The sequence below is a fragment of the Podarcis cretensis genome, assembly GCF_951804945.1.
Source record: "Podarcis cretensis genome assembly, chromosome: 6".
NCBI lineage: Eukaryota > Metazoa > Chordata > Lepidosauria > Squamata > Lacertidae > Podarcis > Podarcis cretensis.
The window spans coordinates 47,991,620-48,062,562 of NC_137175.1; the positions used below are offsets into that span (position 1 = coordinate 47,991,620).

The 70,943-nt window shown below is 44.6% G+C and overlaps 2 protein-coding genes and 1 long non-coding RNA gene across 6 annotated transcripts; 2 read left to right on the forward strand and 1 right to left on the reverse strand.

The window, feature by feature from the left end:
- Positions 1 to 6,875: 6,875 nt before the first annotated feature.
- Positions 6,876 to 10,590, forward strand: LOC307219065. Its single transcript, XR_013840287.1, has 2 exons — positions 6,876 to 7,546; positions 8,972 to 10,590. It is a non-coding gene; the product is annotated as an uncharacterized lncRNA (long non-coding RNA).
- Positions 10,591 to 16,556: 5,966 nt separating this feature from the next.
- MTCH1 (mitochondrial carrier 1) lies at positions 16,557 to 33,173 on the reverse strand. Of its 3 annotated transcripts, XR_013839951.1 has the most exons (13): positions 32,946 to 33,172; positions 32,211 to 32,295; positions 29,796 to 29,902; positions 27,878 to 27,955; positions 26,729 to 26,786; positions 25,820 to 25,871; positions 24,283 to 24,342; positions 23,416 to 23,509; positions 22,060 to 22,107; positions 20,767 to 20,834; positions 20,058 to 20,133; positions 18,538 to 19,314; positions 16,557 to 18,463 (listed from the first exon to the last, which is right to left on the reverse strand). XR_013839951.1 is itself a non-coding variant. In XM_079980634.1 (12 exons), the coding sequence occupies exons 1-12, from the start codon at positions 33,117 to 33,119 to the stop codon at positions 19,246 to 19,248; spliced, it is 969 nt and encodes a 322-aa protein (XP_079836760.1). In that variant the 5' UTR covers positions 33,120 to 33,172; the 3' UTR covers positions 16,557 to 19,245. The 3 variants fall into 3 exon arrangements, 2 of the variants coding, with proteins under 2 accessions (XP_079836760.1, XP_079836761.1); XM_079980634.1 differs by having other exon boundaries at positions 16,557 to 19,314; XM_079980635.1 differs by lacking the exons at positions 16,557 to 18,463; positions 18,538 to 19,314; positions 20,058 to 20,133 and adding an exon at positions 20,427 to 20,659 and having other exon boundaries at positions 32,946 to 33,173.
- A 688-nt stretch (positions 33,174 to 33,861) lies between these two features.
- On the forward strand, positions 33,862 to 59,362 carry FGD2 (FYVE, RhoGEF and PH domain containing 2). 2 transcript variants are annotated; one of them, XM_079980605.1, is made up of 16 exons: positions 33,862 to 36,740; positions 43,230 to 43,551; positions 45,530 to 45,610; positions 46,104 to 46,252; positions 46,985 to 47,141; positions 48,648 to 48,786; positions 49,804 to 49,862; positions 49,967 to 50,113; positions 52,096 to 52,188; positions 53,089 to 53,168; positions 53,260 to 53,290; positions 53,593 to 53,685; positions 55,338 to 55,472; positions 55,738 to 55,884; positions 57,483 to 57,626; positions 58,254 to 59,362. In XM_079980605.1, the coding sequence occupies exons 1-16, from the start codon at positions 36,676 to 36,678 to the stop codon at positions 58,464 to 58,466; spliced, it is 2,055 nt and encodes a 684-aa protein (XP_079836731.1). In that variant the 5' UTR covers positions 33,862 to 36,675; the 3' UTR covers positions 58,467 to 59,362. The 2 variants fall into 2 exon arrangements, with proteins under 2 accessions (XP_079836731.1, XP_079836732.1); XM_079980606.1 differs by lacking the exon at positions 33,862 to 36,740 and adding an exon at positions 42,148 to 42,315.
- Positions 59,363 to 70,943: the final 11,581 nt, after the last annotated feature.

Consider the following 70,943-nt stretch of genomic DNA (forward strand, 5'->3'; position numbering starts at 1 on the left):
GGTTCCACTGTATATACATTTCTTGCATGCAGTTTTCTCCAATATAATGCATTTGTGTGTGTTATTTTAACTAATATATTCATTTTTATGCAACCTTTCCCTAACATATGCATTTACGTAAGCATTGGTTGCCGAACTGCAAAGCAAAATTTGGGTAAATGCGAATTTTGCAGGATAGCTGTGTTTTGGGTTGCATTGTTTTGGAAAGTGCACATTTGATAGATTTGGCTTCAAATAAGACCTGAACCAAATTTATTCTCCATCCTAGTCACAAGTCCATTTCAGCATTACAGCAGATAGCTACCCACCGTCTCCTTCCTCTGCATCCTAAGGACAGTTTGAGCATCCTAGGAGCTCAGTCCTTGACACAATCACCAAATTAATGTTATTGTACTAGATTTGCCTGGTAGATGAGAATGAACCAGATAACTCTGTTTCCCTTACTCAGCATAGCATTGCACTTTAGTTGTTGTGGATGGTTCAAGCCAATATTTGCACTCATGCCCAGCTAAATTGAATTAATAGGACTAGGTTGGCTAAGCACAGCCGAGGATGCTTCAGCTATACAATTTCCTGTCTCAATGCCAAAGGCTAAGGAGATGGTGCTTTGCACACCTATGATTAAAAAGAAGACCCACACTTCTTTAGAGTGGAGCAAAGAATAACAAAAGTGTGCAGAAAAAATACAAGATCTCTTTACAGTCGAAAATGAGTGGTGTGCAATAAAACTTTTTTCTTACTTCATTCATATTATTAAAGCATGCTTTCATTTCATTTGTTGAAATCACAATCTTTTATAATGTATTCATTGCACCCACATTTGGTTCATTATTCTGTTTGTTTCCCTTATATTCTTTTCCTTTAAAAAAGAAAAAAAATAATGACAATAATTTCTAAGGCTTTTCCAGAGGGGTGAGTGCACTATTTTATTTACCCAGAATCCTCTGGAACTTTCATTGCTCTGGGACATTATTGGGATAACAGCTGTAGCTCAGTGGTAGAACATCTGACTTGCATGCAGAAGATCCCAAGTTTAACCTCTGCCTGAAACTCTGAGGATCCACTGCTAGACAATGCTGAACTAGATGGATTAATGACTTGGTGTAACACAGCTTCCTATGTTCCTAGAAGATGGCAACTGCTCCAAAAACTTGCTTCTCCTACTGACACTTGCTATCCCCACAGAATGCTTTGGGATCACACACCAGGGACATTTTGAGTAAATGAAATGGCAGCACCCAAAGGGGCTCTGCTGCCACCATGAGAGAGAGGCGTAAGCCCTTTCCCCAAGCGGCACAGATGGGTGCAAATTGAATGAATGGGACTCCCGTGTATACCCGTTCATTCTTCTTTGTGTTGATTTCAGAATGAATGGGAACTGAACCGAAGAAGCCCACATTTTCTTCCATTCTGAAACAAATGCACACACCCACAAATATTCCCCTGTCATACCTGTGTTCTCCTCCTCCCCTGATGTATAGTTTAGCTGGAATAAGACAATAAGAGGAGCAGCAGCAGCATATTGGATATTAACTGATTGGCTATGGAACAAGCTTTTAAAGACAGGAGCTCATCAGATCTGCTAAGGGTGTGCATGTGGAGGATAAGCTATGTAAAAAGGAAGTCCAAGTTAATTGGATGTACAGTGACAACAAGCCACACACATTTTTGGCATCTAAATGCTGAACTGTGCATTCCGGGGTGGAAGGAAATGCAGACTTTGAAGTTACATTTACACACACACAAAATTAAAGGGGTACGCCACCAGGCTAAATGGATGCTGCTCACTTATAAGGCCTGAATGCTATCATACTAAACGCTTGTAACATTAAGATCACACCATGCATTTAAATCAAAGAAGCCCACAAACTGTGGTTCATTAAGGGTGCTGAAATGTCACCTGTTGGAAAGTGTGACAAAAGACAAAATAAATGGAAACTTTGAGGTTTTGCTGGATAAAACACCTGTATTTCTTCAGGGAAATTCAGGGAATTTTTAACGTTCAATGTTGTATTGTGTTTTAATTTGCTGGAAGCTGCCCAGAGTGGCTGGGGTAACCCAGTCAGAGGGGTGGCATATTATAATATTATTATTATTTGGTGGTAATAAATTCATGGACCCACAAAATGGATTTGTGCCTAGAAAAAGAAAGGACCTACTAATGTTGCCAACTAGAAGGTGTTCATCAGCAACAATGTCGCTCAATAGTCACAAGGTGGAAAAGGGCTTATGTTAGCCTAGCATGCCTTTGTAAAGAGGTGGCATAGTTCTGCATTAAGCTTTACAGTCTTGTGGGCTATGCTGCATTCATTTACCACAGAGGAAATTCTAGGAGAAGTTCACTGAAGTCAATGGAGATGCTTCATGTGGGCATAAGACTAGATAGGGAAGAAAATGGAGCAAAGATGTTAGTGATGTTGAATTTTGCTTCCCACACAGGAAATTGGGCTCAAAGCAAAGTAGTCAATGAGAATATAATCACCAACCACTGATCTATGGAGCTATGGTGATTTCTTCCTAGAAGGAATATGGGGGAAATGGCAAGGGAAAGAAATGTGTTGGGAAAAGATGGGAAAGGAGGTGGCAATGACAACAGCCAAGTGCTATGTACAGCAGCCAACTTCAGAGGAGTATGAACAAGATCCTTGCCCTACCTTGGCAAGCCTGGCGCCAGTCGCTAGACCCAGTTTTTAAACTGCATGCAAAACCAGAATTTTTTGCGCCTCTCATTTAGAACACCTTCCAGAAAATTACAGGCAACCCAAGTTTTAAACTTAGCAGCAGCAAGGATACTTATCGCTAAGCACTGGAAAACCCAAGATCTACCCACACTGGAAGAATGGCAGATGCAGCTGACCGACTATATGGAATTAGCCGAGATGACTGGCAGAATCCGAGACCTGGGAGAAGAGAAGGTTGAAGAAGACTGGAAGAAATTTAAGATTTATTTTAAAAAGCATTGTAATTTGGTAGAATGTTAAGAAGGATGCTAGATCATAAATAATTGACCACCATTAAATTAGATGGAATTAGGATGATAAGTAGATCGAGGAAAATATAAACCATTTGGAGAACGAGTAGACTATGTTTAAAAGAATGGGACCTAGGAATACAAATAAGATGATAATTTGCTGGTTAAAATTTAAGAAGATGTAAGTGGGAGCGGGAGATGTGAGGGAGTCCAAAGAGGTTTTGAAAATTTGTCATGATATCTACATTGTTGATTATTTTTGCATTTGTATTCAAAAAAATTTAATAAATATTTATAATAAAAAAAAAGTTTTAAACTTAGCAAAGGTGTCACATCTGTACAGATGAATATTAAAGATCGCACGAAATTTTGAAGGAGCTCGAAATATGGACTCTTTCTGCTGAAAGCATCTATTTTGAACTGTGTCCAGTTCCTTCCGAACTACTCCCAACTAGAAATGGGGTTGATATCTTGCTGCTCTGATCTTCCCAGCAGCCTGCCCCATCATTACCAAGCAATTTGATCAAATGGGCTTTTTATAGCGTTGCTACTGAATGCCCAGGGGAAAAAACTTTGAGCCTTTGGGGGCATTTGACGGGAGTGCTCCTAAAGTCCAACTGATTACTGGGGAGAGCTGGAATGGGCTCATACATCACTATGGAATATATTCAGTGGTGAGTAACTGAGAAAAAATGACTCAGTGAGATACAGATGTTTGAATTTATCCTTCCTGGTGATGCTGAGCATTCCCATTATGCACCTTGCTTCCAGCTGTTGTGTGCACATTCATTACTTTTGCCTGTAAAGGTCACTGTGCAGTATTTTTAATGCATCCACACAGACTGTGTTAAGTATGACTTACATTATTTCAGCATGATTCTAAAGCTTTCATAAAAATACACTCCAGGCCTTCAAGAGAGTTAGAGTTGGGTGGCATTGAGATGGGTGTGTGCATTGTGAGGGAGCTGGGGCTGATGGGAGTTGTAGACCATAACATATGGAGAGTATCAGTTGGAAAAGGATGATTTAAAATATTTCATGCTACCCTTGGCCTACTTGATAGGGCAGGAGATACATTCAAACAGTTAAATAACAGTGAGATCACATTTATATTGGAATAGGTGGGCTTGTGTTAACACTTAATCATGGCAAGAGTAGTGCATTGTATCTTCTGGCCAATTTAGAGTTGAGGACATCAAAATACAAGCTAGCTCTTGCTTCTGCTGAGAAGCAAAAGGCAACCCAAAATGATGGGTTCATAGCAAATGTGCAAGCTATGCTCCTGCAACAGGAATCCAGGTTTTTAAAGGAGTATTTTGCTCTCAATATCCCAATCCAGATTTATTTAACTCCATGCTCAAAAAAGCACTCTGAAGCAATAAACACAGCCAAAAATCCTAACAAATAACACACAGAGAGAATTTTAGGCATCCTAACTTTCAATCACCTCATTCTGGGTCCTTAAACACAACCCACTGGGTTATAAACACTATGTGCAGAGGACCAGCGATTTTCTTGTACAGGAGTTACTGGCAAGCAAGAGGGGAAGAGATGGTTCCACAGGCTGTGAAGGGGGATTTCTCTTCAGATTAGGTAGTAAGTCCTTTTTTACAAGGGGACAAGTCTATCCTCAGTGCCGGAAATCTCTCTTTCTCTCTGGCAATGGGGAGCAGGGTATTTAGAGAAACTAAGATTTTGTACAAGGCCCGGTTTTCAGAGAGTTTGAGAAGTCATGTCTGGCATTCAATGAGAGTTCTAGCTGCAGCACTCCTGGGTCACAGAGCATTTGTTCCTTTGCATTCAACACTAGCATTTAGAAGCCCGTGCTGAAATTTCTGTTTATTGTTCCAAGGGTTTGCCTCTCATTTTGGGAGCTTTGTTAATCACAAAACATTTAGAAGGAAGCAGTTGTCTGTAAGAGGAATCTGTTACTCTTGGGGAAACAATATTCTTTTGTTTTAGACAACAGGGGCCTAAATTAAGCTTGACATAAAGAGGCCAGATTTACAGACACTAAGCACAGCCCCTGAGATCCATTCCTTCAGTGTACGTCAGAAGGGGCTCCGTTTGCTGTGGTGGAGTCCATCAAAGTTTACACCAGTGGCAACGGAAGGGTGGAGCTATCCCTACAAAAGGACAAACCTTTAAACATGAAGTGAGGTGGGCACTGTGGAAAAGCATCCCATTTTACTCTTTCCAGTTGCCTCCATGCTACATCTAGATTTCTGCCAATAAAGACCAAGTGATGATGTCATCCTTCAACCCTGAAGGATGCCAGAAATCTACCAAACGTGCACCAAATCGCTCTTCCTGCCCTCCCCAAGTCCAAAATCTATGCCAGCTAAGCCAAAACAAAGAAAAATATATTAAAAAACGGTATCTAATGATAGACACAGAACAGCCCGTAAATGGTTAACATTTTGCAAAACACCAAGATGAGGAATAACATGGCCGAACTTTTCTTCTTGAAGGCTATACATAAAATCCCCCTCCCTGAAAAAATAAAAATAAAAATCCAAGGGAATATTTATGCCACAATTCTTGGTCAACCCAGCTCTGCCAAATTCCATGCCTTCAGAAATAGACACTTCTTGCCATGAAAGACATTTCTTTCGACATTGTAAAGCCATACTTTCTCAGCTAAGGCTGCCATGTTGAATTGCAGTTCTGACATGATTCAACACTTTCTTCTCTGCTGCGTAGTGTGGCAAAAATCCAGGGAAAAAAACTCCCAATCACCCAGCCCCCCTCCTCCCGGTACCCATAATCGAAGCATTTTCCCCCAGAACCAGAATAAAGAAAAGAGCCCTGATCTATTGCTGGGCAGTACAAATAAATTTAAAAAAAAAAAAAACCACCATCAGTTTGTCTGGTTTTTTTTGTTTTTTGAAAAACCTTGTATGTTTTAGCCCCACGAAAAGCGGGAAGGTTGCGGCAGGGAAAGGAGGATGTAGCAGTAAGCACGCGCCAGAACATTTGGACAAATAAAAAACGGCATTTTCAAACATTTCTAAAAGAGCTACATTTGATTTCGTACCCGAAAGAGACGTGCCATGAAGGAGAAAGGTTTTGTTGCTCTGTAGTCGCTCTCTTTAGTTCCGATTATCTGGACAATCATCAGGAATGGTTTTCTCCCCCCCCCCCACTCCGAGCAAGGCCAGTTTGAGTGAGACAGCCCCCACCCTGCATTCCCTTTTCCTTCTCACAGCAGCTCAGCGCCAAGAAATGGGCGGTGCCTGCATGCCAGGCTTCATCCGAATGAGACGCCAAGGCCGACAAGAGGCTGGCACAAAGGGAGGCTGGCAGGAATTCCAGCACTTGGAACCGTTGGTTAGCGTGCCCCTGGGACGGTCTCCCATTATTAACATGGTCTTTAAACATACTTTTAAGAAGACAACAAACCCACAACAAACCCGGCCAAACACTCCAGTGACTTTTCAGGAGCTAGTGCACGGAAAGTTTTGCAGCTTTTTGTGGGAACACCCTCCAAAGGGCCAAAACGAAGAACAACCCCCCCCCCAACCTCAGCAAACCAACACCCTAAACCACCCTCTTGCTTCCCCAACAAGCATTCCCCGGTCTCCCCAATGTACGCACGTAAAATAAATCTTGGCTCCTACTGTCCTGAACTCGGGATGCTGGTAGTGGCACAGTTCTTTAACCCAGCCAAGAGAGATACGAGGGCGGGAAAACAAAAACAAAAACACAAGACCCACCCACCCCCCACATCATCTTAGTTATGCAAGAAGCATTTTCGCTTTTGTAAAATGCCTCATTTGCCGATTGAAAAATGGAGCTAAGAGACAACAAAAACAAAACAAAAACGGAGGCAGGTGAGGATGATTTTTTAAAAAGGGAGAGAGAGAGGGAAAAAAGAAAAGACAGAAAGAAAACCAACCCAGAGGAGAGCAGACAGGCCCCCACATTTTCCATTTTGTCCGTGCCAGTCTTAGAAAGAGACAGAGAAAGAAAGAAGAAGAAGAAGGGGGCAGAGTGAATAGCTGCCTCGTTCGGAAATGGGCCTACAGCCACTTCCCACTTTGGAAGCCTCAGCAGTCATTCTCTCGCTCGCTCTCTTTGCGTTCTCCCTGCCCACTCTGGCTCGGCTGCCAAGTCAGAGTTGGCACAGCTTCCCAGGCAGCGCGGAACAAAGCCCTCTCCCATCCCTGAACAGGCACTGACAGTAAGCAAAGTGACAGGCACATCTTCTGCATGTTAATCCAAACGGAGAGGAGAAACTGGCGTGAGAATTCAATCCCTCAATATCTCTCTCTATAGAGATATATAGTCATGAAAAACAAAAAAAGCCTCTATCCAGCCTGCTTGAAAGGATCCTTAAAACAGAAAAAATACAGCTAGCTGCAATAAGGATTGGAGGAGGGAGGGAGGGAGGGGGGGGAGAGAAGGATTTACCCACCAGCACCTTGGCAAAGAAGGCTGCTTTGCATCTGTTGTACCTGTTCCTGTTGCCTTCCTTGCCTTTTGGATTTGTGACAAGAGAGAAAAGTCGCCTCTGGTGGGTTGCTCAAAGCTGCGGGTCTGCAGCCCTGTGCAGGAAGTTGGCACCGATCCCAGGTAGGACTTTACTCCCACATTTCTACCCTCCACCTCCTTCCTCTCCTTCCCCTCCCCTTCTCCTTCTTTCTCTCCACCCACCCACCATCTCCCTTGGTAAATCCCCCCCTGCTCTCCCTCAAAGCCTGTTCTTAACTTACCTCTTTTTCCACTGCACCACTCTGTGCGTGTCTGTGTGTGTGTGTGTGCGTGGGTACATTATGGATCGATCAGATGCACTCAGCACCCTCCAGCATCCAAGCTAAGAAACACAAACACTCTTTAAGGGTGACCTGGGCAGCAAAGACGGCAACAGCTTCCTGCCTGCACTGGCTCCCCTAAATGCCTGTTTCAACACATGGAGTTGGGCAGTGGTTGGGTTAATTCTCTCCCCCCCCCCCTGTGCTGCCAAGGAGACTGGACAGAACGCAAGGGAGGGAGAAAAAAAAAATACTCCGAACTCTGTACAGGGCAATGAAAGGAAAATGTTGAGCTTCGTGAAACTCCTAAATCCAATCCTCCCCTTCCCCCCCTCTTTTAATACTGCCTGGGCTTCTGAATTGTTTGAGCCCACAATTGAGAGGGAATGTACAGTATAGACTCCCTGTGACTGGCAAGAGTCTTGCAAGGGGGGGGGGAGAGAAAGAGGAGGAGAGTTCTTACAATCAAACAGCGAGAAGAGCAAAGAGAAATTAACATCCAATTAGTGCCGTGTTTAACGAAGGAGACAGAGGCAGCCGTTGTTTTATTGCCCTGTTCTTTTCTTTCGGCTCTGACAGGCAGCGCGAAAGGCACCCCCAGATCGCGGTGACGTCATTTCCCACCCCCCCTTTTCTCCTCGTCCAAGTTTCTCAGAGGTTGGCCATCACGTTTGCTGGAAAAGTTAATTATATTTATGGCTGAGCTTCAAACAAAAAAACAAAATGGAAAAAAGCACGCTCTCCTTTCTCTTCGGCAAGGAACCCAAAAAATTTAAAATAAAATGGAAGATATCAGCCCTCTTTCTCTCTTTCTGTATCTCTCTTTCTCTCTGCTTGCCTGTGTGCCTTTGCTTGTTTTCCTGCTCACTCAGCTTGTAAAAGTTTGAGCTGTGTGACACTCTACTCGGCCTCCTTTGGCAGCGTGACAAGAACTGCTTTGGTGTATCAAAGAGAACAGGCAGCTTTTAAGGAAGAAACTCAATTCAGAGAGATTAAAGAATTATAATGTTTTAATCAAGGGAGAGCAAGAGGATGAGTGGGAGGCTTTTCCTTACATCTGGATCAACATAAGTGGCCCTCTAAAGGCTTGCAGCAGCAATTTGGAATTGGGGAGGGCGGTGGGGGGGGGGAGAGGGAAAGAGATGAACTTAGAAGCAGGAATCCAGCATTTATAGTCTCCCTCTTTTCCTCCCCCCTTTTCTTTCTCCCCACACACCACATGAACTCTGTGGGCCGCTGCCTGAAGGAGACGAAGAGACGCCATGATGGCAAGGCCTTTGTATACTGCCGCGGGATCCTACAGCACGCTCAGAAAAGACTCTTGTGCTTTTGTAGTTGTGGAGAAAGATTATTTCCTACCACACAGAAGACCCCTTGCCCAACATGGCCACCTTTCCACAGCACCCAACTGGGAGGAATCCAGCTGCTTCCTTTTTACCTCAGTATTATAGCGACGTATTCCCTCCTACCAGGAAGGACTCTCCGATCAATAATGGGAGACGGCATTCTCAAGCAAGGTGCTTTTAACCTCGCAACGCCATGAGCTTTCCTTCCTCTCTCTTCCCTCTCCGCCCCCTTAGTTTTCGCCTCTTGAATCCTATCCAAACTGTTTGGAACTGGATTTTTCCAGCTGCTGGAAGGAAAGCAGCTGAGCTTAAGAGCAACCTCCTTGGGTTCTGACTGAAGTCGTTTTATTCCAGCGATGTCCCTTCTTGTGCTCAAGTAACGGCTGCCATTTCAGGCTGCAAGTCTAGGCTCAAGTGGAGGCCTCCGAAGGTAGGAGTATATATCTGGGGCTAAAAAGAATCTAGTTGAAACATACATTGAAAATGAGATTTATTCAAAACCGTAAAGCCAACTTGAGTATGTTGGCAGGAATGCAGTATATAAATAAACAGGCCGATTTTTATTAACAAAGGAAATAGAATGCTTTTAGAACACAAGAGTAGTCCTGCTGGATCAAACCAAAGGCTTCTCTAGTCCAGTATTCTGTTCCCACAGAGGCCAATCAGATGCCTACTGGTGGGACACAAGCACAGTAGCATTTCTCATGTTCTTCTATAAGATGTGCCCCATCTATTTCATTAGGTCAATGAATGGATGGATCAGCCTGTTTCTGGCCCATGCCTCTTTCTGGTGTGTTTATTCAGAAGACTGTCCTGTCCCCTTTCGACGTCAGTCTATTATATTTCTACCTAGCTATCTATTTATAGTTTTCTATTTAATTTTCTCAAAAAATGCATTTAAATAGGTATCTAAAATAATATGCATTTTGAATATATTGTCTCACGAAACACACCTTTCGGAATGCATTTCCTCTCAAACCACACATTTAAATGCATATTTCACTGAATATGCAGCTTGAAAATGCCTAGGAATCGCATCAGAAATTTTGGAAAAGTGCAAAATCCAAAGACATATGGGTTCCAGTTCTCACATTAGTGTGGGAGGTACAGATTGGGACTGTTCATCATCTGAATTCACAGAGAACGAATTTTCCAAGCATTCAAACTACAGTGCAAAAGTGAGCCCTGCAAGTGCTGCCCGAACACTGTTTCAATTCCTTACTGAAGATTTCATTATGCTGAAATTCCAACAACCCTCAGTCTTGCAAGGCACCATATGATATTGGAACAGAACAGTGGGGGAACCAAGGTGGTCATTAGTTTTTTGCCTGAAGATTCGTTCATTTACGTAACTTGAGTCTTGGCTTGCGGCAAGTTCATGAGGTACACAGAGATGGAGCATCCATTTAAATGTATCCGTTTAATAAATTTGTATATAGTTTTTCAAGAAAGAAAACATGTCCCTAGAGGCATTTACAAGTGAAACAACAGATGTACAATAAAATACAATTTAAGAGCATGAGTTAGGAACATCTCCTGACAGACAGTATGGCTACTGTTCTCAAAGAGAAGGGGTACTGGGAGAATGAGGTGCTAATGACTGCAAATTAGCACTTCAAACCTTCCACATCAATCTTGGGCAGGAAAGAAAAAGAAGCAGCCAGCAGAGCTGAATGCAGATAATATAGATTCAAAGCTCTTATTGCCCCATGGCACGCACATTCATTTTCTGTGGGCCACCATGATCTCTGATCAAATATTGTCTTAGGTTTTCTTGGCACTTCACACAGTACCTAGGAAAAGCTTCAAATATCCCCAGCAGTATGGCTCATATTATGGCAATATATTCAAGACAAATATCACACTAATCTAGCAATGCCTGGATAAATTTTGGAAGCATTTTAAAGTATACCAAGATAGATAGATAGATAGATAGATAGATAGATAGATAGATAGATATAGATGATATTTATTATTTGTGTCAATATGTTAAAGGATGGATACATATTTTTACAGAGAGAAAAATGTGAATTTTCCTTTGGGAGAAAAATCAACACCAGCACAAGTCTGCCTTTGGCCCAGACTTCCATTTACTGATAATATCACATTAGGGATGGGGAGAATTTTGATTCAATTCACATGTAATGACAAGCCTACCTAATCTGCACTTCCTGAAGCAATACCCAAACCAAAACACAGCCATCTTTCGAAATTTGCATTTCTCTGAATTTTGCAATGCAGTTCTCCATCCAAGCCATGTGCACAAAAATGCATATATTGAGACAAAGTGTGCATTTAAGTGTACATGTTAGTGAAAGTGACATACAGACATGCATTTTTAAAGGGAAAACTGCTTTGCAAAAAAATGTGTACATTCAGTAAAACTGAATAAGAAAGTAGGAGAAATTTGCAGTAAAATCTATTACGATGTTGATGAATTTCATAATTTGTTTTTAAATTTATTTATTTTTTAAAAAAACTGAAGCAGGAACATAGACATCTGAATTTAAGGCTGGAAAAAGAAGAAACGGAGAGAAACAAAAAATAGGCAGATTAACCGATCCCTACTTAACATTCACATTGACCTGAAATACGAATTCCTTGCCTTCCAATTCCCTGCTCCAAGGAAAGGAGACCCTCTAGGACTGTAGCATAGCTAGGTGTCTGCCCTGCACTCTCTCTTCCCTTCCAAAGCCAGCCATGCCCTTCAAGCTGCTCAGTGGGAATGCAAGGCCTGACCCCACCCCCTCTAGCTGGGCTCTGCTGTCTTCTTGTCTACGTGCTGCCTGCTCTGGCACAGTACAACAGGAGCAGAGAAAAGCAAACATTCCTATCGCTCTGGGCCAAGGGCGTGCTCCACAGCCTCAAGAATGGCTCCTCTGTTTAGCATGGGGCAGTGCGTCATCTCCACACACTGGTTCTGCGTGTAGAGCAGCCTCCATAATCTTGGAGCACAGGTAGGAGGCGGCAGCTGAAGCACACCTTGCCGAAGCCTGAGGCCCTGAAAAGGCCTCACTTTTCCCTCTGTTTGCTTAGAGCAGCTTTCCTCAACTTGGTGCCCTCCACACAGTTCGGGTTATGGCTCTCCTCAGTCCCAGTCAGCATGGGCTGGCTGCAGCTGGTGTAACAGTTCCAGCAACCTCTGGAGGGCAGGAGGCTGGCAGTCCCTGCCTACAGGATGGCTTCAGAGCAGAAGAATCCAAGCTTCAGCTGAAAGCTGTTTGCTTCCAAAAAAGATTCCTGTCGAATGCCGGCGCTGAATAACACACCAGAAATTCTCTGCATATTCAAGTGTTTGTCAAAACATTTGAAAGCACAGCTTGACCTCTAATGCCATTTGATTTCAGTTGCTTGACAGTGTCAAACAGTAATTAGCAACTGGGGCCTGCAACAAAAGGTGCAGCATGGATGTCTTACCAGCCAATCAGCCACACTGTCTTCCAAGGTAGTCCATATTTTCCCTCCTCCATGGTCCCCCCCCCCCATATTTTTCCAGTAGTGTTCTGTGGTCATTCAGCTTTGGGCCCCCTGTTACATTTTGTTCCTAAAAGTTTTGTAGGATTCCCTTGGCTCCCCAAGTCTACTACTTCTTTCCTCTTTTGCACGTTGACCACATAAAGGCTGGCATTCAAATGAGCTTCCCAGTAGGTATGAAGGTATTTGATAACTACTACAGTGATTTCAGGGACGCAGGTGGCGCTGTGGGTAAAAAGCCTCAGTGCCTAGAGCTTGCCGATCGAAAGGTCGGTGGTTCGAATCCCTGCGGCGGGGTGCGCTCCCGTCGTTCGGTCCCAGCGCCTGCCAACCTAGCAGTTCGAAAGCACCCCCGGGTGCAAGTAGATAAATAGGGACCGCTTACAAGCGGGAAGGTAAACGGCGTTTCCGTGTGCGGCTCTGGCTCTGGCTCTGGCTCTGGCCAGAGCAGCGATGTCACGCTGGCCACGTGACCCGGAAGTGTCTCCGGACAGCGCTGGCCCCCGGCCTCTTGAGTGAGATGGGCGCACCAACCCCAGAGTCTGGCAAGACTGGCCCTTACGGGCAGGGGTACCTTTACCTTTACCTTTACAGTGATTTCAAGTAGATGAGAGAGTTTAGACGTGGGCTTGCCGATCAGAAGGTCGGCAGTTCAAATCCCCGCGACGGGGTGAGCTCCCATTGTTTGGTCCCAGCTCCTGCCCACCTAGCAGTTCGAAAGCACGTCAAAGTGCAAGTAGATAAATAGGTACCACTCCGGTGGGAAGGTAAACGGTGTTTCCATGCGCTGCTCTGGTTTGCCAGAAGCAGCTTAGTCATGCTGGCCACATGACCTGGTAACTGTCAGCGGACAAACGCCTCGGCCTATAGAGCGAGATGAGCACCGCAACCCCAGGGTTGTCCACGACTGGATCTAATGGTCAGGGGTACCTTTACCTTTACAGTGATTTTCAAGTAGATGATAGAGTTTAAGGAAAGATGATCTAGAATATCTTCACAACAGGAGCTACACAACATAAGCTCTTTTAGCGTCACAGAAACCCATAGCTGTGATAGCAATAATCCGAAAGCAAAGTTATCAGCCTGATCCTACAGATTGCACATGTAGTTACTTGCACCTGACGCCTGTGAAGCAAGGCAAGTCCAACTGGTTCTAATTGTGAGCCTGTGACCAGAGGCTATCTTCCATTTTACTCCTTGCATTGCACTTAGAACAGCCTTGCCATGGTATCTGGTAACCGACAATATTTGGCAATAGCTGGCAATGGAGACAGCTGGAGAGCTGCTTTGTGGTTCATACCTGCCAAAAAACAAAACAAACCACAGCATGCATACTGCCACTTTCTCATTGTAAAGTGCTTGATTTTTAGGATAAACATTTCAGATCCAAATAAAAGAGCATCAACATTTGAAATTTGGGCAAACTTCAGACGTTTCAGCTTTTATCTGAGAACTCAGGTTTCACGACAAATCCACCCAGATCTGTCTTTTTGCATGGTTCTCAGAATTAAGAAAGCTGCTCACTTGAAATAGACATCTCAGTGGCTCTGATCTTCAGCAGTCTTTCCACCATGTGGCAACAGAAGCTCATTGGGAGAAAAATTCATTGCTGATAAGCTTATCAATGCGAATGCTCCACTAATGGGTCATCTAAAGAGGGGGCTCTGAGGATATGGATGCCCATGCGACTTGGGATATATAAGCAAGTCAATCTGCTCGACTTTTTAAAAGCAACTAACATTCCCCTGTAGACTGGTCCCTTTTTTTTTTTGCGGCTATCTGGTCAGCGTACGGGCTGGAGATAACCCAGGAATCTCCTTTCCTTGGACCCTGATTGTTGTAAACAAAAGAACTGCAAGCCACCCACACGTGCCACAAATGTTCTTAGCTGCAGCTTCCTGCAAAACAGCAGCTCTGCATCATGCTTGGGGGTGAAAGAGACACACACACACAGAGAAAGCCATTGGCTGTTCAGGACAATATGCCATGCACTCAGAGGCACCAGACGGAAGTAGCTGCCAGAACCAGATATAAAAGGGGAAGGAAGCAGATGCAAAAGGGGAGGAGAGGAGGGGGCTGTCCCTGGGGGGTAGATTGTGGAAGGACGTGAAAATGGATGGGAACAGAGAAAAGGGGAGATGAGAAATTTGTATAACAGGAACATTCGCCTACACAAGCCCCTGCAAGGCAGACTTTTTAACTGGGAAGGGCTGATCCACACTCCCCTTCCTCTCCAGTGAATGAATTTTAAAAAGGGAACGTACTGAGCAGTTTCATAAGAAGAAATCCCTTTGAACACTCAGAACTGAACCACTTCAAGTTAAAAATAGGAGATGGTTGGCACGCTACATACTGGCCAGAGGTAGCAAATTTTTACAGCTGACTGTGTGTGCTCTCTTTCAGTGGAGCCAATGTATTGTTTTAGTACTTCCAACCCCCTCAAACCAGAAAAGCTTGTGCTTGTCTGCCCACCAATGCATGGCTGGATTTCTACAGTGAACTGATGTAGTGCTGACCCAGAGAGAAAAGGGTCTTTTCCAGGCTATTTCCCCAAATTCTTGATGGTGAACTGCAGTGTGACAAGAGAATAGAAGCTTATTATGCCTCAGAAGATGTGATCCTCAAACAAAGTACCCTAAGCACAATCACCACAGTGCTATTGGAAAGCTCATAATCAAAATCTGCATGTAACTGGGAAAAGCAAAGTTTGCTTTATATACAACTACGTATATAAATTAGCACCTAAAGGTTGAAAAGTGACCCTGACCCTGTCACTGCTGTTGAGATCTTACTTTTTATTAATAATAATTTAGTAGTCAGTTGTACAGTAAAACCACTGCCAGAAGCCAAATGTCTACCTAATCTAATATACATTCTTTACCAGATCTCTAAACAAACTGAACTATGTTTATGAGTTGCCAAAGCCTGGGATCTGGTGAAAAGAGGATGTTTCAGCAAGGAAGACAGCCTGGAGTCCAAGACAGTCTATTGAGGCTATTGTCTAGGATAGGGGATGGCAAACTGTGCTGTGTGGACTTCATTCAGGTGACCTGAGGTGCATCTGAGGATTTGTAGCTGAAGATGAGAGTTGGCACATCCATCATGCTGAATATTAATTGTATTTTTATCGAGTCTTTTATTTTGTATACTGTATATTACAATTCAAATTCCTACAACAGGCAAAAATATAATTAAGTGGTTGACCAAGACCCTAAGCCATTTTGAAGTAGTTGATGGAGAACCACTGATGTGTAAAAATCTTTAGGCCAGGTGATATGAAGGTGACTTATACCAAGTCAGACCACGGAACATATAGTCCCATATTGTCTACTCTGGCAGCAACTCTTTTAAGGTCTCTGAAAGGAGTCCTTCCCAACCCTGATACCCATGTTCCTATAAATCAGAGGTGATCTCCAGAGGTTGCGGGACTATTATTCTCATCAAGTCCAGCCAACATGGCCAATAGCCTTAGTAGGGCATAAATAAGGTGGGTACGCGAAAACTGACTTACTGAAAAACATACCAGTACAAGTGGTACCTTGGTTCTCAAACGTAATCCATTCTGGAAGACCATTCGAGTTCCGAAATGTTCAAAAACCGAGGTGCAAAGGACTGTCTGCAAATTCAATTGAGAAAATTGAAAAACAAGCAGCGGAAGCCGTTTGACTTCCGAAGGTGCCTTCGAAAACAGAAGCATTTACTTCTGGGTTTTCGGCGTTTAAGTTGTGAAACGTTCGTCAATGGAGATATTCGAGAACTGAGGTACAACTGCATTTTGTAGCCTTTGCACAGCAACACTGTGGTGCAGAGTGAACATTTCATTCTAGTTTCATTGTTCTGATTGGGTCTGACCTTTACAGTCTCATTTGAGCAGGATGGACATAGCACATAACCACAATGGGCGTTTTTGTGTGTGTGTGTGAACATTTTAGATTTAAAAACAAACAGACTAGGCGGCTGAGATTTACAGTCCTTGGGTTCATGCATAACATTAAAGAAGCTCAAGGGATGTCATTTTCCACGGTTTTATTTCAAAGTGAATTCAATTAACAGTTATAAAAGCAATAGCATGCAGTTTTATTGTAAAGGTAAAAGCATTAAAGTGACAGGTTGGGTCAAAGGGATAAGGTAGCAGATATTTTAGATACAAGAGCCTCCCACATGTACTAATAATACATGTACAAATATGCTATACAGGACAAGATCTCCAAAGCATCAAGACAAGTATCTGTTCAAATGACAATGTTTGGAAAGTAAAAGATTTGGAACACCTATCTGGAAAACAAATGACCCTATTCCTCCTCTGAGGAATTGTTGCGGTTCCTTGGATGCAAGAAGCAAGACCAGGCTCTTCCTGGGCTCCCCAAGGATTTAGGGGGGGGGGGGAATCACAAGACATCCATATCATTTTTCACTGTATGACATTACAAAATTAATGCCCTTCCTTCTGACCCAGAAAGAATCCCCAGGCACTGCAGAAGCCAGCACAGATGCATTTGGAATTACTCAGTAACACATACACCACTCATGCACATACAACAAAGAACTAACAACACAGCAAATGGAACGGGGAAAGCCTATGTACAGCAGCACTGGACAGGAATATAGCCATTTTTTGTGTGTATAAATAAGCTCTGATCACAAACGAAGGAATGCCTCTAACACTTTTACTGGACAAGGAGTTAGTTGCCTTTAGAATCCCAATGCTGGATTTTCACTCCCTCATCACCTAGTTTCCTGAAGACAAACACTAATAGTTGAACTTAAGTTGAGCCAGCATGCTACAACCACATCCTTGCTGAAATGAAACACTACTTTAGTGCAATTCACAAATAAACTGACCTTTCTTATATACTGTTGTGGCATACAAGATCAAGTAGTTTAAAAGTTGCAGAACCAAAGCAACCACAAAGCAACCAATGTGGACAACCACATTAATTGAAAAGAGTTGGCTTGGTCTTTGTCTCAAGCTCAGCACCAATTCACAGAACTAAAGTGTGGTGAGAATATGAGTTTAGCAGAGAAGTCTCAAAATTGTTGGTAAAGTAGATGCTTTGCCAGGAAGATAATTTCCCAACGTTTGCCATGCTACTGCAAAGATGCGAAAGTGGGGGAAGCAGTCAGCTGTGGACTGAACTGTCAGCCATGCTTGTGGCGAAGTAGCTGCACGACCCCCTCTTGACTGTGGAACTGATCTAATAATGAGTCTTCATGTCAACCAGAGCCAACTCACATGAACTTCTAAAGCAGAAATTAGAAAAACTAATCATGGCCCAAATTCACATGATCAGAAGGCAGCCTTAGCTATGACAACCAATGTGCAAAAACCGTTCTGTTCTATACAACAAAGCTACAAGTCCTTAACACGGCAGACTTTCTTGCCCAGCATCATCTCACAGTGGGGAGCACTGCTGAACTTAGGTCTAGACCAGCAAGTCTGACAAGCTTATTCACATACAGGTCAGCACAACATGTGTGTTTTTGTCCCAGAGAAAACATTTCCTTTCTTTGCTTACATGCTATCTCAGTTTGACCATGATTCACCCCCAGCTGCATCCCCTTGTGTGCCCCAGAAGGTCCCCTGGCTTCATGAGTGGCAGAAGAGCCCTAGTGTACATATGTGGTATCCACATGTGACCCTGTGGACACTATTAGTGCTACCTGTTTCTTCACCAAATGCTATACCCGGGGCTTTTTTCAGCTGGAACTTGCTGGAACTCAGTTCCAGCACCAATTAGGCGGGTGCTGTTGCCATTCTGAGAGAACAAAGGAGGCATTCATGGTGAGTTCTAGGACCTCTTTTTCTAGAAAAAGAGCACTAGCTATACCAATTCTGGCTTAAACATCTCATTAGTGAGCAACACTCAGCTCAGTCTTAAGGTGCTTGTAGTTATGTTCCTTTAGGAAATGTATCTTCCCTCTTAGTGTTCAACACCCCCTTCCCGTGCTCAGGTTGTTCAAAACCCAGATAAAATTGATTACTCTTATGTGCCAACTTAAGAGAAGAACCGCATAAGAAATCTGGGTGGTGGAAGACCTGAGAGATGCTATGTTAAACCAAGATTCAGCTCTCTGCATGTCATTGTTAGAAAATGAATAATACTGTCACTTATGGTTTGTTTTCTGTGGCTCTCCTGAATCCTAAGTATGAAAAATATTCTAAAACCAGTTGGGATTTTAACATGTAGGCTAGCCAATGAGGCAGAGGCCAAAGCTGACAGAGCTAAGTTTAGCTTCTCCAATTTGTCTAATGTTTTGCTGGTCCACAGACGAATGCAATAATGACTATTCTATTTTACTTGTCTAACGATGGCACCGAGGAGAGACTGCAACCAACTGAAGTCTCGGCTGGTTTAGGCAGTGCAAAGAATGATGTAAACAAACTTCTCATTGTGTCCCTGACTCCAGAGAGCCATATGCATGCCAAGCCTTCAGAAGCTATAACCGTTCTCCAGTAAGGCTGTCCCTTTGGACTTTAGGCTTGGCTGGCACTGAAAAGTGTTCCTGCCCCACCCTGACTGGCAAGATCAGCTGGCAACTTAAGTCAACATGGTGCAGTTAGGAAGCCAGTCCAATTTGCTGGGGAGAAGATGCTCTTGCTCTTTCACCTTTGACTTCAAAATTAAAAAGGAAATGTCAAAGCAAGCATTGAAGGTTTCTTCTACAAGAGTCTAGGTTGACCTCTTTCTCCCAGATGAGATTAATCAATAAGATATGCTGGTGCAGATGCTCTACGAAAAAGTAGGCTGGAGCCTCTGAAGAGCTGCCCCTAGGGAGAAGAAGACAGGAGAAGTGTTGGAAACCAACATTTATAAGAGCTGTCATTTTAAAAAAAATGTATAGTAAATAAGGGTGCTGGATGCAGCAACAGTAAACCAGGAGCAAAATACAAATAGTAATCCCCCATATGCATTCATTTTCCCCTCTTCCTCTTACAGTGGTACCTTGGTTCCTGAACGGCTTAGTCGTCAAACAAATCGGCTCCCGAACACCACAAAGTGTTCCGGTTTGTGAATGATTTCCAAAAGCTGAACGTCTAATGCAGTTTCCGACTGAGTGCAGGAAGCTCCTGCAGCCAATCGGAAGCCACACCTTGGTTTTTGAACGGTTCCGGGGGTCGAACGGACTCCCGGGACAGATTAAGTTTGAGAACCAAGGTACCACTGTATGTTATACACATCTAGGGAAACCCTGCATAGTATTAGTGTGGTGTAAAAAGACAAACACCAAATCTCACAGGAATAGACTTTACTGGGAAGATTATCCTTACTGATGTTAGTCTGAACAAGATTTTAAAGATTATGAAAACACTAAAGAGTAAAAACGGCAGGGGAGTTGGGGGGTGACTAAATTTGCAAAGGCAGATTTGCAAAAAGTTAAGAATCATCCACTTCTGTTCAGGACAAGAAAGGATGCATGCTTCTGCCATCCATCTGTACTGAGGAACTGCTCAGGAACCAAAGCTTTACTTTCTCTGGCTAAACTCATCTCAGAGTAAACACGGCTGCTCACCTGAGCACTGAAGTGTCTCCAGCACTGAATCCAAGAGGAAAACACAGGGGTGCGTGGAGGGAGGCCAGCAAGTAACCTATACAGCAAAGAGAGCAGTCAAGAAAGAGAACAAACTGAGGGCGAGAGAAGCAAGCAATCAAGGTGTAAACAGGAATCAACATCATTACTGCCTTCAGATGCTCTCATTTATTCAGTTATGACAGACACAAATATATACAGTCCCTGCTCTAGAAAGGGGGCAATACACAACAGAAAACCAAACCCTCTCATTGTTCTACAAGCTGCAGAAACTTTACAAAAAGCCACCGACTTAACTCCATCTCCTTCAATGACCATGAACATTCACAAACCTGAGAGAGACACAGAGGCTGTTCACTTCATGTTTATTGACCTAAAAATGCTGGCTGGCTAGCAAAAATAACTGTGGGCTATTTCCACATATACACACAGCCAAGGTCTTCTCTTTCTCCTGGTTCCTTCAGTGTGCATCATCTCCAAACACATCAGCCTGAAGTCTGTCTGTCCCAAATCACTTTTTTAGGTGTGTGCAGGGATGCGAGGGCGCGGTTTTTCATGCTGTGTGCGCATATGTCCAGGCTAAGCTGTTCAGTATAGGAAAATATGACTAGAATAAGTAGTTCTGCCAACTTATTAAATTTCATGAATGATGCTGGTTGGGGGTGGGGGTGGGGAGAGGATAATCACATACCCACAATTGTTCACCGCCATGAGATCTCCCACAAGAAGAAAGGGGTACGCCAGCATGCTTACAGCAATCTGAAACAAAGACATATCTAAGGCATTCCCTTCCATACGGCAGAGCGAGACACTGTCCCCCACCTTTCCCCCCCAAAAAAACAATGAGCAAGAAGCCTCATGCAACAAGACAGGACCAGCATATTTTGAGTGTGCAGAGAGAGAAACTTTTTCACCCGAGGCAGCTTAACTGTCAGTTATGTAGAAAAGCAGCATAACAGGCCCAGATATACATCAACTGGCAGGAAGAACTGCAGCTGAAAGATGCTTAACAACAGAGCTGCACATGCCTGTTAAAAATTACACGTGGAAAAAGATCCATATGCATTAAGGATAAGTTATGATGACAGCTGGTTTCCCCACTCACATCTTGCACTTTATTAATTGTGGGTTTATTTGAGTCTGGTTTGGCATTGGGCAGTTTCTCGAGCCCAAGGAGAATCTGGGTTGACCAGCAATTTTTTGGCCACTCGCCAGTTGCAGTTTCATAGGACTTACAGGTAGGAGACTTGGGCCTTTCATCTAACTCACCTCGCCTCAAGCAGACCAGATTTTTTAAAGTGGCCAACCTGTGGCAGAAGCACCATTGCTGGTGGAGCAAGAGGCAGTGACTGTGGGAGCCAGTACAGTGGTGCCTCTAGTTGTGGACTTAATCTATTTCGGGGTGCTGTTTGCACCCTGAAAAGTCTGTAACTAGAGCGCCTCTTCTGCACATGTGCATGGCACAATCGAGCGTTTCTGTGCTTGCACAAAGCGTGCTGATTGCTTCTGCACATGCATGGGCAGCGAACCCGGAGGTAAACACTTCCAGGTTTGCTGCATTTGTAAGCTGAAAGTCCATAACATGAGCAGAACACAACACAAGGTATGACTGTATTTGGGAGTGAGCCAAGTCTACACAGCCTGCCTCCCTCTGCAAAGCTATGCTGATGAGAAGAGGCCAGGAGCAGAGGCCTGGGATGGGTTACAGCTACTACAGTGTGCAATAATGCCTGCAGCGGCACTGTTTCATACTTTGGACCACATTTGAGGCACACTTGCCAAAAAGTATGCCAGTTATGGCTTTAAGTCAGGATCATAAATCAACCGTTCAAACCCTGAGATCTGAAGTTCCCAGTTGCTGGGACTCAGTACTTATACAAAGTCATACATGGGTGTGCACTGATTTCCCTAGAACAGTGGAAGAGAGAAGGAGAACAAGTCATATGTCGACCAATTCCCCCAACAGGCACAATCGCTTACATACCCCCATCACAAACTTGGTGTAGCTTCGTATCACAGAGGCTTGGCTGAACTGAAACAAAGAGAGATCAGAGGTTTCTTCAGGCTCAAACCATCACACACACTGAGCGAATACAAGCAGATCACCGGTTATCAATAAGGCTGCATGGAATATGCAAAGAGACTGGCATAGTTCTAGATATAACCTAAACCAGATCTGAGCTAACGCAGGTAGCAACAGCTTTAAACTGACAAGAGGCACCTACTAAACCAGGTGTGGGGAACGCTTGGTCCTCCAGATGTCACTGAACTACAAGTACCACCGACCCTGGTCACTGACCATGCTTGCTGGGGCTGATGGAAATTGTAGTTCAGCAACAGGTCAAGGGCCAAAGATTCCACATACCTGCACTGAATTGAAGACATTGTAAACACAACTCCACAAAGACTGCTGAGTTGTTACATAAGTACAGGTAATTCAGCTTGCTCTTCTATGGAAATAACTTTTCCATAGTTACACCCCACCTGTCTTAATATTTGATCCCATGTCCCCAAAGGGGAAAAGACTTCATGAGCCGTATTAACAAGCAGCTCCCAGCAAACAGGTCTGTGAGTTTTGATATTTTCTTAGCCCAAATTAGCATGCTGCAAACTAGGCAAAAACTGAATATGGGGAATCAATGATGCTTAAGAGAAGCCATATGCACTGAACAGAAAAAGTTGGCTAGAATGTGGCAAAGGCACTTCCTGGCTGCTATATGGTGAAGGCTCGAGCTTGTAAAGTTTACAGACTAGGAGAACAGTATTGCTGGGTGGGGGGAGGTTCATGTTCTCTGCTGAGATTTGTCAGCTACTTAAAACCATGCTCAATTTGAGCTGTGAAAACAAAGCAGAGGGAGGCCTAACAGATGACCACCCTTCCCCCTTCAGTTTAGAACATTTTGCAAATCAAGGCTTCAACCTAGATCCGAATAAGTCATTGAAAATTTCCTGCTTCTCTCTCTCTCTTCACACTTTTGCTATAAAAACATAGCATGTTTTACTTCAGCTATAAGCAAGTCTGCTAAGTTCTTCTGACCCATATGTTTCTTTGGAATCATTATTAACTAGTAGTCCCTAAAGCATGAGTGCCAGGTGCAAAATAGTAGCTCAGTCAGGTGGACATACACTAAGAAGTCCAGAAATTCAAGGATAGTATCAAAACCAAGTTTAGAAGTCCTTCCATACAAAAATCCACTCCTGGTTTTCTCTCAAGCAGTCAGATGTGTGTGTGTGTGTGTGCGCGCGCGTGCACGTGCTGATTCAGGGCAAATTACCCAGAGATCCACTGTTGCACTAAACCAACAAGCAACTCAACAGGATGAGAAACCCCACCACTCACGTTGTCATCCACTGCGTAGGTGTTGATCAAGTGAGCCAGAAGGTTGCAACACCATAGAAAGATGACATCACCTAGGATATGAGGAACTAAACCGCTGAAAAACCAAGAAGGAAAATTGGATAACAAAGACTTGAGTTAAACTACAAGACTTTTGTGGCTATTTAAAACAGAACCGTTGCCTTTAAAAAAAAATAAAGATGCAATTTAGACAAAAATCTCATCAAGAGTGACCAGAAAATGTGGTTAACCCCTACCCTGATACAGAGATTCCAATCCTCCAGTTCTGTTAATTCAAAAGGAAATCACTAACTCATTCTACATGGCATTCTACAGCACAGATGCATTTTAGAAACCTCACTGCTGATTAAAAAGTAATCACAGATAGAATAAGATTTGTTGATCTCCTTATTGCTGTTTTGACAGAGCCATTCCTAGTAATTATTGTTGCTTAAGTAGTAAGTCTGGGACTCCTTCCAAAAAGTGCCTTAGGCTCTGACATAATGCAGGGAGGAGCTCCAAGGCTGAGGTGCTGCCTATGAAGCCCCAAGTCATTTGCTTTTGTTGGTTTTAGGTGACATGCAAGAGACACTACTGCCTGGTCAAAATGGGCCACAATTTATCTCTGCTATGTACCTGCAGAGCTTTACAATTCCAAAGGAGTATCCTATTTGGAGCAGCATCCTATGTACTGTCTGATAGAAAAATGTTGAGTGCAGAACTGAATCCTAAGGAATGGGAACAGCAACCTCCCGTTCTGCTGGCAGATGACTGTTTGGAATAAGAGCTGGCCCAGGGTGTGGCAACTGACCAAGAACAAAAGTTTCAGATTGAGTAAGGTTTGCTAGGAATTCAGACAGACTCACGTACACAAAGAATCCCAGCAGCCCTTCTTCCTTCCAAATTGTCCCAATGGAGCTGAGCACGCCCCTGTTGAGAAAGGAAATGGTTAAGACTCGGGGAAGCAACTCTCACACGCCTCTGCAGTCAGCAGCACATTTATGCAGCTGCTACTTGTATGCTTCAAGCAGGGGAAAGAAGAATTGTCTTCCTCTCCTTGGAACAAACCAACTGCTAAATTAGCATTATGATTCTAGCACAGGGGCTGACAACCAGCAGCCCTTGGCCTAATTTCAAAGCCCTCGGCAAGCAGCAGTTCAGACCTCTGGCCAGGAGTAATCTCTCGAATGCCAGGGAAGAAAAGGGAGCGAGAAAGGGGGTTGTGGGGAGGGAAAGCTCTGGTCCTGCCCACAGCCACCTTCAGTCCCACTCACACAGCCTCCAACCAAATACCCTCTCTTCAGAATGCATCTCTCCCCTCCGCCCCCAGTCTCTCTCTCTCAAAAAAGCTTCCCATCACCATAATAAAATAACAGTTTGCAGCATAAAAATGTCCAGCAGGGATGAATCAAAGCATATTAATGGCACATAAGTGGAATTCAGAATACTCCTACTCACAGATACCTAATAGGCCTGTGATTTTTTTTAAAAAAATCCTGACCTGGGGGAAAAAGAACCCTAAGGAGGCACCGAGCCAGCCTCTCTCAGATGGGCTGGGGTGCCACCACACAGAAGGCCCTCTCTCCTTAGTAGCCCCCCCACTTCACTTTGCTTAGTGTAGACATCTTCTTCAGTAGAGTCGCTGAAGAAAGAATCAAGGAATCTTGTAGTCCTACTTCGGACCAACTGCAGTTTCTGGATTATTTTTGAAAGCCGCTGTGTATATGCTGCATTGCAGTAAGCTAAGCATGAGGTTACTGGGAGATGGGTAGCTGGCAACCAAGCTATCTCTATTCAGGTGGAACTCTCTCTCCTAAGAAGTGTGCATGGCCTCTGCACTGCAGATTTTTACATGAAGCTTTAAAAGCCATCATTTACAAGCTGCCTTTTGCAATTTTTAATTTATTTCCAGAATTGGTACATACTACAGCGCTCTTTAGCTGTTTTATTAGTCTCTGTAACTGTTTTAAATGGTCTTTTTAATAACTATTAAGGCTACAGCCTTTGCTAGTTGTGATTAGTTTAGAGTGCTGTATTTATTGCATTTTTACAATACTGTGAGCTTTCTTAGGTGGAGTATGTCCCCCAAAGCATCACATGCATGTTTTAATAGAAAGCAAATAAATACTTAAAATTGCGACTGCATAGTTGCACTATCTTAAATTTCTGCACAAGGAGACCATTATGAAATTGTATTGGTGTTTCACCTCCTTTTTGTCTGAAACAGAAGATGCTGAAACACATAAAATTCTAGTGGGACAAAGGATACGTAGCGTCAAAGACACAGTGGAGTAAGAGGAAGAACGGTGAGCTGTTCATGCTGGTGCTGCTTGGTTCACATTGAGCAAATAGTTTATCCAAGACTATTATTCTCAGGTTCAACTCTCAAAGGGCAGAACAATCTCACCTGTACTTCACTTCCCGTCCTACGAACTGGACCATACAGCGCATTGAAATTACTGCAGGGAAACAGAGGCATTTAAGCAACTGCAGTTGCAAACCATTTCATCACTTCATCAGGATCTGTCAAGCAGTATATGAGGCACGAAATCCACCCCCCAAAATGCATTCTATCAGTCATAGTTCTTAGTTCATGATGCTTAACAGAGACATAAATGCATACCTCCCTAAGAGCAAAAACCCCAGGAGTGCCTTGTGGCTCCTTAAACATTAGCAAGTTGTGTAAGATTTCACTGATTATGGGGAACCTGTGGCCCACCTGATGCTGCCACACAACAACCCAGCATCCCTGATCACTGGCCCTTGCTGGCTGTGACTGATTGGAACTGTAGTTCATCAATGTCTGGAGGGCCACAGGTGATTCATCCCTGCATCAGAATCCACCCTGTTAGATGTATGAAATATTTTCTTCAGTTGTAGAGTGAATATCCCTCTTACACTTCAGCACATGCACCTATTATTATGTAAGCTGTAGGACCAAAATGTCATGAAATGGAACAAGTCCCAGTCTCTTGTATTTCTATGCAGAGTCAAATTTACTTCAGCAATCATTAGTGACAGCAAACTTCCTTCTCTATAGGTTTTAACACCTGAAAGGGGGGGGGGGGGGGAGAGAAATGTTTTCTTTAGTAAGTAAGAACATCTCAAATGAGTCTGACTCAAGATCAGGCTCCTGTCATGGCTAGGAACATCTTTCCCAATTTTGTTTAAAACAACTGCTTCAAGAGACAAACTAAAAGCTAGTCTTTCTTTTTATCAAAATTTTTATACCACTCGACTGTAAAAAAACAAAACAAAAGCCCAACATCCCTCAAGGTTAAAAAGAGACTGAAAGACAGCAGACCACACAACTCACCATGCAGCGGATGAGAGATAACCCGGGATACGCACTGCATCATCATCTCATGGGAGGTCTGAGAAAGAAGGTCAAGCAGAGTGCAGTATGAACCACCTTCTGAGAAATGGCATGGCTGCAACTGATCACACTGTCATTAGGACTATGTTGGGAAACCGATTGCTTTTAAGTGTTTCAGTTTTGTGTTTTGAAAAACAAACCTGGGGGGGGGGGGGGAACTACACGGAAGGCAGCAATTCCTAGAGTCTCATTACCTCATGCCACGACCTGCCTCCTGCATATCTTTATTCTGATGTAACTGTATACGAGATAATTCAGAGAGGAGAGATTGTGAAGCTTCGGTAACACAAACAATTTGACCTCAGAGGTATAACCATGTCTGAAGGCAAATTTCTGCTTTCTTCAAAACTTTTCAAGCCTCACAACATTATATGTGTTGGAAGACCACTTTCAGGTCTTTTATATTCTCATTATGCCATTTTTCAAAAATCATTTGATGGTATCTAATGCTGCCACAAAACTTGTACAGCAGGCTCCTACTTGAACAACAGAATTTCTCCCTTCTCCGCAACCCCTCCATCTAAAAGCTCTTCCAGAGCATTGGGGGACCCTCTGGAGCAGATTTCAGGTTGCACAAGGGGAGGAAGGGAAGTCCCTTCCATGAGTGCATTGTGCAATACTTGGTTGTGCAAGTGCAGAAAAAAATTCTACAATGGCAATAAAGCTTCACTTCCCTCTCCCCACTCATCTGCCGAATGTCCTCTGCAGGTTCTCTCTACCCTCTGAAGATTTGGGGTGGTGGGGTGGTGGTAGTGAAATTCCATTGTGCTCACAGAAATTGTTCTGCAATTATTTAGTGAGATTAAATCCATTCATTTTAATTTTTAATTTCTTGGGTGGCAGAAGAGCCAGAATCTTAAGAAATCAGGCTGACCCCACATTTGCATTTTCAACCTTTCCAATCTTCTCACAGCTTTAGCCCCAGGCAGTTTTCCAAGCTAGGTTTAGCCTTACAGGAAGTTGGGGAGAAATGAACCATGTTAACTTTCCTAGATTTATTAGAATGCAAAGTTGCAAAACAGTGTTGCTTTTTTCCAAACACTAGGTGAAAGATTAAGTAAAGAAAGATTGCTCGATAATGGATCCCACCTCTTTTGCCACTTTCAGGAGGGACGTTTTCACATCATCCTTGTTAGAAACATGTTCTATATCCTCCAAAGGAAATGCCTAAAAGACATAATAATAATAATAATAATAATAATAATAATACGCCCTTCCTGGTTCAGAAAACCGGGCTCAGGGCGGCTAACAACAAATTTATAATACTTAATTGATGCAACAAAAAACAGCATAAAATACAGTATAAAACGTGAATAACAATAAATTCAGAATTCAAAAATCAATTTGGGGGGAAATCCATCCAATAAACATTAGATGATCACCAGGGCTAGTTGGATAAATTAGTCCTATTTGGGCCAGCGAGGAGACCAGGGGAGAATTAGCTGTGGGATCCCAGAGTGGGTAATCTTCATAAACAGGGGAGAGGGAGGGAAGGAAGGGGAATAAAAGATCAGGCTAAGTTCAAATTGAAAGCCAGGCAGAATAGCTCTGTCTTACAGGCCCTGCGGAAGGAAGTTAAATCCTGGACAGACATTAAGCTCACCTCCCTTCAGAGACTTGGCTATGATGAGCAATGGCACTTGATGCATCTGCTCTTAGGGGTGTTGGGGAGAAATGGGAGAGGAGCTCAGAGGACCATACATGAGGGGGGATCACCATGTTACACAGATTAGGTTGAAAGATAGTGACTTTCCCAGTGAGCTACACCCCCATCTTTGCTTCCTCCTTAAGGAAGTAGGAACCATGTCACTCCATTAGCCAACCTAGCTAAGTGTCTACATGGATTGGCCACAGCTGTCCAGTCCTACCTGAAAATGCCCAGAGTTGAACCTCTGACCTTTTGCATGCGAACCACATGCTCTATCATCAAGCTATGGCCCTTCCCCAACTTCTTTCCCTTCTCCCTATGCTCTTGCTGCAAGGGAGCCATGTCGGGGTGTGTGTGTGGGTGTGTGTGAGTGTGTGCGCGCATACACAACTTTTTCTGCCTCACAGAAATGGAGAAGGAAGTTGCTCTCCACTTTGAAAATGCCCAGCTTGGAAGCATGCACTTGCCTCCTGCTCATCACCCTGTGTCTAAAGCATCATTAGCAGGAAGAGAATCAGCATGAGGAGGCCCAGACTCGAAAGCACTGAAGGAGCATGAATGAGCCTCTCTTCCCGCTTCCAAGCAATGCACAGACGGGAGGGAGTGGCAGCCGGCGCAGGCTCCCAAACCATAGAGCTGAATCAGGCAGTGTTGAGCTTTCCTGTGCACAGCAGGAGGGGACGGAGTGGAAGGCAGCCAACTCATCTTGGCAGGAGACAGAGCAGCACTCCTCCCATCCTTAATGAGGAGCTGTCACTGACGATTAGAAAAGTGAAATCAACAGCCCCACTGTCAAAGACTGAGCAGGCCAAGAAGTGTCAGACTAACAGGCTTTTACAGGAAATAAAAGGTCACTAAGAGAGGATCAGCTCATCATTATTTTAGGGAGGCTGAAGGCACTCAAGACATTCCTAAAGCAGCCCGATGGTGACTTAATAATCAATTAATTTAAAATATGGTCCAAGAGGGCCATCAGTGTAGGACCGTAATAAAAAAAAATAAATGCTGAGGATTCAGGAAATCATTCACATAATGAAAAAGGGGGAAAGTTAAAAGACATGCTCAGAGGGCCTCCGTTCAGCATAAGGCCAGCAGCTGCTGCTGCTGCTGCTGCTTTCAGCTCAGCAACTCAGGATCTTGCAAAGGATTCTGCCTCTGGTTGAAGGAAAGGGGCTGTTTGCCACAACCAGAGAAGTGGCAGAGGCGGTTGCTCTTGAAGCTCATTCCTTCTCACTCCACAGTGGTGTCAGCTGACACCTGAGTTATAATGAAATGCTGACCTGACTTTCTTTTTTTAAAAAAAGTCATTCACAACTAGCCTTCAGTACACTGAGTGCAGAGAGCAAACTTGAACCTTACCTTCTTTACTCGCCCTCTGCTTACGGTGGATAAAGTGCTAGAGAGAATTCGAGGAGCAAGGCCACGGAAAAGGCCCCTTTTCCCATCCACTTCCACAATGTGTCTGGCTAGGAAATAAACGATTGTGGTGTCACATCATCGTCGTTGTCAGTCTTCAGAAGCTCCAACTTGCAGCTGACTAAACATCTATTTGGAATAACACGTCTCAGGGCATTAGACTATCCACTGATACTGAAGATCCCATTGTAAAATGAGGAGAACCCTGACATTGCCAACTAAATCTTTCAGCTGTGGTCTGCCTACCTTAAAGAGTTACACTGGAATTTACTGGGCTAGGTCAGAGTGTGAAGATTCCTTTAACTCCTGCTTAGCTGTGTTGCCTCCTTCCACCCCAAAGGGTTCAGGTTATAATCTGCAAAACGTTTTGAAAGGAATTGCATAGAGCCTAAATTATTACAAGCATCAGATGGTAAGACAGAGAGGAAAAACTCAAATGTGCTCCTAGTATAGTATAATGCCGTGGTTGTTTGCTACAGTGGAAATATAAGACTAATTCCACTTTTCCAACCCTCAGGTTGCTGTAAAGCAGTATTTTTTCCTAGCTGTATTTTTTTTTCAAAAGAGAGAAAATGTTTCTGTAAAAGCAAATCTACAAAGTGATCTTCATTAAACAGCTGTATTAACTAGCTCTTCAGTTGACTCTCATGCTTCACACAATAAAACAATCACAAAGAAATGCATTTAAAAAGCTTCATTAGCAGAAAACACCCCAGATTCTAAGTCACAGTATGGTTGATCTATACCATTATATAAATAGAAAGCAAGGAGTATTATAGATACATGCAGTGATGTATACACATTTTGCCTCTCTACATGCTATAAATGTGTCTGTCTTTTAAAATTCTGTTTTATTCAAAACAGTTTGCTAATGAATATTTTTAATAGGTGCCAAACATTTCTCTAAGGGAAGCACATAAGTGGTATGGCTGAAAGTAGCAAACTAAATCCTCAACAATCATACCACTACTCATAGTAACACTTCCACAGCTAATATCTTTTATAATGAAATGATTTATTTTATAATTTGATTGTTTTATAAAATGTATACGCTGCTTGGTTGCAAAACAAACAAACCCTTCAAAGTAATTTACAAAAAGGATGTCCCAAAATCAAAAAAGGTACAATCAATTAAAAAGGGTTTTCTGGCCTAACACTAGGTATGTTGCTGTTGTTTTTCCTGTAATTTTGTTGGAAGTGACAGAGTGGCTGGCGCAACCGAGTCAGATGGGTGGGGTATAAGAAATATTATTGTTGTTGGTATTATATTATTATTATTATTAGCATTATTCATATAAGTAGATATTACACCAAACTGCACTTTTTGCAGCACATGCAACCCTTTCTAAGTCAATAAGGACCAACAATGATTCCATACAATCTATGGCACAGACAATACTTTTTTCCTGTTACAAAATGACTAGCAATATAAATGAGATAAAGAGTGTTGGCCTGGTTTGCATGTAATACTAAGCCAAACCATGGCTAAGTGTGTGGGTACTCACTGTAAAAATTACAGCCACTTTGTTCCTCCCCCAGTCCTGCTACTGTGCTACTCAAAATGAAGACATGGTTTGGCTTAGCATTATATCTGAATCCAGGCTCATGGTTTGTCTGGAGTGAGGCTAGCTATGTGCCTGGGTTCAGCTGTAGTAGTGCCAAACCATGGTTTCACATGTAGAGCAGCAGCAGCTATTTTTTACTGCAAGTAGCTTCATATTCATGCATTCATGCTTAAATACAGTATGACTTAGCATTACATGCAATTGGGCCATTGCCTACAAGATTTAAAAGGCAATAATGCAATTCAGCACATGCCTACTCAGAAGATAAGGTCTACTGGAGAGTACTCCCAGTTTCAACTATGAAAACCTAGTGCACCATACAATTTTAGCTGTAACTTTTTTGTTGTCTTTGTCTGTGATCATTGCAAATCAAGAAGATCTAAGCAGTATTCCTCCTGCAGTATCTATATTCTCATAAAAAACAATTTTGTTCACAGAAAAGGCATTTTTTTTTTAAAAAAGAACTGATTTATCACAGCACTATACTACTGTTGACTTATCAACAGTATTATCCTTATTCAACTACAGTGGTAACTCGGGTTAAGAACTTAATTAGTTTTGGAGGTCCGTTCTTAATCTGAAACTGTTCTTAACCTGAAGCACCACTTTAGCTAATGGGGCCTCCTGCTGCCGCTGTGCCGCTGGCACACAATTTCTGTTCTCATCCTGGGGCAAAGTTCTTAACCTGAGGTACTACTTCTGGGTTAGCAGAGTCTGTAACCCAAAGTGTTCGTAACCCGAGGTACCACTGTACTGACAAACTTTCCTTGGATTTTTATTAAAGTATGCTCACCATATGTAAAAAAGCCAGGTAGGTAAAGTACTTTTCTTCCCAACAAGTTTCTCCCGACAGTTGGAGGAAGAGGTTCATGCCCAACCTTTAAAAGAGATACCAATCAGGCAACATCTGCTTCTTGGAAGACTCCCCCATTCTTCATTCATAAGTTTACATCCTATATAGATGGTACATTTCCCCCATTTGTTCTCAGTTCTTACTCAGTTTCACCAACACCAACCGTTTATTGAATTAAAAGATTTACAGGCCCGGTGCCTCATAGCTAATTTTAGTATAGTCTTTTTGCATTGTTCTAACCCACTCTGAACCCTTATGGTGAAGGGTAAACAGTCCAAATCATCCTCATAGACACACCATTTTTAGTTGTGACTGTGTCATTTTATACAGCAAATGGAACAACAACGTTCTTTACAAAATCTAGGTAAATTGCAAAAAGGAGATAAACCTCATTTATGAGGTACTGACACTCCGCCACCTGTTGCAAGGGGTCACACCTACCACAAAACCCGGAAACTGAGTCCTAATTAGGGGCAGCCCCAATAATTAAGACGAAGGCTGCACCTACTTGCCCAGGGATGCCGGGAGGCACATCCCAAGATAAACAGCAAATACCAATAACTCTAATTAATTTTCGGGCCCTGCTTCGCAACCCCCAAATTCTTGGGGCTGCCTGCTCCGTCAGAGGCCCACAGAGACTGCCCACCCGGAACCGGCTTTCGGATGCGACCGCACCTGCACCAGCAGCTTAACATAGAGCAGAGGGTGGCTCAAGGTCGTGAAGCCGGCGCTCAAGGCCACGAAGAGAGCGTCGGCCCCCTCCGCCGGTCCCGGCCCCATTCCTGGCCCAGCGGCTGCGGGAGGTACCCCAGGGCCCACCGTTACAGCCGCCATCCCCTCTGCCCCCATCCAACAAGGGAACGCACTTCCGCGTACAGCTTCTTGCCCTCGTCACATGACCGAGCCCTGCGGTCACCGGGCTTCTACGTCATCACATCACGCAAGGGGAAGGGCTGCGGCAGGGAGGAGGAACTGGCTGCTTTATTGCATAGACTCAGAAAAATAGTAGAGTGACCACGGATAAGGATAACTTCCGGGTTCGTTTTCATGCTAACCCCCCCCCCCCCCCAATCCTGGGTCGGACGTGAAAGCGGGCTTTGGCGAACAGTAAAAATAATGAACCAGAGTTTCAAGAATTTTTTGCTTTAGAAGCGATCCATCCAGGAACACCCAGGAAAAAGGGTCGTTTCCTACTTCAGATGTTATTTCATTTGAAAGAAATGTGATTTTAAGCTTTATTTTTAGTGGTGAACCCTTAAAAATGTTCAGGGAGGGAGAGAGCCTTACGAAAGCGAGGCTTTCCGCTGCCAGTACTGCAGTCTGCAGTTGGAGTGGCCTTTCTGCGACCCCCGGTCTGCATTAGAAAACGCAGAAGATCCGCCTCTGAGGCCACTGCTGGCCGTGTTTGCCCAGGCACAGGTCCCGGATTCCGTGTTTGTTTTCTGCTCGAGCCGTCATTTCAACCCAAAGCGGGGAGGGATATGGCGCTCGAAGTGCACCCCAAGGCAGAGCCATGGAACCAGTCGAAGTCTACATTTCCCTATCTCTGTAACCATTGGACGATACCATTGTTATGCAGAGGGGAGAGTTGAAGGCTGTCGTTGGAAGCTTCTGGCAAATACCTAGTGGAAACAAGTCCACGGGCGCCCTTGGGCGACAGGAGCCCCCAGCTTATTAAGGGGGCGGAACCATTTAAAGCTGTTTAGGGCGATAAACAACATAGAGGTAGCAAAGAGTTGACGCCCAGCCTTTTGGTTTGACAATCTCCATTTTACGCTCCTCGAGAGGTAAAAATCTCGGCGGGTCTGTGTGGAAAGAGCCGAAGCGCCGTCTTGCATTCGACTGGGTGGTTGGAAGAGACCGTTTTTGGTGAAGGAGAGCATAGCCACGCACGCACCCCATGTCTGTCTTTGTTTTAACACAGTCGTGGGATGCTTTCGGTTGGTCGACAGTAGAATCGTCCGCATTTCTACTCAGGTTGTAAGTCATGCTGAGTTCGTGCAAGTGGGCATTAGGATTGCAGCTGCAGACACGCAAAGCTTGCGTGGTGAGTCCGAGTCCGTCCATCTTGCATAGTGAGCTCCTGTGCAACTGCTCCACTGGCCGTCTCTGCCTCTTGACAGCTTTTGGTGTGTGTGAATTCTTGCACCGGAATCCGAAGAAGAGCTGTCCAAAGACCCGTCTCATCTAGCATCTTCTCCTCACAACAAACCAACCAGATGGCGATGAGAAGCCCACAGATAGGACCCCCTGAGCACACAACCCTCCTCACTTGTGATTCCTACCAACTGGCATTCATAGAATCCTAGAATTGGAAGGGACCATGAAGGTCATCTCGTCCAACCCCTTGCATTTCTGGAATCTTTTGCCCAACATGGGGCTCAAACCCACAATACTGAGATTAAGAGTCTCACGCTGTACCAAGTGAGAGAGACCTACTGCTTCTCGGTAGCAGCCCACCTGGGGTGGCAGAGCCACCCTCCTAGCATCAACATTGCAGAAGCTCATCTGGATCATGGTGGGGTTGGGACAGGGTGGTGGTGGAGTCAGGACCGTGCAGACACAGTGGCCGGGGTGGTGTGGTGTTGTGGGGCGCAGATTTGCTATGCTCATGTGTCAACAACACAGCCCTACCGAAGAAGAGCCCTGCTGGATCAGGCGAATGGCCCATCTAGTGCAGTATCCTGTTTTCACTGTGGCCAACCAGATGCACATGGGAGGCCTGGAAGTGGGATCTGAGCGCTCTTCCTCCAGTTTCCAGCAATTGATATTCAGAAACATACTACTCTTCTGAACCTTTTCAAGCTCTTCAGTGTCCCTCGTAAGGTGTGCTGACCAGAAATTTATAGTCTTCCAAGTGTGCTTGTACCACAAATTTGTACTAGCAGCTGTATTTATTTCATCAGTAAAGCCTGAAAACAGGACAGTTTCTTAAAATCTTTTTAATGGAATTGCTGTTAAGCCAGTATTTATACATCTCACCCTCATTTGGAGATCATAATAAACATGGGTGGGGGCAGCTTTCCCCCTCCCCCAACCAATATAAATCAATACAAATTTGAGGTTCTTTCCCCCTCCCAACGAAAGCCTTCTCCCTAACAAAAATCCTGGCCACGCCCATGATAATAAACAGTGGTTTATGGCAACCTGCAATATGGGGAGAATGTGTGGGGCTAAATTGCAGGGAACTTGGAGATCACTTGCCACCTAACTCCATCTCATTCCTACTGATTGCTAACTGGATATGCAAGAGTTGCCACTCTGCTTCAGTCTGCAGAAATGGATGTGATACTGGTCTACATTGCAGGATTGTTGTAAACTATTATCTACCTCAGCATGCCTTCTTATAGCCGCAATATAGGGGAAATAATATTTGACCGTTTACTTCTCCCTTCCTGTCCTGGTGCAAAAAACATTGGCAGAGCACTTTTTTAGATTAAAATAAAAAATAAAAATCTCAAGTTTTCCTCACATAGGAAGATCTGAGTGAGAAGGAGTATGAAAACCTGTCTTCTCTAGTGTGTTAAGTAAAACTAATATTCCTGAATTTTCCAGTTGTCTCCTCTGAGCAGTTGCTACTTTTAGTCCTCTGAGAATTCCTCTCCCAGTGGTGTCAGACGTAACTAGGAAGTTCTATCTGTAGAGTAGGCAATTGAATTGCCAATTTATATATGTACAGTATTGTCTATAGCTTGGAATTGCCTAATATTGCACATGCTGGAGTAGCTGTACGGAGCCCCCTGGCGTTCAAATTTGTCAAGCACAGGATACTGTGAAAATACTTTCTAGACTAGAACAGCCTTCCTCAAATGTTTTGGACTACAAGAGATAAGCAGCAAAATCCTGAAAATCTTACATTCTACATATGTAATTAGTTATTCTGTCACAAATAATTGTAATTTCTTTCTTTCTTGCATTGCTGATGGTGAGAGGTGGGAACAGCAAGTTAAAGTTGTATTGCAGCAGAAAATATTAGATACAGTGCATGACTGAAACAAGAGTCAAGTCAGAGCCAGAATTAAATGAAAAGACCACTTCCGATACATTTCCTTAAAAAATAAAATCATATACTTAATAAGAAGCTTACATTCCTTGCATACCCTTGTAAATCTTGCTCATTTTCTGCCAGTGTTCTGCTTTTCAGTACTTCCTCATATTTTTTTTCTATTTATGGTAAACCAGAAGGGTTTCCCCCCTACATACCACTGAAGGCACCAGTTTGCTTGCAAAGTGTTCAGTAATTTGAATATTCTGTCCAGTGGTTCAAAAGAAATTATTCAGAAATACCACAAGCAACAGAAAGACTGAGCTGTGAAAAAATCACAGTGCATCCTCGGTGTGGGTTCTGCTTTGACCGTTACTTCAGAACGGCAAGTCCAGTTTCAGACTGACAGGTCTCAGTACGATGGAGGAGCAGAGCTATACAGCCACTTCTGTGGTTAACCTGGTGGATGCGTTTGAGAAACTCAGGTACAATAAATCTTCTCTCTCTCTCCCGCACCCCTGGAGATGTTACAAGAAAATCAGTTTTTTAAAGAGCAGAAATGGTGTAAGGACCGTTTCAAGTAGCATGGTAAAAAAAAACCAACCCTATGATTTTGCTGTTTATTTAATTCTGATAATCCTTTGGCAACCAAATTGCTAAATTCCCCTGATTCCTGCCTCTGGCAGAGAATGTGCCTGAGTCATGGACACTGCAAATCTCATTCAGAGTCACTCCCAGAGACATCAGTGCCAATCCAAATTGTCACCTGGGAATGTGGTCTACAGCCACACACCATACTGGGAAGTGTAATGAGGAATTTGCAGTCATACAAGCAGCTTTGCCTTTGCCGTGTCCCACAGAGACAATCTAGGGCTAAGAAGAAAATTCAGACTTTGTGGACTTCAGGGTAAAAAGCAGTATTGTGTCAGACGCTAAATACTTTTTTAGTTTTAACAGGCTGTCCCAGCAGGATCCGTTTACTGGTGGAGCAGCATCTTTTTCTTATTCTTATTTTTAAAATCTGTTTTAGCTGTTTCATTTTCATTGCTGTATACTACTACTACGCCGTTGTTGTTATGCTTAGCTGTTTAAAAAATATTCCTAATTAATAATAATAAATAAATAATGGGGTGGCTAGCCTGTTTGGCTACATTTGTGAGATCAGGATGCTGAACTAGGTGGGCTATTGGCCTGATCCAACAGTCTCTTATTCTATTCTTATGTTTCCCCCTCACCCATCGTCTCTGACCATTGGGCATGCTGGCTGGGGATGACTGAATCCAACAATATCTGGAGGGCAACAGGTTCCCCATCCCTGTATTAAAAGGTCATTTAAACCGTTCTAGATAGTGTTGCAATCCATGCATAATTCTGACACATTGCTGAAGTGTGGAAGCTTTGCCCGTAAGAAGCAGAAATCAATGTGGGTGGGTGTTACTCTTTATTTTCTCATAAGTAATACAAGTTTACTGTAAGCTGTGGAGGAGTGCTCTCCCGTAGCCCAATCTGCTTCAGTGCTGGCCACAGAGTGAGCAAAGCCATTTACTCTGCCAGGAAACCTCAGTGCTCCCTGTCTTCTTTGCCAGCTCAGACACTCACCTAAATGGAATTCTATGAGCTTGTCTGCGCAGGATGTTGTGGGTGAAGGTACCCTGGGCTCAAGCCATGGAGGGTTTCAGACGTGACAAGCAGAACTTCAGATTTAACCTGGACATGTATTGGCAACCAGCACAGCTATTCCGAAAGGGGAGTAATATGTTCCCACACCAGTGTTTCTGGGAGCACCTTTGCTCCTGCATTCTGCACCAACCTGAAGTTTCCAGAGGCCCTTCAAAGGCAGCTGCATGCAGAACATATTACACAGTAACCATTGCATGTCTCACTGTAGATAACTCCGATCTACTGATTAAATGGGTGCACATTTTTGGCCGCAGCTGTTTGCTGGGCATCCAGTGGGGTAGCCTAATCCAAAAAAAGCACCCCCCATGTGCCAAGTTTTTCTGCACTCTGACAGTTCCGCTATACATTCATCTGTTGCTAACATGAGATTTCAGTGCTAAATAGGGAAATCGGAGCACAGGTTTGTACAAAATGAAGAAGGGGCATTTTCTAGTGAAACCAAAACAAATTAAGAACCAACAGAAAACTGCAGGGGGATTTGACCCCATCACTCTCAAGAGCCCTGGCACTCTGCAATGGCTCAGAGAAGGAAGGGATTTCCACGTAAACCCTTGAAACGCCGCATCCCTTCTCCTGCTGATAAATCCGGTGGCTGGACTCTGCGCTATTTGTCAGATGAAAAGATATCAGCCTGATTTATATTTTAATGGATTTGGATTTTATGAAGACTGCCATCTGGTTGTCTTTTTGCGGCATCCTAAGTCCAGATGTGGCTTTGCAATTTCTTTTTTAAGTTGGCATCCTTCTTTTCTATTATACCTCTGCATCAGAGTTACATTGCAAACTGGCATGATTTCATCATGCAGATATGAGAAAACACACACACCATGCAAAGGACTACAAAACAAAAGCATATGTGAATGCCCCTTGTGAAATAGTCCTGAGAGTTGATGGGAGTCACACCCTGACTTCGCTGAGCCTCCTTTCCATCTTCACATAGCTTACAGTTGTAGGAAGTGGGAAGGCCTGGGGAAGCTCAGTGGTATGGCATATGCTTTGCTTGCAGAGATTCCAGGTTCAGTCCTTGGCATCTTCAGGTAGGGCTGGGAAGAACTCCTGCCTGAAACCCTGGAGAGCGGCTTCCAGTCAGTGTCAGCAACACTGAGCTAAATGGACCAATGGCCTGACTTGGCAAAAGGGCAGCCCTGCTCTCCTGCCACTGTTTTGTTGCCTGATCTCAGTGCAGTGCTTCCTTCCATGTCTCCCTCTCTTCATGTGTCAAATGAAACAGGGGAAATTATACTTCACTGTGTTTGTTACTGTGATTCCTTAGCACACTGTGAAGTTGCTGTTCCTGTTTCTTAGTATACGCAGAGCGAGGAGACTATATTCTCCCTCTCAATCTGTGTCTCACAAAGGAGCAGTCAAAAGCTGGAACAGAAGCAGAATTGTTTGTGGATGGTCTTGATTGCATGGAAAGGTTCAGGGATAGAAATGGCTTTGGCGCTTCCAGCAGGCTTCTCTGCTTTCTTGGACGTGACATACCCACTGCCTCTCTTGCTTCCAGTTCTTTGGCTTCCCACCCTACACTTTGACTGTCACCTTCATTTTCTAAGCGCTTGACCTGGTGGAACTCTTAAGGGCTGAATTTGTAAAGTAGAACCCTTGAAACTCCCAAGACGAAATGGTCAAATGCTCCAGAGCTGCATTTGCCTGGGAGCCTCTTTCTTCCAAGGTAAACTGAACAACAGGAGAAGTTTCTCTGAGACAAGGTGCTGATGGCGGCGGGGAGAGGGAAGATTCCTGTTATGTACTGAAGTTCTCACCCTGGGCCAGCAGGGGGATACTGTAGATAGTTTTCACTCAGGTCCACATATGCAAATAAGGAATTGAAAGTGATGTTCAGTGATTGGATAGTTACAGAAAGTGGTTACTGTTGCGTTGTAGTGGAGCTCTATATAAGCAGGCTGGCTGAACCCTTCAGTTCAGTGTTGTTCTGGCCTGTGAATAAAAAAGAGCTGTTAAAGAATCGCTGTGTCGTCTGATATGTTCACTCACAACTTAACAATTCCTGTGGTGTATTTATAGGCCCTAAGCAAATTGGAATATGCCAGTTGGAAGAGGACTACCTTTTTTAATGTACCGTATGTGTGTGATATTACTGTGATATTTTCTTCAAAGTGTAAAAAACCTCCCAAGCACAAACTTCATTCAGTCACAAGTGAATCACAGAATTGGAGTGTTAGAAGGGACCTCAGGAGTGATCTAGTCCAACCCCTTGCAGTGTAGGAAACTTTTGCCCAATGTCACCCTCAAATTAAGTACCTCATGCTCCATCAACTGAGCTATCAAGGGGAAACTGAAGGAAGCTTACACCTTAAAGAAGCCCATATTTCCATAGACAGTAGACTAGAAAAGAGGAGCTTATTCCCTCAGTTATTTAATATGTACCTATGCTTCTTTTATATTCAAGCACACATACTTCTCCGTCAGCAACCACTCTAGGTTGCCAGGCATCTTGCCTTGAGAAGTGCCTCTAAAATCTCTTGGATCCATATTCTTGAGTATACATCCTGAAATTAAATCGCCATAATATATTACACCCGCAGTGTATCTGCTTTTAGCACTGTTGTCATCTCCTGGCAACTATCGCCCTTTTCAGATCTTCTCCACACTTCTATGGGATGTGCAGAGGGAAGGGTGGCTTTTGCCCATTGGCCTCACTCCCTGACCTTCCACATTCAGGGGAAAAATTCCGAAAAGCGCCTCTGTGCAATGACAGCTGTAAAGGCACGTAGGCTCTTCAGTCAAGCTGCCACCCTAATGGTGCAGAGTTCCCACCGTGCAACAGCGCCATAGCCCTGCAAAGGCTCATTTCAGGCTTTCTGCTGAATGTGTGATGGCAGGAGGGTGAGGGCAGCGGGCAGAATCTGCCTTCTTCTCTGGCCCCACGACATGCGCTGTGGTCTCTGGGTGGGGAACATGCAAACACTCTACCAGCTCCTTCCCTTAACTTGCCCATTCCCTACATCAGCTCAGAGGGGGTTGTCCCTTTTGCAAGACTGCTGCCTCTGGTTAATATTGAGCTGTGGCTTGTTTTGGAAAGGCAAAACGTTGCTTCGGAAGAGGAAATAAAAGCTGACTTTTGGATACATGAGGAAGCTTAAGGATGGTTATGACGGCTGATTGTGGAAGAGAAAAAAGGATGTAGCCTTCAGTAGCTACTCTCAATGTAAATGCGAAAGAGACTTCCTCAGTCCTGCTCTAGGGCTTGTGTATCATACATTTTAAAGCACATCCCCTCCCCACTGCAAGAATCCTGGGAATTGTAGTTTTTAAGGGCCTTGGAAAATAGCTCTGTGAGGGGTAAATTACAGTTCTCGGGATTATTTATTTATTTGATTTATATCCCAACTTTTTCTCCAAGGAGCTTCGGGTGGCATGCGTGGTTCTCTCCCTCTTCATTTACTCCACACAACAACCCTGTGAGGTAGGTTAGGTGGAGAGGCAGTGACTGGCCCAAAGTCACCCAGTGAGCTTCATGGCTGTGTGGAGGTTTGAACCCTGGGCTCCCAAGTCCCTGTCCAACACTCCTGGTGTTTCCAAAGTTTGGGTTTCCAGCTGTTGCTGGACTACAACTCCCATCATCCCTAGCCAGTAGGACCAGTGGTCGGGGTGATGGGAGTTGTAGTCCAACAACAGCTGGAGACCCATGTTTGAGAAACACAGTTCTAAGCACTACATCATGACCCTTAATGTGCAGGTACATAGCTTTCATATGATGTTTTGGTCTACAAGAGGCACAAGCCGTTCTATGAAAGAGAAGACAGGCAAACTGTTTGGTTTTTTTAGCTTCTCATGGACCAATGAATTGGCGTCCAGTGGTACACTGCTCACATATGTAGGCATGATGGTCTTCATACAATGGATGCAAAGCCTTTGTGTATCCATTATGCATCCATGCCTATTGTGTTATTTGCAGGGTTGCAATGTTTATCAACTGATTAGTGATTTAGGCTGCAGTCCTATTACCCACTTACTTGGGAAGGTGAATTCAACAGGACTTACTTTCTGGTGTAGGGTTGCACTGTTAAAGATTTTTGTAGGTACAAAAAAAAAAAAAAGCCCTAGATTAACTGGGTGCAGATTTTTGAAAATAAATGATGAAATCCAATGTCACATGGATGGACTTCTGCTTATGTTGTGGGATGTCCTCTTCCTGACCTCCTGCCTGCAGCTTGCTGCCCTAAAAATCTGTTCTGATGCATTTCCCAACCATCTGAAGCAAATTTTGTGAGTGCATGTCAGCTGCAGGAGAAGGAGAGGAAAGGAATGGCCTGTTTGCACAAGAAGAAGTCTGTTCCACTGGTAGGCAGATCTCACCCATTATTTAAGAAAGAAAAACTCTGCAAATAGCAAGCACTTCTCCTTTTCTCTCAGGTATGATAGTATGCCTCTTCTAAGTTGATGCCTGCTGTGACACATGCATGCATTATCCAAAAAAACCCAAAAACCACCCCAAAGACAGCATTTAAAATGTTTGCAATCAGTGCATTAATCAATGAATCAACTCAAACGTATACGATTAATTTCTTAGATTGGGTGACTTGCAATCTTAGTTATTCAGCTACAGTTGCTTATGCTGTTGTGTAACTAAGGATGGAGAGCTTCTGTTGCTGTCGCAGAAGTCCCTGTTCCCAAAGGCCCAAACAAATCATGATGTGGATGTAGGAGGCTAGAGATCTGATCTCCTGGTTGTTGTTGTTTTTTGCTTAATCTTTTATTTTAGTTCTGTTTTCTGGATGTAAATTAACCCCCCCCCCACCCCCAGCTACTGGTTAGATGGGAAGGAGGAAATAGGCAGTCACGATACAGCTGCCTGTATTTAGATGTGGGTAAAACTGTCAATCCTAGTTTGTTTCAGTTTCTCATTTTTCCAAACTAAAGTTCAGTTCCCCACGATTTGACAAAAAAGTCCGCATGAGAACTCACCAGCATTTCAGTGTTAATTTCTCCTTTTTGAAAGGCAATTTTGCCTCCCACGTACATTTTAACACAGTGTATTTCCCCTAATACGGTATTTACATTTCTCCTACTATAGTGTGATTTTGAATGTTATGTTCAGTGACATGAACATTTCCTGCACCTTAGTGGATGCTTCCATTACAAGGCTGGAGAACAGCACTGTAAAACTCAGAGAGGTGCAAATATTGATGGTTTGGTCCCCATGTTGCCTCTGAATGTTTTGCTTTTGCTTTGGATCTCACCATACAGACTGCTTGGCTGTGCACTGTGTTTTGCAGAAGTGGGCTGAATAATGTCATTCTAAAACTGCTTGTCTTTTCTGTGGCTAGAGCTTGCCCGAGTCCCAGCAAGGAGCAGATCCTTCCTCAGTCTGGGCTCTGCTTGAGAGCACCGAATCTCATGGTGTCCTACCTGCTTCCACCTGCGACTAGCAGAAGAGCTATGAGCGAAGCTAAGCAAATGCCTGTACAGCACAGCCAAATACCCTGCTGTGCAGAATCAGCGATGGAGCCACGAGAGGCTCCCAGAGGGCTCACAGTCAAGTGTCTCAGCTCTTTCCATGGCAAGATCAGTGCAGGCAACTGGAGGATTCCACAAGATGCAGACTTCCAGGCAAGCCTCAGGACAGACTCCAGCAGCAGCGGAAACCAGGTCATTAACTACCAGATTACTATTGTTGTTGTTGTTGTTACAGATCACGTAGAGTAGGGCCAATGTTCTGGGCAACTGGTGCTGTCAGGCAAGGAATGTCTAGAGTGAGGAATTATCTCTTTATTATCAAAAGTAGACTTAGGAAATGGCATGTCTATCAGCCCAACCCCTCTCCGCTGTTCCTAGGTGTGCGCCCAACGAGGCAGTTGCAGCAACAGAGAGGCCCCACCCACAACCAAAGCTGATGCATCTCCCCAAGCAGGTGCAGACTTCGTCTACGCAAAACCATTTTCTGCTCCTTCTGCTCCAGTCCTCTTCTGGTCCTGGGAGAGAGTGGAGCACGAGAGGTGGGGGCAGGAGGAGGAGGTGTGGCAGCCAGAGGTGCTGTATTGTGCCCAAGATTGGGGAGGGGGGCATCGTGCATCGTGTGTGTGAGACGTCATGAATGTGGTGCATGCATGATATCACATCGTCAGGAGAAGGCTGATCTCAGAGCCCAGCATGGCACAATTCCTCTCTTAAGCTCAGGAGGAGCTAGCCACTGAACCATGCTGGCCTCCTCTGCCCTCTCAATATTGAGGGGTCTCTGCCCCCTGCCAGCAGATATTGAGGAGGCCGAAGACACCTCCACCCCTGGGGGTGGGCACACCCTCGACTCTACACCTGCCTGACTTATCTTTCCCTCCTCCTGCACCTGTTTTTCTTTTTTAATGCTTTTTATTGGTTTTTCATTTCGAACAAACAAAATACAGTAATATTCAACAATCATCTACCCACTTCCTTACCCAACACTCTGCCGAGCACTGACTTCCCTCCCTTATTTCAGTCTCCTTTCCGCTGTTTCTTGTTTTATCCTGTCCACGTCGTCAGATTTATTTCAGTCTTCAGGTTTCTACAGTTATTATTTATATAATCCATAAATTTACTCCAATCTCTTTGGAATTTTGTTTCCTCCTGGTTACGGATCCTGCAGGTCAGTTTTGCTAGTTCCGCATAATCCACCATTCTCATCTGCTACTCCTCCACTGTTGGTAATTCCTGTACTTTCCATTTTTGGGCTCACAAAGTTCTAGCAGCAGTTGTAGCGTACATAAATAACCTTTGGTCTGCTTTTTCTATTTTCTCTCCCATCAAGCCTAGCAAAAAAGCTTCCGGCTTTTTTGGGAAAGTATATTTGAACATCTTTTTCAATTTGTTATAAATCAATTCCCAGAATAGTTTTATTTTCTCACATGTCCATCACATGTGGTAAAAATCTCCGTCCTTCTCTTTACATTTCCAGCATACTTTACAGCTCATCCTATACATTTTTGCCAATGTAACAGGTGTTAAGTACCATTGGTACATCATTATCATTATATTCTCTTTTAAGGTGGTACATGCTGTAAATTTTAAACTGGATATAGTATGGGCTGGATATAGCATGGGACGCGAGTAAAGCGGTAATGAGAGGTTTTCTGATACAGAAAAATAGCTTCCAAAAGAAAGAAAGAAAGAGAGAAAGAAAGAGAAAGAAAGAAAGAAAGAAAGAAAGAAAGAAAGAAAGAGGAAATCTTGACTCATCTCATGAAAAATGAGGGGGAAAAATCAGTAAAACCTAAAGATGAACAAATAAAACAAACAAACAGGACCATCACTCAGTGATAAAGGACTTGCTGCGCATGCAGAAGGTCCCAGTTTCGGTCCTTGGCATTTTCAGATCGGACTGAAAATGTCCCTTATCTCACATCCTGGAGAGCCACTGGCTGTCACTGTAAACAATACTGACCTAGATAGACCAATGGCAGGACCCTGTATGAGGCAGCTTTCTATGTTCCTATGAATATGCATAATTGTGTACACACACAAACACAGCCTTAGTTAGAGAACCCAGCCCTACTAATCTGCAGTGCCCCCACTGACAGGAGAGCAGGATCTACTCCACTGGGCTCATGCTTAATGCTCCCCATGATCAAACAGTTTCTCTTTATACACACAGGAGCCAGAAGAGAAAAAAATAGCATTGGAGCTCCTGCAAACAGAGCAGGCCTATGTCAGCCGCCTTCATCTTCTGGATCAGGTTGGTTTGTTGCAGGCGACAACAGATTTATGTGCTTCGGATTGACACATGATTGCACATGCACGCACCGGTCGTCACCGAATCCGGAAGTATCCCTAAAACATCACTGAAAGGGTGGAATGGGGGCTAGGCAGACTGCTTTACACGCTGATGCATGCAGGGGGTCCAGAATGTAACCCCAGTGCAAAATGAGGATTGCCTGTAGTTAACTTGACAGGGGCATGCTAGGTAATGGTGTTTTTGTTTTCTGAAATGGGGGTGGTAAACCAAATAAGTTTGGGAACCTCTGCTCTAGAGGGACAGGTGAAGGGAAAGTTCACTTTGAAAAATTGTGCATGTTAAAGTAAAAGTGCATGAAAAAGCTGGCGAATTTGCAAAATAAATGAATAAATCATAAGCTGATGCAGAAATGTAGATGACTGAACTTAAGGCTGGAAAAACGAGCAACTGAGAAAACCCAAAACTGACAGCTTTGTCCATCCCTGGGTTCCAGGTGTTTTTCTCAGAGCTGCTGAAGGAAGCCAGGAGTGGAAGAACATTCCCAGAAGAGGTGGTGAAAATGATATTCTCCAACATCTCATCCATTTACCAGTTCCATGCTCAGTTTTTCTTGCCAGAGCTGCAGAAACGTATGGAAAACTGGTGAGTTATGGCAGCCATACCCCTTTCCCCATTGCATTCCTGGAAAGGGAAGTGAGAGGGGTGGGGTGAAGGTTTACGCAACTGAAACCAACTGTTGTATTATTTGAAGTCTAGAATCTGAAAAGATACCGTACAAGAGGTGTGTGGAAGGGTCATTTTGAGTTAAAACCTTGATTCTTTGTCCCACCATGAAACAGATCTCTATTATAGGTTGTGCCATCTGACAAAGGACTAATCTTGGTGTGAAACAATAGATATCTTTGTATTACATACTTCCTTTGTCTGCAGAGGGCACTTTGGCAAACATTTGCCTTTGTAGAACAAAGACTTGCAATTATATGATGAAGGGCAATGCAGAAATATCTTAGATAAATAAGAACTAAATCAGCAGTACTTCTCACATGTATCTGTTTGTCTTCCTGTGATGGGAGGACATATGAGGACAATCATTTCACTTCCTAGCTTTTTTCTTTTTTACTGAAGATGTTAATAAACAGAGACAGCCAGGATTGTTTGTGCTGTGATGTACTGTTAAAACTGTGTAGAAGCTGGGCAGCATCCAGCAGGGACTCCTGCAGATGTCACAAACCAGTGCCAGCGATACTTGGGCATTGCAATCGAGACCAGGGATAGAGGCAGGCAGGCATTTCCCAAAGCATCTTCCCTGGACCGTTTTGGCTGCCTTTCCAGAGATGCCAATAGTACACCTGTTCTCTTGGCTTCTGCCTGCAGGAATTCCAATCCCAGGATTGGAGACATCATCCAGAAGGTAGCCCCTTTCCTGAAGATGTATAGCGAATACGTGAAGAACTTTGACAAGGCAGTCGAGCTGATCACCACGTGGTCTGAAAAATCCTTGCCATTCCAGGAACTCATCTCAAGCATTCAGGTGAAAATTATTTTGTTATTATTTCATAAAATGTTTATATTGCTTGTTTGGGGTGGGGGAACACATTGAAGTGGTTTACAAAAATAATGAAACGTCATTCTCAATTTAAAAACAATTTGAAACCTTCAAAACATAATTAAAATCAATGCTAAGCCATAAAGAAACCCTGATAAAAATGAATGTCAAAATTCTACATATCTGGGAAGGCTCCCCTGAACAAAAATGTTTTTATTTTTTATTTTTATTATTTTATTTTAAATTTTTATTAAGCATATACATATAAGAAAAATGTTTTTAGCAGGCTCTGACAAGAACAGTGAAGGCACTTACCTGATGTCAATAGGCAGGGAGTTTGGAGGTGTGGCTTCTAAAAGATTAATTCCTTACAAATGCAGAATGAGTATTATGTGATACCTGTAGTAGTGCCAGTTCTGCAGACTGGAGCAGTCAAGAGGGTATATATGGAGTCAGATGATCTTCCATGTAAACTGGTCTCAAGCTGTTAATACTAAAAGTAACACCTTGAACTTGGTCTTGTAGAAAGGGTCTCAGAGCTTATTGCACAGTAACCTTTTTTAAAACTCAGGGTAGCTTCTATCAGGGAGGCTACCCACACCATAACTGTGTACAGTGGTACCTTGGGTTAAGTACTTAATTCGTTCCGGAGGTCCGTACTTAACTTGAAACTGTTCTTAACCTGAAGCTAATGGGGCCTCCTGCTGCTGCCGCCAGAGCACAATTTCTGTTCTCATCCTGAAGCAAAGTTCTTAACCTGAAGCAATATTTCTGGGTTAGCGGAGTCTGTAACCTGAAGCGTATGTAACCTGAAGCGTATGTAACCCGAGGTACCACTGTACATGCATATATGTAGCATGGAACTTAGGCATTTTCTTCTCCTTGAGAAAATACTGGAAGGACACTGCCTTCTCCATCCAGACTAGCCTTTCTTCACCCATTTTGCCTAGCCTGGTGGCTAATGTCTTCTACACCAATCTTTAGCCAGCTGCTCTCAGCTGGGATAATAGGCTCTGTAGTTCTTTCTGTGCTTCTTGGTAAGCCCTGTACCCCAGGTCTCAAAAGATTGCGTTGGTCCCATGTCTCACGTTCTTCCTGAGATACTGGACTCCTTCTGCTGCAGTGGCTGGGAATTTCTTGCTTCCAGAGGATCTCAAACATTCCATCTCTGTGCTGTAGAAAGACTTGAACCAAAGCATTAAATTTCTTCCATCTGTTACACCACCAAGACATGATAGATAAGCCTTCACCCAGCTGGTGCCCTCCAGATGTTTGGCTTACAACTCCCATCAGCCTCAGCCATCCCAGGGGCTGATGGGAGGTGTAGTCCAAAACATTTGGAGAGCACCGTGTCGGTGAAGGTTGCAGTAGATGGTCATCTTGGTTTGTGAAGTGGTGAGGCCAGCCAAGTATCTGTAGTTTAATATTTATATACTCATGTCTATGATGCCTTCTGCTTTCTCTTTCTGCTATTGTTACTATCCTGAGCAGAGACGGGAGATCTCAGCCAACTTAACCTTGCAGCATCATATGCTGGAGCCAGTACAGAGAATTCCTAGATATGAACTCCTTCTGAAGGATTACATACGAAAGCTACCTCCAGAGGCACCGGACAGGGAGGATGCAGAGAGTAAGAGCTCCATTTGGTCCATTCTGTGATGTGGGCAAAGGAGAAAGTTGACAGAGGAGTTGTTTCGTTGGAGGAGACTGTCCTTTAGCAGTGACACACATTTACCTGCTAGCTGAGTGATTCTAAGGCTTTCATACCAGGGTTGATTTGAAATTCCCCTGCTAGGCTTGTGCCTCCCTTCTCCTGCTCAGTGCCATGCAACTGCTAGAACCTTGGGAAAGTGTTGCAGATCAGGCAATGAGCTTACTGCATGCATTCCATTCAGGTCTGGACTTCTGTTGCTTTAAGAACTACAAAGATAGAAGTCCATCAATGTGTCACTGACGTCCTTGTTTTGAAAACTCCCTGAACCTCCTAAGTATGATCCTGGTTCACCTGTATATTTTTTATTAAATTTAAATGTACGTATGCATATATACATGTAATTACTTTTACCTTCCCTTTATATATGTAAGCAAGAAAAATCATCCAGTTAATATCAAATATTAAAGGGGCTGATGATATTCAATCAATTCAATTCAATATTCAAAACCTGATCATACTTATTGGTTACCCAGGATCGCTCCTGAATATGATCCTGGTTCACCCATATCTTTTTTATTTTTTATTAAATTTAAATGTATGTATGTGTACATACATGTAATTACTTTTGCCTCCCCTTTATATATGTAAGCAAGGAGAACAATCATCCAGTTAATTCATACATCATATATCAAAAGGGCCTCGTGATATTTATGCAATTGACTCAATTCAATATTCAAAAACCTGATCACACCTATTGGTTACCCAGGATCGCTCCATCTTCATATCTCCTTCTTTAGATTTATTCTTAGCACGTATTAAAATACCAGTCCATGGCACCAATGTAATTTTATCATGGGGGCTGTGGGCACAAGGGGAAATACTCCAAGGCTCACAGAGCGCCCCTCCAGTGCTGCCATAGCAAGGAATACAGGTGTGCAAATGGGTTGTGTGAGAGAGCCCTGAGAGTTAAATGTTTCTCTGGTGTTTTTGCAGAAGCCCTGGAAATGATTTTCACTGCAGCCAAACACTCCAATGCTGCCATTGCAGAAATGGTGAGTGCACTGAACTCATGCGAGTGACTCCTTGCAGCCAGAGACCTTTGCAACGGAGCTGTTTGGTCCCTGTCTTGTTCATCTTAATACTGATGGTCCTGCAGGAACGACTCCAGAACCTTTGGGAGGTGTATCACAGGCTGGGGCTTGAAGATGACATTGTGGACCCTTCCAATGAGCTGATAAAAGAGGGACCCATTCAGAAAATCTCATTCCGGCACAACAACACAACAGAGAAATACCTGTTCTTGGTAAGAGATTAATCAGGTTGGGGGATGTCGGGAAGGGAAGATAGCAATACATTGCTGTTGGGCATCTGTGTTCTTTTGCACAACTCAGAGAAGTTGTGCTGCTGTTTGGATAAAAGAAAGAAAGAAATATTTAGGAGTTTGGAAAGATATGCAAGGTATGTCTACAGTATATAAAGGTAAAGGTATAGGTACCCCTGACCATTAGGTCTAGTCGCAGACCACTCTGGGGTTGCGGTGCTCATCTTGCTTTATTGGCCGAGGGAGCCGGCATACAGCTTCCGGGTCATGTGGCCAGCATGACTAAGCAGCTTCTGGTGAACCAGAGCAGCGCATGGAAACGCCGTTTACCTTCCTGCCGGAGCGGTACCTATTTCTCTACTTGCACTTATGGCGTGCTTTCGAACTGCTAGGTGGGAAGGAGCTGGGACTGAGCAATGGGAGCTCACCCCGTTATGGGGATTCAAACCGCCAACCTTCTGATCGGCAAGCCCAAGAGGCTCAGTGGTTTAGACCACAGCGCCACCCGCGTGTATAGTGTATAAAGGTAAAGGTAAAGGTACCCCTGCCCGTACGGGCCAGTCTTGACAGACTCTGGGGTTGTGCGCCCATCTCACTTAAGAGGCCAGGGGCCAGCGCTGTCCGGAGACACTTCCGGGTCACGTGGCCAGCGTGACATCGCTGCTCTGGCCAGAGCCAGAGCCAGAGCCAGAGCCAGAGCCAGAGCCAGAGCCAGAGCCAGAGCCAGAGCCAGAGCCAGAGCCAGAGCCAGAGCCAGAGCCAGAGCCAGAGCCAGAGCCAGAGCCGCACACGGAAACGCCGTTTACCTTCCCGCTGGTAAGCGGTCCCTATTTATCTACTTGCACCCGGAGGTGCTTTCGAACTGCTAGGTTGGCAGGCGCTGGGACCGAGCAGCGGGAGCGCACCCCGCCGCAGGGATTCAAACCGCCGACCTTTCGATCGGCAAGCCCTAGGCGCTGAGGCTTTAACCCACAGCGCCACCTGCGTCCCTTATAGTGTATAGGGAAGGGCAAATAATAAGAGCCTTGAATCTGATTCCCTACAAAGAAAGGCTTAAAACTCCTGAGACTTTTTCATTTGGACAAAGGTGACTGAGACTGTGACAGAGGCTTACAAAGGCTGTGGCCTTATGCATATCCACATGGGAGTAAACCTCACTGGATGCAATGAGACTTGCTTCTGAGAGTAAGCATGCACTGGATTGCACTGAAAATTATGTGCAGTGTGGAGAAAATAGATTGGGAAGTTTCTCTCCCTCTAGAACCTAGGAAGACAGTCAGCCAATGAAACTGATTGGCATGAAAGCACTTCTTCACCCAAATAATTTTTGGAATTTGCTGCCTCAAGATGTGGTGGTGGACGTTAGCTCAGATGAGCTGAAAAGGGAATGAGACAAATTCATGGAGGATAATTTACTTAGCGGCCACTAGCTGTAGTCATGGTGGCTATTTGAAACATCTAGGCTTAGAGGCGATATGTTCATGAATACCATCTGCTGGGGGGGGGGGCAACAGTGGAGCAGGGCTATTGCCCTCCTGCCTCTGAAGTGAATAATCCAAATGATAATTGTATTCTGATTTTCAATCAACCAGGGAGAATGAGAACTCTGCCAGCAATAAATGCCAACCCCCCCCCCCCCGCAGTAGCCAAGTACCTCATTAGCTGATGGAAGTTGGTGCCCAGAACATCTGGAGGTCATGTAAAGGCTGGCATAGCACTAAGTGATACATGCACTGGGTTCTTTCCTGACCCATTGGTGGCAACAATTCCTTCTTCTCTTGTTTGGAGTGGTTCATATTCTGAAGTCTCTAGTCTTCAGAGGGAGAGATTAACCAAGACAAACCCTTATTGTATTGACTGGTTCATTTGACATTCGTTCTCTTCTTTTGGCCCTTCTTTGTTCAGACTTGATGTGCCCCCCTCCCACCAAGGCTTTATTCTCCCCCACCTCTTGTCTCTCTCAGTTCAATAACTTGCTGCTGTACTGTGTGCCAAAAGTCATCCAAGTGGGCGCAGCATTTCAGGTGCACAGCCGGATTGATGTGGAGGGCATGAAGGTCAGAGAATTTCATTGCAGGTTATTCCCTTTAATTATACTCATGGGGTGGGGGGTGGCCCTGCCCCATATTTTTCCACAGGATGGCGACATCTGGAGAAACATAAAACAAATATATAACAAGCAGAGCAATACGCATATGTAGGGGGGGAAATGATAAGGGGAGGAATGCAATGTGGTGCTAAAGAGATCACAGTCTCAGTGCAATCATTTCTGCTTGCTGGAAGGAACAATATTCCTTCTATTCTCCCTGCACCCTGTTCTGGGTGTTCTCCTAAACTCCCCCCCCCCTCAGCCAATTTGGGGGTGTTTGTGTGTGCAGGGAGGAAAGCCCCCTTGTGCTAGCAGAAGTCTTTGAGTGGGCTTTTGCCTGCAGGAACAGCTAGCTGAATCTGGCCCATATATTTATAAATGCTACCTGAGGAAGGGTATGGCATATATCTGACTATATTGGGACTTTAAAATATTTGCATGCTTCAGGTGAGTTGCCCCCATTTGCCCTCCCTGCCAAACTTTTGCATGTGGATTGGTTCAGGTGTTTGCTTGCTGCTCTCTTTCCTTTGATTTGTTGATTATTTACATAATCAAGTTTGTAGCCCACCCCTTCAACTTCCAAAAATTACCAGGACAGCTCACGGAACAAAACATGAAAAAATAAAATTCACTGTTTGTGTGTGAAAATATCCAACACTTGCCTTACTCAGAGTAGACTGACTGAAATCCCAAGTTACTTAATTGAGAGGTGCAGACCCAAGTCACTGAAGTCCATTGATCTCAGTGGGTCTACTCATTTAGTATGGATATAAATGGAATATGACAGCAGCGGAAGCCATTAGAGAAACAGCAGCAGCAACATTTTACCCACATCAGTACTAATTATTTTGCTTATCTGGACCTGCAGGTTCGGGAGCTGAATGATGTGCAGTTTCCTTATGCTTTCCTTGTATCAGGGAAGCAACGAACTCTAGAACTGCAAACCAGGTAACTGACATAAGAATTTTGTCTTTTCTGATTCTCACACAGAACCATGAGGACAACTGTTCTCTAACAGGTGACTTCTCTTTCTACGCAGGTCCCAGGAAGAGATGAATGATTGGATAAAGGTAACCCATGCTTCTACCCTTTACCCTGTGTCAAGGTCCTGCCCCGTGAGAAAGGCAAAGTGTTTGCCCTTGTTAACAAAGTCAATGAAATCGTAAATGATTATTACAAGAACTTGCTGGGAGGAAAAACGTATGTAACGTTTGATATGGGCATAGGGAGGAGGGGGAGAGTTTAGCACCCCTTGACTGCCAGCTCCCCATTCCCATATTTCAGAAGTGTGTGGGGCAGATGTGGCTTCAACTCCTTTCATGTGTAGCTTGAGCCTCAGAGCTTTATTTCAACTTCTGCTTTTCTTCTCCAGGCCTTTGAGTCTGCCATTGACAAGAAGGAGAAAAGCAGTGGGACCTTCAAGGTGGCAATCCAAGGGCCGGAAGCTGAGATGCAAGATTTAACTGTAATCCTCCTGATTGTACTCACTCATAGAATTATAGAATCATAGAACTGTCCAGCCCTGTGCAATGCAGGAACCCAGAGCTAAAGAATCCCTGGGAGATGGCTATCCAAAAATTTCTGTGAAGGACAGTCCACTACTCTCTGAGGCGGTCCATTCCACTCCTCTATTCCTCCTCCTGGCTCCACCTCACTTCTAAAAGCATTTCCTCTATTATTTTAATTATTTCACAAAATGTAGTAAAGTAAAGGACCCCTGACCATTAGGTCCAGTCGTGGCTGACTCTGGGGTTGCGGTGCTCATCTCGCTTTATTGGCCGAGGGAGCCGGCGTGCAGCTTCCAGGTCATGTGGCCAGCATGACTAAGCCGCTTCTGGCGAACCAGACCAGTGCACGGAAACGCCGTTTACCTTCCCGCCAGAGCGGTACCTATTTATCTACTTGCACTTTGATGTGCTTTCGAACTGCTAGGTTGGCAGGAGCTGGGACTGAGCAACAGGAGCTCACCCCGTCGTGGGGATTCGAACCACCAACCTTCCAATCGGCCAGTCCTAGGCTCTGTAGTTTAACCCACAGCGCCACCCATGTCCCCATCACAAAATGTATAGATCACTTAATAGAACAAAAGACCTGTAAGCAGCTTGCTTTATGCAGTCTTTTTTTATATATATAAAAATAAAAATACAAATAAAGCACAAATAAATAAATAAAGTTACATGAAAAATGTAAGATAAAATGGGTAATATTAAAACACTTTTGTAAAAAATGACATACCTAGGTAGGCTTGCTGGAATAAAAAAGTTTTGAGCCAGTGCTAAAAGCAGTGCATGCCTGCCTGATAGGAAGGCCATGAGTGAACATTCTGAAATCTGCAACAGGGAAATGGAAAGTGTGTGATGATTGGAGGACAAGACAGAGGAGTGGAATGTGCAGGAAAGAGGTACCTAACAAGGCTCTGGCAATGGTACTAAGCAATATGGAAGAGGCTTCATACTTGTCTATGTCCTGGACCCTGTGAGCTGTAGCCATAATTGCTTTCATTGCCAGAGAGTCCATCTCAGTGGTTCTTTGATTCCACCCCCCTTCACACAGTGCATAGCTTAATTGTGGAATTCGCTCCCACAACCTGGATTGCTTTAAAAGAGGATTAGACAAATTCCTGGAGGACAAGTCCTATCAATGACTACTAGCCACAATGGCTCTGTTCCACCTCCACTGTGTTGTTGTTTAGTTGTTTAGTTGTGTCCAACTCTTCGTGACCCCATGGACCACAGCACGCCAGGCACCCCTGACCTCCACTGCCTCCCGCAGTTTGGTCAAATTCATGCTGGTAGCTTCGAGAACACTATCCAACCATCCACTGTAGGAGGAGATATACCCCTAAATACAAGTTGCTGGGAATCATAAGTTGATGAAAGCACTGTTGCACTAAGGTTCTGCTTGTGGCAGGGGCGGCCCGTGCATTAGGTTGTATTTTGCTTCAGACAGCAGATCCACCCCTGCCATTATGCTGTTGCCAGCCCTGCTGACATTGACTTACAGGCTTCCCATAGAACCTAGTTGGCCACTGGGAGAACAGGATGCTGGACTAGATCGCCCTTTGATCATATCCACCAGGGTATATGTTCATGTTCTTATGGTCTGTTTTACCCCCAGCATTGCCAGTTTGATGAGCTGGGCAAGCGGGCTCCTCAGTGGATCAGGGACAAGCTGGTGACCATGTGCATGCGTTGCAAGGGCCCGTTCAATGCGATCACACGCAGAAGGCACCACTGCCGGGCCTGCGGCTATGTGAGTACACTGAGTTCCTTTGGGTAGGGCAGCCACATGGAAGGGCCTTGGGACTCCAAGTTGGTTTAGGGCCAGTCCAGAGAACTGATCCCAAGAGCGACCATGCTTAGTCCAGCCACATCTGGGTGCCAGTGGTGGTGGGGACAGATGCTGAACTCTTCCAGTTCTATGCTCAGCTTTGGTTCAGGTCTTGTTTAAAGAAGAATGGGGGTTTCCTCTGTGAATCTACCCTGCAGCAACGCTTTGGTTCCTCTCCTGGAGGCAGGTGGTGTGTGGCCGGTGCTCCGAGTACAAGGCTGAATTGCAATACGACAAGAGCGGGCCCAAACGTGTCTGCGTGGAGTGCTACATCTTCCTGACGGGGCATTTGTTGCCCAACGAGCGGCAGGCAAGGCATAAAGGCATCTTGGAGGTGAGGAGGAAGCAGAGCTGAGACGTCTCCATCCTCTCTGTCTCAGTCAATCGCCTGCCCCATTTCCTGCCTTTCCTCCACTTCAGCCATGGCTTGGTCACCTGTGCTGGATTTCTTCCTTTCAGTCCATTCAGGTTCCTCACATTAGGCAAGTAAAGTAAGTAGGGGGAGATGCTTACACCTAACGGAATGAGACGAAGTACTGGAGTGTCCTGGCAAATAATGGCTCCCTACAAGCATCTGCTCATTGCGCCCTACATATTTACTGCCAGAAATAACGATGGAACCTGGTTGCCACAGAAAAGGTGTGAAGTGGAGCTGAAAGACAGGGGACAAGGGAGTGAGAGGGACTCTGTCCATGGTACTGAAGATTGAAAAACCAATAGACTAGACCTCCAGCCCCTATTATGTTGACACAAGGCACTGAAGGTTTTCTATGTATTATTTATTTATTGCATTTATAGCCCATCTTTTAATCCCTGGAGCTCAGTGTGGCTTATGTAGTTCTCCCTCTCCTCCTTTATTCCCCACAACAAGCCTGTGAGGGAGGTTAGGCTGAGAGGAAGTGTTGTGGACTGCCTGGATGAAGAAGAGTGGTGGGAGGCACCAGTCAGGAATGCCCCCCCCCGGGAACCCCCAGAGGAAGAATGCTCAGAGACAGGGGATTAGTGGTCAGAGGGAGACTCGGAGGAGGAGGTGTCAGCAGCAGGAGAGGTGACAGGATTTAGTGAATGTGAGGAAGCCATGGCAGAGAGCAGCTCACACTCTGGTGCTGAAGCATAGGCTGGAGGGAGGGTGGCCAAGAGGCAGAGTAGAGACAGGCTGCAACCAGCTCCCCTTCTCACTTGTCTCCTAGAACTCTCAGAGAAACGAAATGGGCAAAGCAGAGGGTGGTTGTGCGCAGACGCAGCCTGAGACTGTGGGGGAAAGACCCTGGAGAGGAGGAGTCCTAGTGGGCACAGGGAAGGTGGGGACCTTCAGTCCTTGCAAGTGCTTCATCAGGGCAAGGCCTCCTAGAAAGAGTTGCTGAGACCGCTAGGCCTGAGCTGTGGTTGTTTCCTTGAATAAAGAGTTTACTTCACTGGTCCAGGGTGAATTATTGCTTTGTTGATGACCTACGCCTGACTCCAGCCCTGACAGGTAGTGCCTGGCCCAAGGTCACCCAGTGAGCTTCATGGCCAAGTGGGGAATCAAACCCTCATCTCCCAGGTCCGAATCCAACACTCTAATCACTGTACCACCCTTACATTATGACCCAGAAAGGAGTGAAAACAGTCATTCTCCCTGCCTGTTTTATCCAGGACCAGGGTGGAATCTACACACATATATAAAACACTGTGAAAATGCTTTTCTAAAAAAAAAATGTTTTGAAAAACACATTGAATTTTGCATAGCTCACTGTCACAGCTAGTGTCACATTTGTATATTGCACTTTACACCACATCTAAAACGTTTTATCTGCAGCTGTGTAGCTGAGTCTCTGAACTGTTTGTTGTGTTCCATTCTGTAGATCACATTCTATAGACACAGGAGCCAGTAGGAGCCTCTGGGCTAAAGAGCATTAAGGGAATGGTGCGGTGTTTTTGTTTAATTGGCAGAAAGAGTCTGCAGAAATATCGGGGCAGAGCCTGATGTGCAGTTTCCTGCAGCTTCTGGATAAGAACGGAAAGGGGAGCATGCGTGGCTGGTTTGTGATCCCACGAGATGACCCTCTTGTGCTGTACATTTACGCTGCACCCCAGGTATGTGTGGGCTTATTGAGAATTTGTTCTTGTGTGGAAACTCAGATGGTTCACAATGGGCGTGACTAACCTTTGGCCTTTCAGATGTTGCCAAACTACAACTCCCATCATCCCTGGCCATTGGCCATGCGGGCTGCATCTGATGGGAGTGCGAGTCCAACGACACCTGGAGGGACCACACTGGTTCTCCATCCCTTGAGGGTGCTTAATTGCCAAGATATCCCAAGCTGCTGTTCTGAGTGCTCAGTACACAGGCCCACCATAAACAGGAGCAGAGGCTCCCAGCTCTTCCTCTGGCAGTTCCTGATGGGAGAAGCCTTGAGTGCAAAAATGGCTAGAGAGGAAAGGCTTAAGCAACCACTTCCCCTGCTATTTCTCTGCTTAAATTACAGCGGCCTCTTGAGGCTGCCTTTGGTAAAAACCAATAAATAACCACATTAGTGGGAAGATACATGCAGCTGCATGCCATGAATAGTTTTAGTCCTTAAACATTGCAAAACCAGCTCACGTTGACAACACTCCCCTTGTTAAACAGCTCTGGGTTGGTGTTGTGGAGTCAGTTTGGAACATCTGGAATTGCTTCCTTTTGAGCCTCTCGTCCCCCCTCTCTTCCCACTTGCATCCCAGGACGTCAAGGCTCACACTTCCATCCCCCTGCTGGGCTACCAAGTCAAAGAGATGCCCCAGAGCGACACCCGTCACATCTTCCAACTGGTGCAGTCCAAGCAGGTCTATACATTGGTGGCAGAGACGGAGGAGCTGAAACAGCGGTGGATGAAGGCCATTACACACTCGGCTCGTGGGGAAGAGGAGGAAGACTCGTTTGATGAGCTGGAATGACTGGAGCCTTGCTGAGAGGCTGTTGCATATCTTGAGCCGCCATTTCAACATCTGTAAAATGAAAACAGTATTTGGATTCTTTTAAAAACTATTTTTTCAGCTGTAACTTTCCAACCAGTTTCGTAAATCACAGTATTTCCGCCTAGCTCAGATTTCCCTAGTTTGCTTATGAGCCTGTCATGTGGAATTGTGTCAAAAGCATCACTCAAATACATTGTTAGAACTGGAGACTTGCCAACGTTTGTGGATGTGTCTTCCCATTCACATGCTCACCCACACACCTAAAGATTGCTGCGAACGGGATTTCCTATATGCACCTAAACTCCCACTAATTGCCTATAACCTGGCCAGCAAAACTCACATCTTCCTAAGGATGCTGCCCCTGTACCTCTTTATGCTGCAGAATCTAGATTCTCCTTTCCATCCCCGCCACAAAAAGAACACCAGTTTCACATTCTGATGCACTAAGAAAGCTTCCATTAGCCTGACATGGGAATGGGGACAGTGAGAGAAACTTAGACTCCCTCGACTTGCGTCTACCAGCAAACGTAGGTGAGTTCTTTGGCCCATAAGAACAGAATGGCATAAGAAGAGCCCTGTCTCATCCAAAAACTCATCTAGCCCAGCATCCTGTTCTCAGTGACCAACCAGTCTCCCCCTCCTGCTGCAACCTGCTCCCCTCCAGTCTCCCAAAACACACAGAGAAAGGAAGAGGGCAGCGCAATGAGAAAACAGACGACAAAGCTTTAAGCTGCTTGGGAAGGAATTGGGAGAGGAGCCTTAGAGAGTGGTCCTCACAACTGCCTCACTGGGGCAAGACCTACTGGGATGGGTTGCTGGGACCACTAGGGCTGAGCTGTTTTGTTTCTTTGAATAAAGAGTTAACTTCACTCACACCAGTGTTTTTTATTGCTGACCTGCTTCTCACGCCGGCTCCTGACAGACTGGATCTACAACATGAAAAATCCAGTTATAAACTAAGCATTTCTCTGGGGCATGCCATACCCACAGCAGTGCCCCATCTGAGGAGTGCAGACAGGGCAATCCTTTATGTCACCTGGTTCCAAATTGTTTAAGGCTTTAACTTAAGGCTCAGTTAGCATATTGGAAGTCAGTGCAGCTTCCTCAGTGGAGTACCACAGTCAACAATCTAGCCTCTGCTTTCTGCACCAGCTGCAGCTTCTGGGTTGAGCCCCACAGGGAGTGCATTGTAATCTTCTTCTTTGGCAATCACTCATAGCCAAGTAAGATTGTCATCCATGAACATGGTCTTAACAGTGAGTCCATAAGTGACTGTGGAGGCCAATTCTGGATCCACACGTCTTTCCACAATGGGGACATAGGTTTCCAGGTGGGAGTTGATCGTGGTGAGGGTTTGCCAAGCGTGCCTTCCTCTTGGCACATTTCTCCTTTTTGTCCTGAGTTTGAGCATCTTCAAAGCCCATGACACCTTTGGTAAAGGCTGTTCTCCCAATGCCAAGACCACAGTGGCCAAGCTATCTTTGTCCAGACACTGGTCCACAGCCTGCACACCTCCTCCAGATTCATATGTTGAAGTGAAATAGAACTGTGTGTCATCTGACACTTTGCTCCAACTCCCTTTGTGACCACAGCCAGAAGCTTCACATAGATATTAACAGCGCAGTGCCCTGTGGCATCCCATAACACAGGTGCCAGGGGCCTAAGGAGTGTCTCCCCATCACTGCTCCCTGAAATCCACTCAGCAGGTAGGACAACAATATGGCAATGCTCCTGACACCCACCTTGCAGAACCAGTCCTGGAAGATGCCCAGGCTGATAGCATTGAAAGCCACAGAGAAATCAAGCAGAAGAAACAAGGTTGCGCTCCCCTTGTCCCTCTTTTTATGAAGGCCATCTATTTGGACAGCCAAGGTCAATTTGGTTCTGAAACAAGGTCTGAAGCCACACTGATATGGGTCTGGATAATCAATTTCATCCAAGAGCACCTACAGCTGCTGTGTCAGGACCCTCTCAATAGCCTTCCCATATATATTAGCATATATAACCCCACCATTTTCTGGCACAAGTGTGGCCATGTGCAACCCACCCCCCAAAAAGCACAGCTCGGATGCAGTGTCTCTCTATTGCAAAAATGATGGTGGCTAAGCAGCAATGCACATCTTAAAGACTGCGCATGGTCAGTGGGATAAAAAGAGAGATAGCCACCAGATCATCTAAATTTAAGTGCTATGTTTCTACGGGAAATGGCTGCTTCCTACACCAGTCATATACAGGTGTGTGTGTCACGTTTTTGTGTAATTTGTGCATTGGCTTCCTTATGGATTTTCTCCCTTATTAATAATAAATCCAAAATTTCATATCTTTGGCTTCTGACTTATTTTCATGCCCCCTTTAAAGATACAGCCAATTTTGAATCCTCGTCTTAAAAATTGCTATTGCATGCTTTATTATTTTATATATAACCTACAAGGGTTCATGATTTATAGCTGTAAAATATTTTATCTCATTACTTCTGAAAGTTAAGAATCTAGAAAAATTAGGTTCTAGTCAGAGGCATTTCACCCTTGGGCCTTTAACATACTTGCAACTGATAAATATTTGCTGGGTTCAAATTTCAGAGGGGTAGCTGTGCTTGTTTTCTCTAGCAAGTATCCTGTGATACTTCGACTACTCAGTAATTCACTGGAGATTTCTGTAATTCATATTCTGCACACCAGAGGGTAGTATAAGATATGGAATTGAGAAAATGAAGACGACAAGACCGATTCCCCCCCCCCCCCCTTTTAAAATAGAGATTTGGGATTGAAAAGGTCTAGAAGTCCAGAAGAGAAAGTAGTTTAGTGGAGGGTGCATCAGCCAGTATATTAAAAATATGTGTGTATTGTGAATAAGGGCTCTTATTCATGTTACAGTGTTAAGGGTTCAGGGCACAGAAAAATCTCAGCTGCTGATGGAAGTTCTCAGTTGGCAGGGGAGGTTGTAAAGGCAGGTTTACTTAATGGCAGCATTAATCCTGTGCTGGATACTCAGCCAAATGCCATCATAAGTTATTGGGGAAAGTTGGCTGCACACATGAAAGTATCGTATATATCTCTATATAAGGTCAGTCACTCCCAGTGTGAGCGAGAGCAGGAAGCAGCTCTTGGCAATGCATTTCTGTGCATGGAGCTCAGAGAAATGCACATTTGTATCAAGGCTGCTGCGAGAGGCAAGTCAGAAGGGCAAGGAGACAGCATTTAAGAAAGATAGTCATTGCTCATCCACCCAGTGCTGTACAAGGTGGGGCAGCAAGTTGCATCCTCCTCTCAAGACCAGGAGCATAGTAGCAAAGGCCAGTCAAGAGATTTGGGTGCCTGAGGCAGGAAATCCCACAAGCACCTCTGCCTACCCTGGCAGTAAAAATACAACAATGGCCTTTCATCACACCTGAAACCAGCTGCTTCACAAGGAAACCTCACCTAATGTTAGGACCGGCCCTGTTCCTGTTATAGCAACTAAGCCCCCACTTTGCTTTGCACCTCCATTCCTTTATACTTTCCTCAAACGCTTTTGGGGCTCTTCCAGACGACCTGCTTACTGAGTATTCATCTTGATTTGTTTGTGGGGAGATCAGACGATGTTGGCTACATAATGAGCATTTGTTCGGTCTTGTTTGCAGGGAGGTAAGACAACGTTGCATCAAAACAAATGCTGTCCCATGCTTTCCAGTTCATTTCCCCATCACCTTCCTTATTGCAAAATATTTGATCTTCTTTTGGGGAAGCAGGTTTGTTGTGCAAGGCCTTCCAATTGCACAGGCTGCCCATATGCTACGGGGACAGGTTGCTTTAATCTACAATACCCTAGGGGACTGCCTGATCCCTTATATCTCTGCCTGGTCACTGAGGTCTTCACTGGGGTCACTGTAAATGGTCCCCCATGGCTCAGATGCGTGGCTCTATCCACCAGGAGCCGTGCACTCCATATTGCAAGCCCAATTTTATGGGACTGCCTTCCAGATGAGGTCAGACTGGGCCCCTGACTGTTGAACTGCTGGTACCTGCTGCTGATTTTTCTTTATTCCTTCAGGCATTTTAATTCTGAATTCATCACTTTAACAGATTTTTAGTTTCCTTTCTTTTGGCTTTCTTGTTCACTGCTTAGAGACCATTGTAATTCAGTGGTATGTAAATTGTCAAAATAAATTTTAAAATGGTTGAAATAAAGCTGCAATTGCACAACCTGGATTTGGTGGTATGTGACTGAATTCTACTGAAAAATAGTGATAGTCTGGAAGTGTCCATTGTTTCTCTGCTCTGGCTACTCCTAGCGTCACCCTAATGAATTTGTACATCCTTTAAAAACCAGGAAAACCCCACTGGGTGCTGGAATATCAAACTCTGGAATTCCTTCTCAACACCTTCTTAGCATCATCCTGCATTTCAGAGACGAACTAAACCAGATGGCATAGTCAAGCTGTCATTACACAAATGGGCCTCTGATCCTAATAATAGACTTCCCATTGGCATAGCCAAAGGGGGGCAGGGAAGGGCAGCTATCCCCCCAAATCAATAAAAATCAATAAAAATACATAGTAAGCTGAGCCCCCCCCAACAAAAATCCTTGCTACGCCCATGAGACTTCCTGTTTTCCTCAAGCTAATAAAACTGAGAAATGGCTTCCTAGTCAAAGGTCACCCTGCTTCTATTTTTATGACCATTCTGGACCTTCCCATTGTGGCCTTCAGTTCCGTGCCACAAGCTTCCTTCCACAGTAGTCTCATTGTCAAAAAAAAAGAGTGGGTGGGGAAGGGTTAGCCATGTGAAGATGAGGGTGAAGATGAGGTAGCAAAAAAAAGCTCAAGCCAAAATAAAGCTGAATTTCACATCCCTGGGGTAGCATGAAGAAATATCGTAGAAATGCTGCAAACTGCCCTGAGCTACAGGACTGGTCAGGGAATTACCTAATTAAAAACACATCAGAAGAATTAAGTTTGAATCTTCTAGAAAGAAGCTGAATGAATATAGACCATTTTAAAGCTTTCTTGATATTGAAGTGCAATGTTGTTTAGAACTGGCTTTGGTTAATACAGACACACAAACTAGCAAGCTTTGCACCACCCAAATACTAATGACAAATTGATTGATTAGTCGATCACATTTGCACCCCTCTAAACCCTTCTACCTCACAGCAGGTGGCATCGTGATCTAAACCGCTGAACCTAGGACTTGCTGATCGGAAGGTCGGCTGTTCGAATCCCTGCGACGGGGTGAGTTCCCTTTGCTTGGTCCCCGTTCCTGCCAACCTAGCAGTTCAAAAGCACATCAAAGTGCTTTTTAATTTTTATGCAGCCATTCAGACAGAAGTGCCAGCTTGGACCCGTGACCGTGGGTGCCCAGGGCCATGGATGCCATGAAGCATGTATGGCCCTGGCACTGAAATTTGTGGGTGCCTGTCCCCTTCATGGGGAATTTTGTAGGTGCTTGGGAACCCAGTACCCCAGGGAGTTGGCACCTATGCATTCAGATGAAGGTCTAGTTAGAAAACCAAACTCCTGGATGGCGACCACAGGTCTGACTCTGTAAGGCATCTTCCTATGTGCCTGCGATGTATAACGTGGTGTTACAACCGAGGGAGTGTGAAAAGTAGGTGAAAGGGCAAGAATGTCTGTTGTATTCAGGGCACAGCTTGAGTCATCCTGATCTCTCCCTGAACTTCAAAGTCCTCTTTTCCATTCCAAGAACACTCATCACCATCATGCTGTCACAGGTTGATCAGCAGACACTTGCCCTGATCATCCCAGGTCCATGGCCCCTTTTGCAACTGGGGTACCAAAGTTCAGTTGTGTCATCATATGGACAGCAGAAGCTGCAAGCGACTGGCTTTAGTAGAATCAGGGAGAACAGGTTTCTCCCCAGAGGGGGCGCTAGCAGCCAAGGCTGCTTGTTTACAAGCTGGGAACGCTTAGTCCCTCACCAGATCAAGACCTGTTGACCCCAACCAGATCAGCGAGGAAGATAAGACTCCAGGACCCGTCTTCATCAGTGACTTGTTCTAAAGGGAGGCAATTCCTTTCTCTTTGCCACAAAGCTCTGATGGGAAACTCATGAAGGTGCCCAGTATAATAATACACAGTCTTATTATTATCATTTATTGCCTTTGTAGCTCACCCTTTTCTCCAAGGAGCTTCAGGTGGCACACATGGTTCTCCTCCTCCTCCTCCTCACATTATCCCCACAACTCTGGAAAGTAGGTTAGGCTGAGAATCAGATAATGGCTCAAGTTCTCCAAGTGAGCTTCATGGCTGAGTGGGGATTTGAACCCTGGTCTCCTAGGTCATAGTCCGACATTCAAACCACTACACTAAGCTGTATCTCTAGTGCTAACGGGGGAAAGGCATAAGTATTTGACAGCTACTGCAAGGACCTGACATAAGGCAGAGGTTAGAAAACAAAGACCTTTTTCCTTGTTAAAGCAGAAACTGAAAAGTCCCAACAAGAAGTCCAGTAACTTCCTATTCTCAAGAATGAAGAACTAGAGGCATTTACTGGAATTTCCCCTTCCCTCCCCCCCCACCTTTTCTCGTAAACTCTGACCAAAATATGTTGTGAAACCCGCATAGTGATGCAGAGTCACAATGGGGAAGTGGGATCCGCCTACCCATTGATAAATCCAGAGCTGGGGTGAGTGGGATTGTCATGTTACTTCTTCTAAAAGCAGATGACCATGATCTTTATTTTCCACTGTGGGTCAGCATTATCTCAGCCCCGGTGCAGACTGAGCTTGCTCACCTGTTTATGTTGGACTTATTATTCTGCCTATACAGACGACAACAACAACAACAACAACAACAAACTCCCCTAAGTTCTCAATAATACTTACAACTATGTTAAGTCAATTAGGTTGAGTATGGTTATTTTTTTTATTTTGCAGAGACTGACCATGCAGTCTTCCCCCATGATCACAAATATGTCAAAATATGCAGGGTAGGCTGTGCAAAATCCACACAGGTTATAACTTCCAAACCAGAGCCAGCAACCAGCTTGACACATACACATGCTATCCACGAATGGGGGAAATCGATAATGTTTGCATGGTCTGAATTAAGCCCACAAGCGGTTGTGTGGATTAATGCTGGAAAGGTCTTTGACACCCGAGAAGTCTCACAAGTGGAAAGCAAAAGGGAAATGTGGGTCAAAGTAAGTGGGACAAGTTTCGTTTTAAAAGCTGTGCGTCTGCAAATGCAAGAAGCCGATTCTGAGCATAACTAGGATTCACAAAACCATACACAATCTGAAATCTACATGTTCCTAAGTGTAGATTCTTGTGTGCGTTACTGCAGGTGTCTGTCTCGTGCATGAAGGTGTAGTTCTTTTACGTGCGCAGTTGCTGTTCTGCCCTTGGAGCATCTCGATCTCTGTTTATTATCACCAGCCTTTCTCTTGGTCCTTCTTCAGACCGGCAGATGGCGCCGGTTTGTTTGTTTCAGTACTTCTGGGATATGGGGCAAACCCTTGGGCTGCAGTAATGCTCCAGATTAGTGAGCATTTCTTCCTCCTATCACTGCAACCCAGGGAACAACGACAGTTGTAAACCAAATGTAATACTTCTTATATTGCTGCTTGGAGAATCTAGTCAGATTTGCCTGGGAATACCCTACTAAAGGGAACGCCCTACTGAGTACCCGACATAAAAGGCGAACTTTATGGTGGGAATAACCAGCAAGAAGGACAAAGCCTAGGTGTGATGTTCCAGGAGAGCCTTCACCCCCTTGGACTACAAGTCTCATCAGCCCCAGCCAGCACTAGGGGAAGAGTAAGAGTGAGAGGAAGACTCAGGCCATTCAGCGTGGAAGGCAGAGCATCTCATGTAGAATGTTTCACCTGGCTGATGCTTCAACAGCAACATGTGCTCTGGCACGAGGTTGCCAATTGCCCTTTGTTACATTCAGGTTGAGTGAAGCATCAGTCTGAGGTGGTGGAGGCTGGAGTGAGGGGCAGTGAGGTTTTGGAGGAGAGGTGGTGAGATGTTGGGAGGAAAAGACAGCGCCACAGGTGCTATGTAGTCTTCCCTTTCACCCGCTAAGCTAGCCTGCTGGTCAGGAGAGGATACCATCCTGTCACCAGTGTGGAAGTCAAGTTCAACGACCAGTCTAGCTGGCTTCTATACATGTCATGGGAAGGCACTGTTTTGTCCCTTGCCTGCAAAAGACCTTAGGGTGGTCTTGGTAAGGAGTGGCGTATATTTTACATTGACCCTTATTTTACCTTCCAAGGGGAGGCTTTTTCTGCGCCTTGTATCAGAACTAATGCTGGTGGCACTGCATCATTTCTGGCCCAGCTTTGTTGACACATCCAGCTGGACCAGTTTTACCATCCCAGGGGAGCAGTGGGTGGCGCGTTCCCAACAGTCCTACACAACAGCTTCTCATGCTTGACCCTGTGCATTTCCTTACATCTGTGGCTGATTTGCTTGTCCCTCAGTAGACTTTAGAATCAGCTCTCAGATGACCCGTATCTCCAGACCTAGAAACCCACTGCTACCCTAGCTTCACTCCGTGTGAAGGATTTCCCTGGCAACAACGGTAAACTAGTTTCCACACCTCTTTGCACATGCGATTAAAAGTATCATATTGTTGCTTTTTCTTCCTGGCTGTGGCAATACAGTTGCTATAATATGCTACTGCCTTCAGGTTTATTTATTTCATTATGTGTCCAAATGGCCCAGGATACTATAGTGTTACCTCGGGTTAAGAATTTAATTCATTCCGCAGGTCTGTTCTTAACCTGAAACTTTTCTTAACTTGAAGCACCACTTTAGCTAATGGGGCCTCCCACTGTCGCCGCACTGCCGCCATACAATTTCTGTTCTCATCCTGAAGCAAAGTTCTTAACCCGAGGTACTATTTCTGGGTTAGCAGAGTCTGTAACCTGAAGCATCTGTAACCCGAGGTACCACTATACAGTTGCATTTTTGTGTCTTTTCCACCCTTGTGAAATATGCACATGTACAGAGTACACAAACATACTTTTTGTGACCCTGCTCTCCTGTTGCCCATGCAGAAGTCTGTATCATGCCTTAAGAGATTAACACAGGGCTCTTCCAGTTTCATGGGCATAGACAGGATTTTTGGGGGGAGGGGGCAGGCCTTTTGTGCCCCCCCTGAAACTCAGTTTGCTATATATTTTTATTGGTTTTTATTGTTGGGGGGGGGTTGCCCCTTCCTGCCCTCCCTTGGCTACGCCCATGTCCAGATTACCTATTTACACAAAGTTTACATGAAGATTAAATAATTTCCGGTCTCTATGTGCATTCCATTCTGACTTGTTTGTTGGAAGTTATATACCAATGAACATTCACCCTGCGTTTATTCTTATTTGCTTCTGGGGAGTTTATAGGTCTTCGTGTTAGTCACTCACCCATTCCACACTTTTAAGCACATTTCCAAGTCACTTTTCTAACTGCAGAAAATCCATTTCCTTTTCAAAGCAGATTTGTTGCATTAGGGCAACAGAATAGCTGAATCCATTTCAAATGTGAAAGTCTAAATTTCCCAGTAGGCGCTTTAATCCCTCCCACAATACGCTACCAGTCTGAAGGCACCCACAATGTCTATTTGTGACTGGTTTACCGGTTGATCAACGTCCCAAAAGAATGTTAGGAATCAACCTCTAATCCTGGTCCTACAGAGAAATTGGGCTGGCCCTGAGAAGGAGCTGGGCTCCTTCCACTCTCTATGTACACAAAACCCCTATTGTCAGGGGCAACCAGGAATTTGGGGACTTGCATTCTGCTGGAGTAAAGGAACTTCCTGCAGCCAGAGCAGAGAGAGGAAAGCAGCTTGGACAAATGTATGGCATTATGGCAGCTATTGAAATAACAGGCTTGGGCATATAGCCAGTTACTTGGGGGATGTTCTAGGGGTGCCTTGGACACATGCACCCCTTGACAGTTTTCCTTTCTGCACTCCCTCAAACCACAGCAATGGGCTCAGACCAAACAGCTAGAGGGCCTGTTTCTGAGACCCACAGCATCTCATCCTGTATGAGAGCTATGGGGCACCCTACCCCCAGATCTACTTATCTCTTTGAGCTATTACTAATTGTGTTTAGTCGTCTTTGAGAGGATGGCAGAAAAACAAGTTGATCATGTGAACAGTGTCCCAATACTTGCTTCTTTTCTTATGGGGCACCCTCCAAGTAGTACATCAAGCCCATCTCCCCCAGGCCTAGCTTGGAAGAATAAAGATGTGAGAGCCATTGTGTGCTTTTGGTTTGGTTTTTTTAAAGTTGTACAAACAAACGAATGTACAGTTTAGGATATGTGCAAAGGGCCTCTTCATTCATCCTCAAAGATGTGCAGACAGTATTTCCCAAAGTTAGTTTCCCATTTATTGTTGGTGTTTGTGTGTGTATGCACTAGTTGAAGTCAACAGTATGCCACCAGCTCTAGCTGGCTGTCAAGTGGCTACTGAGGCAGACACAGGGCCTTGATTGCTATTGACCAATTTGATCAAAAGCTGTCCTCAGGCAGAAGGGCAGTTGTGGGCACATATGGTAAACTTCATTGCAGAGGTTGTAAGCAGGGGGTGTTGAGGGATGCAATGCCTCATCTGGAGATTTGAAACTTTATGGGTCCTCCAGAAAGAGCTATCAGCACTAACGGGTTAGAATATGGTAAGTTTTCTCTCTCGACCCCATGTTTATAGGGGGAAGGGAGAGTGAGATCCATGAAGGTCCTGAGCAAGAAAGCTTTATTCAGTAGTGCAAGAGAGGGAAAACAAAGATTCCCAATGGGAGGCCAGCCCTCTCATTAGGCAGAGTGGGGCAACTGCCCTAGGCATCAAATGCTGCAGGGTTAGATAGAGCTGCCCTCTTGCCCTCTGCTGGAGGATACAATTGTGTACCACCCTGCCTGTCCTGTGGGCCTCCATAACAAGCCAACTTCTGTCAGGTGTGGTGGATGACACAGTCTCCTTGCTACTATTAAGGTAATTTCCAGCTACCAGTCCCATCACCTTCTGCTTATAGAATAGATGGAGGTGTGGGGTTGCCATTTTGTCTTTCACTCCAGCCAGAAAAATGTCTTGGACTGGCCTTGATTTCTAGCAACTGGTATTCAGAGGCAAATTTCTAAGATACCAATTCCCTCCATCCATTCAGCTGGGCCAGTGCACACTCAGTGAGTTTATGGCATGTAATTCTACATGTAGTCACATTCAACATCATAGAATTCTCCCCGCAGAGCAGAGACAAACTGTCATGACTTACACAATTCATCAGCTAACCATGGGAAGCCTTTGTTAACTTAGGGCATGATAAAGAGTGCCTGCAGCCCGGGGACTTTTAGGGTGGTAGGAGCCAAAAGGGTCTCAGGGATGTTTCCTCTGTGCATAGAGGAATTCAGCTTTAGGAGAGCTCTCCAGTTTTAGATCACGGCCTTTGCAATAGCTTTTTATCCATGAAAAACACATCAAGGACAAACTACGCATGAGAAGCTTCATGTTTAATTTGGTCCACTTAAGGTGGGAAATCACCCCAGAAACAGAACATAAATAAAATCCTTGGCCATAAACAGGCATGTTTTTTGTTATACCCAAAGCCCAGAGGAGGGGAACTACAACTCCCATGGTCCCAGATCATTGCCCATGCTGGATGATGGGTCAAGCAACATATGGACCAACTCTCCATTCCTGCAATGGCCATTGTGCCTTCTGTAGGTGCACCATGAATCAACCAAGCTGGTATCCAGTACATCATCATGGTAGCATGCTAGGTGCCAGCTTCTTTACACCTAGTCTGGCAGTGGGTGGGGGGAGCTGAAGTTGCCCCCACTCTGAGAACTTTGGTAATCCTGATCATCGTCTGTCATCAGCAATAAGTAGGGACGGGGGAGAAATTCAATTCAGTCCACATTCAAAGGTGAATCTATCAATTTGCACTTTTCAAAACAATATGAGAATTGAAATAGAGCCATCCTTCAAAATTCATACTTATACAAATTTTGCAATGCCATTCTCCAGTCAAACAATGTGTACAGATATGTATTATGTTCAGGAGAATTGCTTGCAAAGTGTGCACACCCGTCAAAATCACGTAACAAACATGTGTTTGTCAAGAGAAATTTGCACTCACTAAAACGCCGGTGAATTTTCATTTAGATTTTATTTTCATTTTCTATTTTTAAAAGGCTGCAGAAATACGGAGAGCTGAATTTAAGACTGGAAAAATGAGAAAGCAAGAAAACTGATCATTGCATCCCTATTGGCAAGGCAACCTCTGCAGCCTATGGCCTGGATGAGGTTCCAGGATTTTGCTGCCTCTGCTGGTGCTTGAAACCCCTCCTGGGGGTGGGGGAATACGATCAAGGTGGGCGATTTTTGCACTGACTGCAGTACAAGCCTTTCAAGTCCCAGCTGGAGGAAACCGGCTGAACGGTAGCTAGTTGCCTTGGCAGCTCCTTTGACAGCCTGTTTTACGCAGCAAGAGTAATGCAGAAGTTCCTGCTTGGAGTATA

Bases quoted from the DNA above. Each gene is read 5' to 3' on its own strand.
- MTCH1 (XM_079980634.1), bottom strand. From the start codon at position 33,119: ATGGGGGCAGAGGGGATGGCGGCTGTAACGGTGGGCCCTGGGGTACCT. The intron at 27,956-29,795 runs GTAAGGTTCAAG...TATGTCTTTTAG, and splicing joins GCAGAGGGCGAGTAAAGAAG to GCATTTCCTTTGGAGGATAT. The intron at 24,343-25,819 runs GTGAGATTGTTC...CTTTCTCAACAG, and splicing joins GGACGGGAAGTGAAGTACAG to GGGCGTGCTCAGCTCCATTG.
- FGD2 (XM_079980605.1), top strand. From the start codon at position 36,676: ATGGAGGAGCAGAGCTATACAGCCACTTCTGTGGTTAACCTGGTGGAT. The intron at 48,787-49,803 runs GTAAGAGCTCCA...GTGTTTTTGCAG, and splicing joins GGACAGGGAGGATGCAGAGA to AAGCCCTGGAAATGATTTTC. The intron at 57,627-58,253 runs GTATGTGTGGGC...CTTGCATCCCAG, and splicing joins ACATTTACGCTGCACCCCAG to GACGTCAAGGCTCACACTTC.